This window comes from Cornus florida, unplaced genomic scaffold (genome assembly GCF_030987335.1).
Source record: "Cornus florida cultivar Cherokee Brave unplaced genomic scaffold, ASM3098733v1 CherokeeBrave_3.0.0_Hap2_Chr11, whole genome shotgun sequence".
In the NCBI taxonomy this organism is placed as follows: domain Eukaryota; kingdom Viridiplantae; phylum Streptophyta; class Magnoliopsida; order Cornales; family Cornaceae; genus Cornus; species Cornus florida.
Window position 1 is genome coordinate 13882832 of NW_026775581.1, and position 72089 is coordinate 13954920.

At 36.9% G+C, this 72089-nt stretch overlaps 1 protein-coding gene across 1 annotated transcript; it reads right to left on the reverse strand.

The window, feature by feature from the left end:
• Positions 1-9934: 9934 nt before the first annotated feature.
• On the reverse strand, positions 9935-41637 carry LOC132285622 (peroxisomal membrane protein PEX14-like). The gene is made up of 13 exons (XM_059787811.1): positions 41409-41637; positions 41230-41300; positions 33586-33830; positions 33409-33457; positions 33009-33199; positions 32617-32803; positions 32382-32471; positions 12591-12661; positions 12417-12459; positions 12261-12328; positions 11497-11541; positions 11344-11412; positions 9935-10831 (listed from the first exon to the last, which is right to left on the reverse strand). The coding sequence occupies exons 2-13, from the start codon at positions 41285-41287 to the stop codon at positions 10346-10348; spliced, it is 1602 nt and encodes a 533-aa protein (XP_059643794.1). The 5' UTR covers positions 41288-41300; positions 41409-41637; the 3' UTR covers positions 9935-10345.
• Positions 41638-72089: the final 30452 nt, after the last annotated feature.

Consider the following 72089-nt stretch of genomic DNA (forward strand, 5'->3'; position numbering starts at 1 on the left):
CATGCTTTTTTTATTTGTCATGCTGGTATCATTAGTGATGTGTAGTATGCCTTTGATTATATAATTCATATTTGATAGGTGGATTATTTGGTTGCCTTATGTGGGCTGTTTGGAATATTTGTTAGGTTTTACTTGGGTTATGTGATATGGTATTTTGAGTATGTGCTACGTGAATGTTGAGTACATACATGGGGGTACATTATGTTGCATTAAAGTTGCATACATAATATACATTTATTTTTGGGATTATGATATAGTCACTATACAGGATTATTTTATGATGAGGGACATGGTTCTATATTGGCATTTTTATATCAGTATTTCATTTATGGGTTTTATAATGGCATGGGTTCATGACTTTATTGTATGGCATGGTCAGTATATATTGGATGATGTTCATATTCATCTATTGGTGTTTCGTGCACTGATGCACGAGGTTTTATGACCTTAGTTGTCGGGATTGTGATGTGTGAGCTACGTAGTAGACTTATGTTTTTGAGGATTTAGTTGTCCATGATAAGGACCTTGATTCAATATTTTGGTTTTCCTTATGTGGTCTTGTAGTAGGTATGATTGAGGATAGTATGGTTTTAGGTGTGATTCCTTAGTGAGGGATCCTTGTCTTGTGAACCTTAATGGTTTTTTTAGAGAGGTTGGTTTTGACTTTAATGGAGATTTGTTTGACACTTATATTTTTGGGTTCATTCAATATTAGTCGCATTGATGATAGGTAGCCATTTGTGATGAGTTCCTTTTCGATTCTCTTATAGTGAGATCTTATGTAAAGGATAGATTGGAGGTGTGATACTTGATTTAGAGGCTCGTGGTATTAAGGAGACCTTATGTGTAAGGCTTTCGGTAGGATGTCCTATGGTGAGGATCATTGTGACTCGGGAGACATTAAAGTTTTGAGATTTTGTGGAGTTTGATCCATTATGGCTTATATGGCACTGACTTGTCAGGCTTTAGATTCATGATTGGGAGTTGTTTGATAGTGGCATTTTGGGGAGTCCTTGATTTGATTAAAGTGACTTGATTTAAAGGTTTTGTGATATGTGAGTTGTGGATTTTTCCCTGTATAGAGGATTGCAGACCTTAAGCGTAATGGTGCCTATGACATTGTTATCAGAGTTTTGGGATTGGCCAAGATGGTTCGGCCGGACGTCTTTGGACCATATCCCAACTCTCGCAGAATGTCGGGTTACTGCAGTACTTTTGGTAATGATTGTTTGTGATGTTGATGTCATTTGTATCGAGAGGTTTCATAGTTAAATTAGGTGGGGGTATGTTATAAGCTAGTGTTATATATTGTCAATGCTATCGTACCAAGTTATATAATGTGGATAGGTGCTAGTTACTGGCAATGCTACCTTACTGACGAGTATATGTGGGCGAGTACTAGTCACTGTCAATGCTACCATCCATTTGAGTACGCTATAGGCGGGTTCTAGTCACTAGTCATGCTACTATGTTTTCGTTAGCCAAGTGTTTTGATTCGACGAGTTGGATGTCTTGGAGTTTTCTTTTGTTGATTGACATTAGATTAGTATGTCGATCCATTTAAGGATTTGTTTAAGGATTATGGGATATAAATGTTCTCGTTTCGAGGTGGTTATTAGGGATAGTATGACTTTGATGTTCTTTTATCAGTTGTTGACATGCTTGAGTATTTGATTCATATCGGTGAGTCTTTTGTAGTCACTTTGGTGAGGTGATTGGTTTGGGGTTGTTTCGAGCTGACACTATGTGGCACACGCTTTCTTGTCTTTTCAGGATGTGGTATTGGGATGGATGATTACGTTTGTTTCTTCTCTTTCGTGTGACATCACGATTTGAGGTGTCATCTTTTGAGGCATGATGATGTGTCCTAGGGATGATAACTCGTGTCTATGTTTTAGTTTAGTTTTCCTTGGGGATGTACCCTGATTTCGGGGATGATATCCTTTTAAGGTGGGTAGGTTGTGAGGACCTATCCCTTTTTCATTTTTCGGTATTTTCTTTTTCCGTTTATTTTTCAGGATCGGGTTTAGTCAAACCGGATCGAGTCAAGTGTTCGGGAATAGTTCCCGACACTTCTTTTATTTCATACTTATATGTTTGACTCTCGTGTCAAATTGGATCTATATTATACTTTTTTATACTTTGTCTTTTGGTGCTTGGAGGTATTTGTACAATTTCATTTGGTCGCCATTCCCATTTTTGGGGGTCTTTGTGCGAATATCTTTTGGAGATATTTTCATTGAGGGGTTTTAGTGCGATTATCTTTTGGAGATATTTTTTTTTTAGGATATTTTCCATTAGGGACTTTTGTGCAATTAGTGGAAGTTAGGGCAATGTGTCTTATTTTGGTTAGGATGCTTGCACGGGACTCTTTTTAGTCTTTCTTTGAGTCACGGACTCTTAGAAATACTCTTCGGACCTTTTCCTATGTTTTAGGGTTCTTGACCCAGGAAGTCGCCGTGTGGGTCCAGGATGGATTTTGGGGTACGGGATTCGTTTTGCGATGTCGTTTCTTTCGTTGTTCATTATTTTGGTTGCCAATGTTTTTACATTTACAGTTTCTAACCGTTTGAGTGCGTTTTGACAACTTTTACTTTACTGAGTCACATGAGACCCGCTCGGGCGATATTTTTGAAAAAGTATAAAAGGAGGAGGAGAGAGAGAGAAATTCTCTCCCTCTTGGCTGAATTTTTTCTTTGTTTTTAGATCTTGTTTGTCTCTCCTCCATTTGGCCTTCCATCTTTAAGATTTAGCCTTTATCGTAGGAGGCTTTTGTGATGGCCTTGGTACGGCCTTGCTTTTCATCCAATTAAATTTTCGTTTTGTCCATCTTTGAGTTTTGGAGTTAAGCTCGGGTTTAGATTTGGATGTTGCCGCAAGAGAGTTTATTGTTCTTCTCGTTGCCCCAGACATAACCCCGAAGTTACGCTGCATTCGGGACATTTCATTTTTACATTTTTGAGGTTTTCACCTCAATGTGAGGTAGGGGTGTCTTATGCTAGTAATTTACATTTTCTTTAGGTGTTATGGATGTGGAGATATGTAAAGCATGTTTAATTTTTAAGTTGATATGTAAGCCATGTTTTATTTGATATATATGTGATATATATGCAAGGTTCAAGGTGTAAAATTGTTATCAATTTGCCTTAGGCTTATATTGGGTTTTGAGAATGTTAAGCATGATAAGAAGAGGTGAAATTTAGATATTTGATTGATTTATAAATTCCTTATAATGCTTTATGTAGAAATGGTATCATAATGGATATTTATGTGCATATATGTTTATATATATTTGGAGGATTTGGTTAAATGTCTACTTGTGTAGTTTAGACATTATTGTAGCATTGTGATACTAAGGTTTATTTTTATCACGCATAGGTCATGGTGTGTGTGCCACTTTGGCTATAGGTTCATTGTGTTTATCATTGGGTTCATGAGTTATGTATGCATGGCATGCATAAGATATTTGATGGATAGATGTTATCCATAGGGTGCGGAAGGGCACTTATTTGTATTACGGGGGCAGAATGAGATTCTGGTGATTCCAGCACATTATCGTTGCAGGTGCGGGATAGGATTCAAGTGATTCCGGCATATCGTGATTGCAGGTGCGGATTGTTATCACAATGATTCCAGCACATTGTCATCATTTTTGCATCATAGCATTCACTTATGTGAGTTGTGTCAAGGAATAGTTCATGGACTCCATTGAGTTCTTCATTCGTGGAATTATGTAGACGTTGTAATCGTTATAGTTTTGTGATAGCCATTATGTGATAATGTGCCTTATGTGGTTTATGACTCGTTTGGAAGTTTACTTGTTGATTAGTATTTCTGCTACATAACTTGGCTATGTGTTTAATTTATTGATTCAAACTATTATACTATGGAAACTAGAATTAGGGTGTATGATCCCTTTTGTATTTCACGAAACTTAGGCTTTAGGTTGCATGACCTTTCAGCCTAAGGATGCCAAACATTATTGCATGTCCTTGGGGATTCCGAAGGACGTAAATTATCAGTGTAATCCACCATGTCTTATTAAGCGGTAGTGCTCAATAAGACAAACATTTTTCAGGAACAAAGTAGTTTGGGATGATTCTAGAGTTGAAGACTTAATTATGGATTTTTGATGTATAATTGCTTCTATGTATAATGTACTTCATATGTGTGGATGTAATCTCCTTTTATGCAAATTGTATCTTGGGATTCATTTGATATAATGTAGTGAGGTCAATGGCCATTTTATTTCAAAGCATAATATTAGTTCCCTAAATGTGCATTCATTTTGTCCCATCTCATTTATGCACTATTTTAACTTGGGTTAGGTTTTGGGGGTCCTAAGGACCAAAGGTGGTCAATTGTATTTTTATTTTGTTTTTGGTTGGAGGCTCAGTTATTATTCATCCGTTTTTTTTCTACATCCAAACTGACCATTCCAAGACTTTTCGGGGTCATTTGGGTGTATATGGATACTGCATATTTGAACAGGACCTTGGGAAACCTTTCCAGAAGCATATTTTCAGTTTTTGGACAGAATGTAAATCCAGCCGCAGTTACTGTTCATGCGTTGAACATATTTTTCATCCGAACTTATAATAGTCATATCTCACTTATTCCAGATCCTAATTAAGTCATTCTTGAGTCTAAATAGAAGGATTTTGAGCCATCTTTCCAATGATACCAATACCATTTTCATATTCATTTCCTACTAAGTGATATGATCCTTTTAGTTGGACAGTGTCAGGAAATCACTTGACCGAGAGGGGGTATTTTTGGGATACCATGACTAAAGAACTTAGAACCTCTTAGGATGTCATGAAATGTTTAGATGGTATTTAGTTCACCCAATTTTACTTGTTTAGCTCACCCCATTTTACCCCTAGTTCTATATTTTGTCAATTTTGATCGTAGTTTTCGCATTTGTATTCTAGGTTAGACTTGTTGGCTCCATTTGGTATTCTTTCATTGTCCTAGAGATGGTGTTGTCTCTAGTGACACTTTTGTTTTGTTTTTGCTTCTGCATTTCGGACTCGTTATCGGGTCAATGTTTTAGGTTACTCGCGAACGGTCCAATTTATGAAAATTCGAGCCGTTACAATTAGGTACAAATCTTTCAGCTCTACCAAGGTTTCTTGTCCCCATTCTAACTTCTCAATTAGTCTATCAATTTGATGCTCAGGTGACTCATAAATGACAGGATTAAAATTTCTTGGTATAGGGCAAGATGGAAGATGAGTGCTACTTGGGATAGGTTCCTTCAACTTCTGAGAATGGTGGAAAGTGCTGCCTATAGCTCCTTTCTATGAGGGCAGATGGAGTGAGATCCTCAGTGGCTTAGATGTAGGTTTGGGGAAACTGTTAGGAGGAAGGCCATCTGAAGATGGAGGAATAGGTGGTCGGTATACCAGAGTATGTAGGAACATCTTTCTTCATAGCGGGGTCTGGGGAAAGAATAGGAAAGGTGATTTCACTATATTTCTGACCAGGAACGGGGCCTATCACAAGAATATTTTTTTTATTGGGGCGATAGCTCTGAAAAGATAGATTGCCTATCTTTTCTTTCATCTCGAGGAGAAATACGATCGGGAGGCGCTAGTGAGCTGGGGAAGCTGGTGATTGAGCTATATGCGATAGAGATGGAGGAGAGAGGATCAAGATTAAGAGGTGGATAAGAATTATGAGGGAGAAATGGTAGTTTCAGGTGGTTGGGTTCCAGGAAGAAGGTGGTGGTCTCATGGTTTTTCAACTTTCACAAAACTTCAACAAATTCAAGCAATCCCTCCCTACCAACCTTCTTGATTACTAATTTCTGAAAAAAAAAAAAATAATAATAATAATAATAATGGAAAGAACCTTCTTGATTTCATTCATTGTAACACTACTTTTCCTTTTGGTCCATGATATCCTTTCTTGCTTTCGCTCTAGCTAGTCGAGGAAAAAGAAAAAAATTATGTTAATTCATGAGATTTTGGGAGCTATGTGTGGTGAAAATGAGATCAAGAAGATCAAAGGAACAGTTGTGTTAATTAAAAAAAAAAAAAAAAAAATTTAGACTTCAATGACTTTAAATAAATAAAACATGATGGGTATAGATACCGTAAGTTATAACACATAAATTAATTGTTCTATGACAAAAAGACTGTAAGTTAAAACATATATATACAGCATAAATAAATAAATAAACCATGATGTGGTATAGACTTGAATGTAACTTATCTGCACTCCTTGTGAAGGAAAAAGGTATGTATATACAGCATAAATAAATAAACCGTGATGTGGTATATACTTGAATGTAACTTATCTGCAGTCCTTGTGAAGGAAAAAGGTATGTAAGCTTTGAAATGTGATTGGGTAATTAAAGGTATTAAAAGAACATATTTATGTAAATAAATAAAATAAAAATATATTTATGAACCCTTATTATCCTTAACTATATAAAACTAACATTACAAAGTCAATTACAAATTAAATTAAGGGGAGCATCCAAATGACACAGGTGGCAAAGATTCTACCTTTTGGGAACTTTTATGAATCCAAGGAGCAATGTTGGCTCAGGCGGCCTACACAATACAAGTCAAACAAGAAGAAACAGTAACAAACTATATTATTTTAAGGCCCGTTTAGTTGGTTGGAACGAAAGAAAAAGAAATGAAATATAGTAGAGGGAAATGAAATGTTTTGTTTAGAATGAATTTTTAAAGGAAAAGAAAGGAAACAGATGAATTTGGAAGGATAAAAATCATGCATGATGTGTTGGTTTTGTTATTTTTCTAAAAATAGGAGAAAATGAAAAAAATAAAAATGAAAAAAATACTAGCACTCTTAATAAAACTTTGTTAGTATTAAATTTGTCTTGTAAAAGACAAAATTGGCACTTGGTCATAATAACTCCATCTTGAGACTCAACATCCTCGTTGGTAGCATTCTTGGTCGTGTAATTCTCAGGAACTTCTGTACACTTTATATTTCAAAGGAATTGACTATGATATCATTTCTCGAGATTCACACTCTAGGACATCACAAAAGGCCCATCTTACCCTTCATGAATAATTTGAACTTACCTTGATATCAATCCAACCAAACTTGAATTGCATTTTCAATCTCATTTATCGAAAAAGTCAAACTAGAACAACTCTTAACTTGTCCTGACTTTCGCAAAACGAAAACCAAAAAAAAAATTGGTGAACCTTGAACACGTTAAGACTTATAAACATGAGTTCATAAATTTTAAAATTTGAACTATTGATTTTTAGTCCACTTGGCCAGGTCAAACTTCGCTCGATAAATTAGCTTGATTCTTGAAACTAAGTATACAATACTTTAGGTACATGTAAGTTACACATGGTATCTTCACTTAATGCGCAGTCATAAAAATTCTCAATTTGTCTTGATACACGAGAAATGAGAATTAATACCTTCGGTGAATTTTAAAATGTTTGACTTTGTGTATTTACTTGTTGATGCAGAAATCTGTACGGTCCGGAGCCGGGAGTGTTTCCTGCAAGACAAGAGAGAAATGACAATCGGCGTGGTGCAGGCCGGATGCACTCCGACGGTCAAGTTAGTACTTGACGATTGAATATCCAATAAATGATTAAATATATGATTTATGACATACCTTTTTAGGTTGACTGATAATTTTTTTTATAAAAGTATTCACGGTAGTAGTCTTCTATTATGAAACAAATTTACTTTCCTTATCCATTACGGATTTAAAAGTCATTGGAGAGTGTAATAGTTGTTATCTCTATCTCCTTAAGTTTATCCATACCCTTTTAGTCTTCATGTAACTTAAAATTCTTATCTAATCTAATATTCTGTATACTTATCGTCGACTTAATCCTTATCGTAATCTGTAAACTTAATCCTTATTATAATTTGTAAAGCTTATCTCAATCTTATAAAATGATGCGTTAGTTAATTTAATAATTTTTTTCTATTTGCAGGTAATTAAATTATATATCCATCAGTACTAATTCAACCTTTTACACTTCTTGACTTTAAAAAAACAAAAGTATTGTGGAGTTTGTCCTTGGAACTCTCAGCTTTGGTATCATGGTGATGCAACTCTTCACTCAGTTATCGATACCTTAATGGTGTCCTGTTAAAGTGCTTCCACTGAGGACAAAATTGATTGGTACGTATTACTATGTATGGTCTGCATTCACAAAGACAATATTAAATGTTTTGATGTGTATACACGTGTGTGTGTGTGTGTGTGTGACTGTGTATTTATATATCAACCAACTAGAAAAATAGTCGGTGAAAAGCGTTGAATTTGACAAAAGCCACTTAAGATGACGCGAGACTAAGAAATAATTTCACGTTATGTGTTGTTAGGCTCCGATTTGTAGGTGGTATATATGGGCATTATTAGTGGGAATGAGACAACAAAATATAAATCTGCAAGAAAAGCATGTTGCACGAGTGCTTTAAAAAAATCGATTTTTCGATCAAACGCAATATACGAAATCTTTGATTTTTTCTATTTCTTTATTCCTGATAGGTATAGTATTTGAATCAAATGTGAATATTTTATTCTGTATGAATCACTATTTTTTATTACATTTCAAATCTTTCACAATATGTCTTAAAAAAAAATTTCAAATTAGATTTCAACTTGACGGGTTCGTGTGAACTCAGTTGTAGTAAGAGTATCTCCAATACTCTCTCAAGAAGCCTTTCAAAGTCAAAATATAACACGTGAATGGAAATAATACATTTTAATAGGTTCTCAAAAGACATCTTATATTTTGAGATTGTCAAAAGTATTATTATATATAACAGTTATAAAAAAATTTTGAGAGATTTTTTTTTTTCTCATACTGTGCCGTTTATCAAAATATAACAAGTGGATAAAAATAATATACTTTAAATAATATTTTGAATGAAATATTTTATTGAAATAAAATTACTAAAATATAATATTTTGGAGATGTGGTAACGAGACAATGCTCATGGGTAGAAAACTAAAAGCAGATTTTGAGTATGTTTGCCATTACAAAAGCAATCAACAAAACTATAGCAAGTAGACTTTTTATGCTAACACATATTGCACAAGCAAATTTTGAGTATGTTTGCCATTACAAAAGCAATCAACAAAACTATAGCAAGTAGACTTTTTATGCTAACACATATTGCACATTGATCTGTTGTCCTCAGAATTGAATGAATGTGATTCTGAGCAACCCTATGGGCCATGGTACCTTTCGAATTGAATGAGTGTCAAGAGATGTTCTGAGCCACAGGCCATGGAACGTGTTGCTACTGAAAAATCTAAACTATAATAATGCTACAATGATGCTTTTACCAATAAATGGTGTCCAACAAGGAACAAAATCCTTTATAGTTTGTTTTTCTTGATTTTGTTAATGTATTGTAATAAATAAAAAAACGCAAAAAAACATGTTTTGTAATATTTATTATCATTTAAATAGTATCAAAATATTTTCAAAATTAAAATCAAAATCCAAAGCATAAAAATGATGATTTTGTTTATTTCTACATGATAACAAAGCACTATTAAAATATAAAATATAAAATAATACTTTTAACTAACCATTCAAATTTATACTTTTTACCAAACATGTTTTCATATTTTTGCTTCAAAAAATTTTATGATAAATTTACGCTACTAAACAAGTTTCAAAATAGTGTTAAACACACTCTAAAACATAAACATTCTTTCTGCTTCAAATCAAAACAAAAGTACAAAATAATTATAATTGCCAAACCGGCCCTAAGTTAGTGGCATAACCTACAAAAAAGTTGTGAAGGTGATTCCTTGATGGAATTGGACCACTGTAGAGGATTTTGGTTCCTCCAACAAGGATCCTTTGTCAGTAATAGATTCTCTCTCCTGTTAAGAGTGTTTATGTCAATGATTGTAAGATCAGTTGGAATTCTATCATTTTCCATCTAAACTATAAGATCCCAACAAAGTGTCAAAAACAAAATAACTACTACCCAGCTTCTGCTACATAGGAATTCTCAATTTATGCATGAATCAAACTCAATACAAATCGACTGCTGAAAAGGGTAACCAAGGATAAAAATGACGAAGCATTTAACTAAATTTACAGGTTTGCTGCTTCTACACAATAGACAATAAACCACCAATCCTTGTAAGCTGAATAGCTGATATAGTGAGGATTCACATGATACTTTAACCTTAATTCTTCATGAGAACAAGTTTTAGATACAGTGTTTTGAGTTTTAGGAGAAGGTACAGCAAACGTATGGATCGAATTGATCGGTTCATGTCTATCCTACATGTTCTTTCTATATTATTTTCCACTTTGTAGGACATATATGGATACCATTGATTGAACCCACTTCTGTTCTATTCAAAAGCTTCATTTGCTACTTGTATCTCACTGGGGTTCAGCTTTGAGCTCCCACCATTTTCCTCCACTACACCTCCTGACTCGGATAACTTTGTGATCCTCTGCAACTCATCAGTTATATCAGAAGGATGAGACACTGACTGATCGTCAGCTAATTGTTCTTTCCGAAATAATGGTTTTTTCGGCTGTCGAATGGCTGCAGCTGCTTCTGGCATTGCAACAGGGGGGGGTTGGGGAGGAACCCATGAGCGCTGAACTGGTCTCTCGTTTGATGGCACACCAGAAGAACCAAACGTGGGTCCGTCTTCAGTTTCAATTTCGGTAATTCTCACATTTTTCCGTTGCCACCAAGGCATTGAACTATCTCCATTCGACTGATTGATGAACCCATTATCTTGTATCTTCATATTGGAACCATCACTACTCTCTTGAGTTTGAGGAACATAGCCTGAGCCGTTTTGCGCATGACTAACCTCCCAAGGCTACTCAAGAGGAAAGAAAAAAAAAGGTGAGACCATAATCGGCTCTATCTGATGTAAATGCATAACCATAAAAGACTACTTCTAACGCCATCTGGTCAATATCATATAGCCATTCAAATAAAATAAAGAATATTCAGATTTAAAATGGCCAGACCGTAAAATGATACCATTTATATTCTGGAAACATATTTTTGGAACTTGCATCAACTCAGTGGCACTTCCCAATCATATTAAAGAATGATACTATATGAAAATTAATAGTCACCATGACACCAAATCAGTTAATATTTCCTTAGCAATCAAATCACTAAATTTGCTTTTATGATGAGCTATCTGGTATATATTGCAGTTACTCGTCATGTCGATAGAACCTTAAAAAAAATGCATTATTGCTACATATTCAAATTCAATCTTCAAAATATCTCCCACATCCAAACAGTTTGCATTGATACATGAACTACTTGTAAAATAAATAAATAAATAAGACAAGAATAAAGTTTCTAAAAGCAAACCTTAGATCTTGGTGCCAAGCGAGGATGTGAAATTTGTTGATTGGGATTGGGCGGAAGATCATTGATATCCTGAAAAGAAAATCCAGAAGAACCGGGGGTCAGCACCGCACCAAGAAAAAAATCACACAACATCATGACCAGAGGTGGACTTACTCTGATGTTAGGAGGTCTTTCTCCTCTTTGGACCATGGCCATGATCTGCAAAATGATTCTATAAATTAAAAAGAACATTTCCTTTATGCTCCATCTCAAAATACAAGATTGTGGTTCTAAATAGAGGTCTCAGAATATTTTCACTGGATCACAACTAATAAACCAAAGGGGTTATTGTTTGTTGCAATGGTGGAGCACTCGCTTTGCGTATCTTCTGAAAAGAGAAAAAGAAAAAGTGGTGGGGACTTATTTGTTGCAGTGGTAGAAGTTCGAGCTAACATGCATGGCGACATGGTTCAAGTTTTGAGAGCAGCCACTGTGTGCAAAATAATACCAGATATTAGGCCTGTCTCCCCGTCTTTCCGTCCAACACCCCTCCTTTCACAAACCAACTAATTCAGTCCTGGCAGTTATAGAAATCTTCCTGGTGATATTCCCTTCATGTTATCAGTGACATTACCTACTCTACCCTGTAAGGCTGTAATCGCATTCACTACCTCTATAAGGAGCCAGGACTCTTACTTGGGTTTGTTTGTATTTGTTGGGGGAGAAGGTGGTGGAGTGGGGGCTTGATTAAGTCCAAAAGACAAATTAAACAATAATAAAATAGGCATTTGACTGCATTAATTCTCCAGTTTTGCATGTCTATTGCTAAGTAAGGAACATGAGAAGAGGGACACATTCATGAATAAACCAACTATTAACCTTCTAAAAAAAAATAGTGAAGAACGGATAAATCACAAGGGAAAAGGAAAGAGAAAAACCTCCATATATGATTTGGGGTGAGGTGCAGCAGAAGGTTCGACAGATGCCGACGGTGAAGAAGATTTCACTGTACAGAAAATTCCAATAATAAGACATGGATTTTTAAAGCAATAGTGAATTGATAGAGAACCAACACATAATCACTGAACAACAACCTGAGTGCAAGTCAAATTCCGCCATGCCATTCACATTTGATTGCTGGAAATATTTTTTAAACAAGTATGAAATTCAATTAAAAAACTCGACTAAACATTAGCAAATATCAACTCCAACTCATCTTTTCAGATAATGAAACACTCTCAAGTTATGCATACATATATTAAGCTCACCCTAGAACTAGTGACTGCAACTCTATGATCCTGTTCAACTTGACGGATTCTTCCAGGGGTGCTGCTTTGTCCTGAAAATGTCACAGATACAATAATTTGTCAATTATGGTTGAGACAGCTTTTTTGGAGTCTCTGAACTATTATTGAACATTGACACTCAAAACTGACACCAAGAACGAATCACCATTTCAGAATCTCAACAAGGTTCTGACAGAGACGAGCAAACATAGTTTCAAAATCACCATTAAGTTTTGTGGCTCAAAGACCTTATAGCATTATCGGTCAGTATAGGAAATAGCCATATAGATTACCCATAATGAAGGCCTCTAGACACCAAAGTGATGATCTGACACAATGTTTCTAAATTGGTCACATTAATGGCCACCAATGCAGTGTTAACATTATCAAGATGGTCGATGTATAACGGTAATCAGTAATTAAAGCTGCATTGTTTATTTATTCATTTGGATCGAAAACCAATAAACAGAAACCACCAGAACATGGTTGCAACCTCAGTTTGCTGTAATTTAATACTTTTTTTTTAATCATTTTTAGTTAATTTTATGACGCCTAAAAAGACAGGATTTGTTTTTCCAAGTCAATGCTGGTAATACCTACGGTCGGCACATGAATCCTAGTTTTCTATTCAGCTCTATCCAAGGACACAGACTCGGTCAAACCACATGTAACATAACCTTCCTTACTATCTCTACCAAAGTCAACTTTTGTCTTCCCCTTCCCCTATTATTACCCTCTATGCAGACTGTTGTATAGTATTGTATGAGTTGTCACACGTCTATAGTTAGTATTGTATGAGCTGTCACCTACCCCTCATTACCATATATAGAATTACTATGTACAGGGTTTTCTTGTTCTCCACTCACCTACTCCCGTAGCTTCTCCTATATAAACACCATTGTATTATTGTCTCAATAACATATAAGTTTTCATATATTCTCTTTCTCTCTCTCTCTCTCTTTTTCAACATGGTATCAGAGTGGAAATCGATCCCTCTTATAAAAAAAAAAATTAGTCTTATTCAAACTTCGATCTTGATTCCATCTTGGCTTTCTCCCAATCTCTTCTCGGCGATCTCTCCTCGATGATCTCAATTCTCGTCTCAGCATTCTCTCTCGGATCCCTCCTCGACTCTCTCCTCCATAATATCTCTCGAGTTCATCTCGGCTAGATCTTGGTTCTCTTATCTCGGCTCCCTCTCACTACCATATCTCATTTGTTCGACAGCTCTTGTGATAGATACTAAGGAATCCCATCTTCTTGGGTCAATCACCAGCACCAAACTGGTAAAGCGTGAGCATGCAAATCAGCCCGCCTCTACTGCTACTATCGTTACTTCAAGTAATACGTGTCTCCATGCTTCACCTTCTACACCTTGGATCATTGATTCCGAGGCATCCGATCACATGACAGGTAACCCATCTCTTCTTTCTGATATTTCTCATGTTTTCTCACCATCGGTTGTTAATATAGCAAATAGTGCCAAATCACCTGTTCATTTAATTGGTACCTTCCGCACCTCGGGTCTCACTTTTTCATCAGTTTTATATATCCCTCAATTTTCATTCAATTTATTGTCAGTTCGCAAAATCATATCAGATTTAAATTGCTCAATTACTTTTTCTCCTTCCTGTTGTGTCCTTCAGGATCTCAAGACAAAGAAGACAATTGGTGGGGTTTGAGAAGGATGGTCTTTACTACTTCCAACCAACTACTGTTCCGACAACTCTACATTCCACTTCTTCTTCAGCTTACCAGTGGCATTGCTGCCTTGGACATCCCTCTTCAAATAGTGTTCGAGCCTTGGTCCCTTCTTTAGTTGATTTTTCTAAGTTTAATTGTACTACTTGCGAACTTCGTAAACATCGTCGGGCTACTTTTAAGTCTCGTTTTGATAAAAGTTCAAAAACTTTTGAGTTAGTACATTCGGATGTTTGGGGGCCAGCTCGTACTACTGGTTTATTTGGTGCTCATTATTTTGTTTCATTTATTGATGATTATTCACGTTTAATTTGGGTTTATATTCTTAAAGATAGATCTCAATTATTCTTTGTTTTTCAATCCTTTTATGCTAAAATTCAAAATCAGTTTGATGCAAAATTACTTGTTCTTAGAACTGACAATGCCCTTGAATACAAACTTAATGTTTTTCAAAAGTTTCTTGAGTCGAGGGGCATTATCCATCAAACATCTTGTATTGATACCCCTCAACAAAATGGAGTTGCTGAATGGAAGAATGGCCCACTCCTAGCTATCGCTCATGTCTTAACAATTCAAATGCATGTTCCAAAACATTTTTGGGCAGATGCAGTTCTGGTTGCTATTTATCTTTTAAACCGCATGCCTTCTAGGGTCCTTCAAGGAAAATCACCCTTCCAAATGACAAAAATCCTTTTTCCATTCCTCCAAAGGTGTTTGGGTGTGTCTGTTTTGTAAGCCCGGGACGAGACAAACTTGATCCCCGTGCTCACAAATGTATTTTCTTAGGTTATTCTCGCACTCAAAAGGGATATAAATGTTACAGTCCAACTCTTCGTAAACATTTTGTGTGTGTAGATGTAACTTTCTTTGAGGATGTTCCTTATTATTCTCAGAAAGGCAGTCGCCTGGAGGACTCTGTTCTTTAAGAGTATATTCTTCCAACTCCAGTTTTTTATTCTGACATCCCACCAGCTCTTCGTGTCTATGCTCGTCACCAGAAAAGAGTAGTTAATCATGTTCCAACGATTGAAGTAACTTATCAAAAAAAAAAAAAATGTTCCAACGATTGAAGTAGTAAACCCAGCCTTGCCACTTCCACCAGTCGCTTCAACGCCTAGAGATTCTTCCATCTCTCCGGACTCTGATCTTTATCAACCTATTGTTGTTCGAAAAAGTAAACGGTCTTGTACCAATCACCCTATCTCTAATTTTGTATCGTATAATAAATTATCCTCCTCCTTTCAAGCTTTTTCTTTGTCATTATCCTCTAATGCTCTTCCTAAGTCCTACAGGGAGGCACTTTCTCATCCAGGGGGGAGGAAAGTTATGGAAAAAGAAATAAATGCTTTAAAATTGAATCATACTTGGGACCTTGTTCCTAAGCGTGCTGATACTGAGGTTATTGGTTGTCACTGGGTTTTTACTGTTAAACAGATGCCCGATGGTACTGTTGACCGTCTCAAAACTCGACTTGTTGCTGAAGGCTACACTCAGACTTATGGCCTTGATTATACTGAGAAGTTCTCTCCTGTGACCAAACTGAATTATGTTCATGTGATAATCTCTCTTGCAGCTAATCTAGACTGGCCACTTCATCAACTTGATGTTAAAAATGCATGGTGACCTTAATGAGACAGTCTATATGACTCAACCACCTGGGTTTGAGTATAAGGGGGAGTGTGCGTGTCATCTCAAGAAGTCTATCTATGGCCTCAAATAGTCCCCTCGTGCATGGTTTGATGAGTTCAGTAAAGTTATGGTAGCTCATGGTATAACTAGAAGCCAAGCTAACCACTCTCTTTTTTACGAAAACGAAACATGGTATTGTTATTCTTGTGGTGTATGTAGATGATATTGTTACCACCGGCAGTGACAAAGATGGGATACAAGTTCTAATCCATCACTTGAGTTCTAGCTTCCGTACTAAGGATTTGGGCAAACTTCGGTATTTTCTAGGAATTGAGGGGGCTCAGTCGAACCAAGGCATTAGTCTTTCTCAGCGGAAGTATACTCTTGATCTATTACAGGATACTGGATATCTTGGTTCGAAACCTGTAGCTAAACCCATGGAGACTAATGTATAACTTAAGGTGGATGATGGTGACCCACTCGATGATCCAGAGATGTATCGGAGACTTGTAGGTAAACTTATTTACCTCACAATCACTCGTCCACACATCTCCTATGTAGTCAGTGTTGTGAGCCAGTTCATGACCAGTCCTCGGGTAGCTCACATGGAGGCAGTTGTACACATCTTGAAGTATCTCAAGGGAGCTTCGGGACGTGGTCTGGTTTTTCGATCTTCTGGACATCTTCGGATTGAGTGAGGGACATACAGATGCAGATTGGGCCGGTACTCCTTCTGATCGACGGTCCACCACGAGTTACTACACCTTTATGGGAGGAAATCTAGTAACTTGGAGGAGTAAGAAATAGTCAATTGCGAAAAAAAAAAAAAAAAACAATCAGTCGTGGCTCGTTCCAGTGCTGAAGCAAAGTATCGTACCATGACACACACTGTGAACTTACTTGGTTGAAAACTCTTTTATAGGAACTTAGGATTTCAGTCCAGTACCCAATTCCTCTCCATTGTGACAATCAGGCAACTATTCATATTGCTAGCAATCCAGTCTTCCATGAGAGGACTAAACATATTGAAGTAAATTGCCATTCCATTCGATCTAAAGTTGACTCGAATGAGATTATTACCCTTTTTGTTCCTTTTGGTAGACAGCTGGCAGACGTCTTCACTAAGGCGCTTCCCAAGAACTCTATTGATTCCATATGTAGCAAGCTGGGAGTTATTGACATTTACTCTCCAACTTGGGGGAGGGGGGGGGGGGGGGGGGGGGGGGTGGGGGGGGTGTAGTTTTGTACAGTATTGCATGTGTATAGTTAATATTATATGAGTTGTCACCAACCCCTCATTACCATATATAGAATTACTATGTATAGGGTTTTCTTGTTCTCCACTCACCTACTCCCGTCCTATATAAACACCATTGTATTATTGTATTACTCACTCAATAACATATAAGTTTTCATATATTCTCTCTCTCTCTCTCAACACAGACTATGTCACCCTTCCTAACCAGCGCACTTCGTGTTCTTCTTTGTACATATCCAAACCATAATTGATTTTCTTAGAATCTATATCCAATTGGTGCTACTATAACCATTTTAGGAATGCAACCATTTCTAATTAATATCATTTCTTGTCTACCCGCACATCAATCACAACATTCGTATACCCTTTAATTATGTTTTATTCCTACTTACCTTAGACCCTTTAATTCTAGCGCTTCCCTTCAAATCTCCAATTTGGCACTTACTCTTTCTTTAGTTTCATCAAATAAAACAAAATTGTCAGCAAATTACATGCTCCATAGAATCTCATCCTAAATGTGTCTTGTCAGTTCATCCATAGAATCTCATTTTAGTAGTTGCTCAATTACTCTATCTCAAATTTTCATAGTAAAACTCATTAATTTAATACCACAATAATTAGTACAACTTTGTGTGTTCCCATTATTTTTTTTTTTAATATTGGTATTAAAATGCTTTGCTCCAAGCTCCATTCGTCAGGAACTCTCTTATTATTATCTTATTGAACAATTTTGTTAGACAAGGCACGCCATCATTCCTAAACACTTCCAAACCTCAATAGGGGTGCCATCTGGTGCTAAAGCCTTTCCCAATTTCTTTTTCTTTTTCTTTTTTTTTCTTTTTTTTTTTTTGATAAATAAAATGTATTAGAAAGCGTTCAAAGGGGGAACGAATCCCAAGAGAGAAACAAAGAACCAAACCAAAATAAAACCCTATGGACCCAAAAAGTCCAGAGTCTCATCTAAAGATATACAATTTCTCCCCTTCACCCAACTAAAAAGAGAACTAATAATAGAAAATTTCAGCGCCCCAATGGAGGTTTCCTCCCCATCAAAAGATCTTTTATTTCGCTATTTCCAAATGCTCCACCAAACACAAAGGGCGGGTCACCCTCCAACAGTCACAAGCATGGCCACCACCCTCTGGTCCCTCCAAACGTCAATCAACTTCCTTGAGGACCGAGGCATAACCCAATGGATGCCAAAGAGACCAAAAATAAGACTCCAGCAATCATAAGCCACTGAACAATGCAAAAGAAGGTAATCCACAGACTCTCCATCATTTTTACACATGCAACACCAATTCACTGTGATCCGTCTTCTCTTTCTCAAAGTGTCCAGAATAAGAATCTTACCCCAAGCCGCAGTCCAAACAAAAAAAGCCACCCTGAGAGGGGCCTTCGAATGCCAAACCGTTTTCCATGGAAAAATTTAACCATGAGAGCCGGCAAGACGAAGGAACAAAGAACGCACATCAAACCTCCCCTGAGGAGAAGGCATCCAAACCAAGGAATCAAACCCTCTACTGTTCAAATCATGTCTATACAAAAGATAAAACAAGCAAAGGACATCATCAAGTTCCCAATCCTACGCCAAAAACGCACATCCCACGTAAACCTTCCGCTATCAAGCCTATAACAGTCCACTACCATAGCATGTCTATCCACGGCAATCCTAAATAATCTTGGAAACAAACGAGACAACGGGCAATCACCACACCAATGATCCTCCCAGAACTGGATATCCCTACCCTCCCGAACTTTAAATCTAATATGTTTAAAAACTCGTCCCATCCCTTTCGAATAAACTTCCACACTCCCATGCCAACAGCAGATCTAACTGGCCTGGAAGACCAACCCCCTCTCTCCTCCCCAAAACTGTCGTAATGACCATCCCCCATAATCGATGTCTCTCACAACCAATTCTCCATAACCACTTCCCAAGGAGCACCCTATTAAAAGGGATCAGCCTCCTAATACTAAGATCGCCCATCTGAAGATGCCTGCAAACATGATCCCACCTGACAAGATGATACTTGAACTCCTCACCCCGACCACCCCAGAGAAAATTCCGTTGGAGATTCTAGAGTCTTTCAGCAATAGAACATAGGACCTGAAAGAGGGATAGGAAATAAGTTGGGAGACTAGACAAGGTGCTCTTCATAAGAGTGACTTTCCCACCCTTCGAGATATATTGTTTCTTCCATCCAGCTAATCTATTCTCGAACCGCTGAATCACTGAATCCCAAACATCCACCCTCCTGGCCGAAACACCCAAAGGCACCCCCAGATAAACAATCGGAAAGGAACTCGTCCCACATCCAAGAACCGCAACAAACGAAGTCACCTCCTGAACCTCCCCCACAGGGACAAGCACACTTTTACCCACATTAACTTTCAATCCTGACAATGCCTAAAAACAGACCAGCACACTCCTTAAATATCTGAGTTAGGACACGTCCCCATCACAGAAAACCAAAGTATCGTCCACAAAAAGTAAATAAGAGATATCCATCTGCTGCCCTAAATACCCTAATAAAACCCAAGTCCACTGCCCTCCTCATCTTTTTTTCTTTTTTTTTGATAAGTACAGATGTATTAAAGAGTTCAAAAGGGGAACGCATCCAAGTACAAGAAGCAAGCATGAGAAAGAAAGAAAAACAGAAGAACATAAATAAGGGGATTAAGGACCCAAGGATCCAAAGAGATCAATCATCTCATCCAATGATGAACAACTCCCCCCCCCCCCCCCCCCCCCCCCCCAGCATAAAAGACAGCTAATGATACGAAATTTTAGCATTCCCACGGGAGATTTCTCCCCCTTTAAAGATCTACTATTACATTCCTTCCAGATACACCACCAAAAGCATAGTGGTACCACCCTCCAAAAATGAATAACGTGAGGACCCATACCCCACCATCTCCATGAGACCATCAAACCTCTCGTAGACTGGGGCATGACCCACTGCACACCAAATAGACCAAAAATAGAACTCCAATAGTCGTGGACCATCTGACAATGTAAAGAAGATGATTGACCGACTCTTTCATCCCTCTTGCACATACAACACCAATTGACCGCTACCTGTCTTCTCCTTCTAAGATTGTCAAAGGTAAGAATCTTGCCCCAAACGGCAGTCCAAACAAAAAAAGCCACCTTTAAGGGAGCCTTCGACCGCCAAACCGTCTTCCAAGGAAAATCAGCCCCTAAGAAACTCGAGAGGCAACGGAAAAAAGATCGGACCTTGAATCTCCCCTTGGGAGAAGGTACCCAAATAAGGGAATTTGGGCCTCTCCCATCAATCGTTTGTCTATACAACAAGACCAAAAAGTCAGCAATGTCATCCAATTCCCAATCCTGAACAATAATGAATAGAAAGGGAGAAGGGATCCCCTTGTCTCAAACTTTGAGAGCTTCCAAAAAAGCCGGATGGGGACCCATTCACCAGTACAAAGAATCTAACAAAAGAAATATAAGCCTCGATCCACTTCCTCTATTTCTCCGCAAAACCCATCCTCCCCAGAAGATACAACAGGAAATTCCAACTAACATGATTATATGCTTTCTCAATGTCAAACGTCGATACAGATGCCATCTGGTTCTAAATCCTTCCTAATTTCATTTTTCCTAATACATTTTTAACCTAACACCCCTTAACCCTTCGAAAAAATATGTTGTCCCTAAGGTTACAAATGCTTCTAATAAGCCTAAACATCCAAGATAATTTTTTAGGGTTAATTTCACTGACACCCCCTTAGGTTTGGCCAAATATAACATTGAAATAACTCTCAAAATTACCAACAGGCCTGTGATCTAGCGGTATCAGGCCCCTACTTCCCAAAGGGAGGTCAGGGGTTCGAACCTCAGTGGAGGCATGTGTGTGCGAGTACCAACTAGGAAAAAAAAGAAATAACTTTCAAAAATTACTATCACTCATATTGCAAACTTTTGTTCTGTCTTTCACTCACACCCCAACCGTCAACTGTAGAGCTCTGACACTATGTAAAATGACTGAAATACCCTTTGACTTTGTCAAACAACTCTTTTAACCTAAAGAATTATATTAAAAGACTAAATTATCCTCAAATGCTTTGTAAATTTTCAATTATATTATATACATATATATATATACACACATATTTGAGGCAATTGAAAAAAAAAAATGCCTAATTTATCTTATATATTATTTGAAGGAACAAAATCTCGCAAAGTTAGAATGGGCAATCAGACACATGCATCATATGCATGGGAATTTCCATTTTGAAGACCATATTTTAATTAATCAAATGCCATTCTTTAATTAATTTTAATTCTGACCAACACTCAAATCGCAAATCGGACCCAACAATTGTGAACATCCAAACCCTCATCGCCTGCAGCACCACCACGGCAGCAGTAACACCATCCCCATCCCCATCCCATAACCACCACCACCACCTCACCCCACAACTGCCTGCTACTCCACCGCCGCCACCATCCCCACACACACAATCACCAACAACCACCTCGTCTCCGGTCACCTCCGACCATCTGCCGCCCTCTCGACGGCACAGGGACCGGTGGATTAGCTCCAGGCTCAATTCTGACCAGAACATCAGACGATTCCTTAGAAATCGACCAAGGAGTTGACGCAAATATACTCGTCAGAGGAGGAGGAGAATATGGAGGTGGCGCGTGAGCCAACAGCGGTGACAGACTTGAGGAATGCCTCTTTTGATTTAGGCAGGCTGGCAGCAGTGCGAAAGTCTTTGAGGCCAACGTCTTAGAAGAAGATTAGGAAACCTATGCCTAATTCAATGATCTGAACAAAAAGAGAGTGTTTTGAAATTACATAAATACCATTTTTTTTTTATGAGATGGCAAATTTTAATGGAGGTTTTTTTGTCCAAAAATTATGGGGACAACTTTATCCTCCCCATGACAAAGGGAATAAATATATTAGAATGAGAAACTAATGGGTTAATTTTGTCTTTTTATGTTTGTTAATATTTTGGATTAAAACGAATTTAAACAATGAGGGTAAAATTGTCTTTTTACACGTTTTTAACGGTGTTAGTGACGGAAAAGTAAAATTGGACCTAAGTGACAGTAATTTTCGAAAGTTGTTTCAATGTGGTATTTGGCCAAACCTGAGAGGGTGTCAGTGAAATTAACCCTAATTTTTATTCAATAACTTCTCAAAGTAAATTCTCCATCTTTCTTTAATTTCATCATCTTTTACTTAAACCCTTAAATCTTCACTCAACGCATTTAACGTGGCTAGTTTTCCTTGTCCTTAGTCTAGCAAGTTTATATAAATTTTTCACTCTTTATCTGTTCACTATTTTCAACAAAGATAAGAAGTAAAACTGAGCAATCATAAATAAATCAAGACATTGTTGAGTATTCATTGATGAATGATGATGCAAACCACCAAGGATCTATCCAAGTTGCATTTCCTCACCTTTCAAAGGGTTCAATAGGGTCCTAGTGGGTGCATAAATTATTTGTCATGAAAAAAAGTAGTCTACAATTGATGATGCAAATAAAATTGACTCCTTGGAGACTACAAAATCATTTCTTCTAAGGCCCGCGTCATAATTGAGGGAGATGCAACAATTATTACAGAAGCTCCATTGAATCATCCCACTATGAGCACATCTATGAAAGTCTTTCTCTAGCGATTGTAGTCGAGTTTAAGTGGTCATTCAGGTCTGTAATGAAGAGGTACCTAATTTAGCAAAATGAAGGGCCATAGGACCCCAAATATTTTGAAGGCATTTTATTACCCCTTGGGTGTCGTCTGATTTGTGATGTATAATTCAAAAGGTATATTTAGACTTGAATGTAATTGTTATTTTGATCTCTAGAAGTGTACATAAAAATAGAAATCAAGTCTCCAAGTCCTTGAATAGGAGAATGGGATTATAAAAGGATAGGAGAATGTGAAGAGGTATTAACGTGTTTCAAAACACCTGCCAAATTCACATGCAGCAACCGATATGGAACATTGAGAGACGATACAACTGTGAATCGCACTGAATCCATAATTGTGATGGAGTATAACAATACTATTACATAATGGGGTGATGTAATGTTATCAACTAATTGTCAAAACTATGCTAACAAATTATGTGTTAATATAACATGTTATCCATAATATGGGTGATATTATTATTGCTAGATGGTGACCTATTGATGTAGGACGGTTAGGGATGCTCTGATACCAAAATTGATACAGGCGGAGAGGAGGAGAAGAAAGCAGGGAAGAAGATGGGAGAGAAATGCTGTAATCAACTCAATTCAATAATCATCAAAAGCTATCTGTTAACCAAGTATTGACCGAAGAAGTGGGGGTGAATTGGGTCTATGGCAAACTACAACTACTTTTTGGATTTATTATTTTGTGCTAACGGAAGGCAAAAAATGCAATAAAGTATAGTAATAAAGCACAAATCACAAGGAGTCAAGGATAGAAAAAATCGAACTCAGAGTCGTAACGCGGTTCAGCTCTCCCAGCTACGCCTCAAGATACCTTCTTAAGGATTCTCAAATCCACTAAGACTCTTCATGCGGGTAAAGAGTAAACCGTTTACAAACAAGCTTCTTGCGGGTGAAAAGCCAACCTTTACAACCTTTCCCAAGCTCCCTTATAAAGTGCAATCCCTTGCCTTAGACTTTACAAGAGTCCACCAACCCTCTTTCAATCTCAATAAATTATCTGAATGTTGTGTACAACAATAACTCTCTAGAAAGATAGATTGCACAATTGTAAGCTCACAATCCTAGAGTTAATCAAGTACGTACTCTCACCCATTGTCCGCACCAAGGCTCAAACCCCTCCCCTCCCCTCCTCTTTGAGGATAGGGGGATTATACCACTGGGCTAATGGCCCATTGGTAGCTCACAATCCTAGAGTTTTTTTTTTTTTTGCAAAGTCTCACAATCCTAGAGTTAAGAATGAATAAATATATATATATTGTTTTGGTAAGTAAAGATTGTATAAAGACTATATTCAAGTTTGAAGCTCAAATATAGGTCAAATGTGTATGGATATGATCATTAGTGATCATACATGTTCATACAAATGGTGAATTTATAGTTCCACTCAAAAACATAGTTGTTAAACTATATTTTTGGAAGCATATAATGCACGAGTGGACAGTTGAACTAAACTTTATACTTTAAAATCAACTGACTTGGCTAGGCAGTCGACTGATGTATATAAAGTAGTCGACTGAATCATTTGTCCAGAAAGGGCCTTAAACAAGTTCAGTCAACTAAATTTAAGAACTCAATCTGCCGACTTCTTTTAAGTCACTTTTGGTCTAACATACTGGAATGTATGAGTAACTGGTTTTACAGGAGTAGTCAACTGAGATCATTGAATCATAAATTATGAAGACACTGGACAAAGGTAGTCGACTGTCACAAGGAGGGTAGTCAATTGATTGTATCTAGAATGTATAAAAATCATTTAAGCACAGAGTAGACGATTGAACTAGAAACCAAACTTGCTCATTTCGTGAAAAATTAGACTTTTCAAATTTATAATGAGTCAAAGTCATTCTTAATAGAAACTAGGACCTTATTGTTAGACGATTAGTTTTATATTTGAGGGCAATCTTGTCCTTTCCCTCAGTTTATTACTTTAGGTTATTTTATATTCCTATATATTGTATTACTTCGTATCATCTAATAACAGTAACTACAGATTTCTTCTCTTCTCTTCTCTTTACTGTTTGCACAAATTTAACATGGTATCATAGCAGTATTCCATCAAATAGAAAATCGCATCAAGCTTCATTACAGCAATCACATCAAGTCTTACAACATAGCATCGATTTTGTGTTTCTTTTGGCACCTTCTATCACAGCAATTACGAACCCTAGTTCCACTGTCTCTCGCAATCTCTCAGAATCGCAACAACTACCACAAATTGACGATCTTGGACTTGCAATTTCTCTCCCTTCACTACTTGGATATCTTCTCTTCTAGTTTGCATCGCACACAATCAGCATCTCTGTTCGCAATTCTAACAGACCACAGCATTTTTTTTTTCTGTTCGCATCCTCTCTCTTTGCAGTACCGTTTGCATTGCAGCATTATCGCAACCCATCACAACTTTTATTGCAGCAGCATCTCGCAATCGCAGGAACTCGCAAACCCTAATCGCAGGAACTCAAAAACCCTAATCTGCAATTGAACCTTTTGAATAGTTCACTGTTCTTTCGTAATAGCAGCAACTTGTTTGCATTGTATAACAACCCAGAGCTTTCTATTTGGTTCAAATCGTATCTCTCAAGTCATTATCATTGCAATCCTAATATTGCAACAAATTGCATAGGAACAGCAATTGAAATCCTAATTGCAGACTATCACAGCTTTGATCGCAGCAAAGAAACTCAATTTTGATTTCGGCTTTGTTAATCCGTTTGTCACATAACAATCATCAGATTACATCAGCACTGTTCGCAGGATCTGTTTTCAGTCATCGTAATAGCAGCAAGTCAAGAATCTCTGTCCTTCACTTATTGTATCTCAGGGTCACGATTAATTTTGTTTTGTTCAACTCTGGTTTGCAAGTGCATTGCACCATCTTCCGGTGCATCGCTTTGGGACTGTGTTCGACTGTTGTTCACTTCAATTTGATGGTCTGTCACAATTCTTTTGGTTGGTTGAATAATTTCTTTTTTAAGATGACCAATGGCAAAAATATGTGGGGTACAATTTATGGACAGTAGCACCAGCATAACAATCTATACACTACGAAAGTTACACAATTTGGGAATGAATCATTTTCGTCAGCTCCCGCATCGTCTTTAATGGGAGACCATTTGCAGAAGCCTTTTCCCTTGCATCCGCCAAATGCTCCTTCATTATTTTCCTCAGTAGGTTTGTCTTCTTCAGCTTTCTCAGGTATATCTCGGACCACTTGGGTTTTCGACTCAGGTGCTACGCACCATATGACCAGTGATAGTTCATTATTCACATTTTTTTTCCCTCCTCCATCACATATATCGGTTTCAGCTGCTAATGGCACATTAATGCCATTGGCTGGTATGGGCACAATTGCCTCTCCAAATTTGTCTCTTCCTGATGTTTATTGCATTCCTCAACTTACTTTGAATTTAATTTCTGTTAGTCAATTGTTTGATTCTGGATATTCTGTACTTTTCTCTTCAAGCGGTTTTGTTGTACAGGATCTTCATTCCAAGAAGCTAATTGGGACAGATCGTAGAGAGGGAGGATTGTATGTTTTAGAGAAGCTCCATGTTCCAGCTATACCTATAGCTGCTTCTTCTGTTGATTTGTCTTCTTTTCGTTTGAGTCCACAGTCATCAAATTTTTATTTATGGCATTCTCGTCTTGGACATGTTTCTAGTTATCGCTTAAAATATTTAATTTCTACTGGTGTTTTGGGTAATTTACATAGTCATGATATCTCTGACTGCAGTGATTGCAAACTTGCAAAATTTTCAGCCTTACCCTTTAATAAGAGTACTACTATTTCAATGGCACCTTTCGATTTATTTCATTCTGATGTGTGGGGACCTGCTCCTATTTCTCCTAAAGGTCGGTCCAGATATTATGTTTCTTTTATTGATGATTGTAGTCGATATTGCTGGGTTTATTTAATGAAGCGTCGTTTTGAATTCTTTTCCATCTTTAGTGCTTTTCGTGCTATGATCCGCACTCAATATTCCTCTGTTATCAAAAGTTTTAGATGTGATTTAGGTGGAAAGTATGGTTATAGTCCCTTCCTTGACCTATTGCAATCTGATGGCACAATTTTGCAATCCGCTTGCGTTGAAACTCCTTAGCAGAATGGTGTTGCTGAACGAAAGCATCGGCACATCATGGAGACTGCTCGTTCTCTTTTGTTATCTGCTACTATTCCTAGTAGTTTTGGGGGGGAAGCTGTTCTCATTGCCGTCCATATAATAAATAGAATACCATATGTTGTTACCTTGGGTATCTCTCCTTTTGAACGATTGTGTGGTGGGCCTCCAGATTACTAAGTTTTCTGCACGTTCTGCAATGTGTGTTTCTTAGCTATGGTGAGGGTCAAAAGGGGTATCGATGTTATGATCCCGTTGCACAGAAATTGTATGTGTCTCATCATGTAGTGTTTCTTGAGCACATTCCTTTCTTCTCCATTCCTGCTAGTTATAGCACTTTGAGTAAGTCTGATCTTCTTCACATTGATCCCTTTTCTGAAGACAATTCCAGTATTATTCCAGATGTTCGATCTTCCTCTGTCCCTACATCCGATCCTGTTGTCCCTCCTATTATTCACACTTACCATCGTAGGAATACAACTTTTTCTTCTGCAGGTACAATTCCACCTCTCGGCGGACTCTCCATTGGATTCTGAAAATGTGGATCCTGCACCTCCTCGCTATCCTCAATGAGTTTGTAAGTTACCTGATCGTTTTGGCTTCTCTAATTCTTGTTATTCTACTAATTTTTGTTATTTTTTAGCATCTATTCATTCGCTTTCTGAACCTAACTCCTATAAGGAGGCTGTTCTTGATTCTCATTGGCAACAGGCTATGGATGAAGAGCTCTTTGCTTTGCATAAGACTGGCATATGGGATTTGGTACCCTTACCCCCTAATCCACGTGCGGTTGGTTGTCAATGGGTTTATAAAATTAAGACCAAGTCTGATGGTTCCATCGATCGGTATAAGCTCGTTTGTAAGTGTCCTGATCGTTTTGGCTTCTCTAATTCTTGTTATTCTACTAATTTTTGTTATTTTTTAGCATCTATTCATTCGCTTTCTGAACCTAACTCCTATAAGGAGGCTGTTCTTGATTCTCATTGGCAACAGGCTATGGATGAAGAGCTCTTTGCTTTGCATAAGACTGGCATATGGGATTTGGTACCCTTACCCCCTAATACACGTGCGGTTGGTTGTCAATGGGTTTATAAAATTAAGACCAAGTCTGATGGTTCCATCGATCGGTATAAGCTCGTTTGGTTGCAAGGGGATTCACACAGGAGTATGGTATTGATTATGAGGAGACTTTTGCACCTATTGCTAAAATGACAATTGTTCGTGCTTTAATTGCTGTCGCAACAGTTTGTCAGTGGGACCTTTCACAAATGGATGTGAAATGCATTCTTAAAAGGAGATTTGGCAAAGGAAGTTTATATGGTTCCTCCTCCTGGTCTTTCACATAATCCTGGAGAGGTGCAAACTCAAGAAGGCTTTGTATAGTCTCAAGCAAGCTCCTAGAGCTTGGTTTGAGAAGTTTCTACAGTGATACGTGGCTTTGGTTTTTATCCTGGTGATCATGATTCAGCTCTCTTTCTTCATTCTACTTCTGCTGGTCGCATTATTCTCCTTTTCTATGTTGATGACATGATTCTGACCGGTGATGACAAAGCTGGCATTGCTCTTTTGAAGTTGCAGTTGCAACAACAGTTTGAGATGAAGGATCTTGGTCCCCGTTGCTATTTTCTTGGCATTGAAGTAGCCTTTTCTCCCAAGGGCTATCTTCTTTCTCAGTCTAAGTATGCAGCAGAAGTTATACACAAGGCTCGTCTCACAGATTCTCGGACAGTTGACACTCCCCTAGAGCTTAACGTTCGCTATAATTCTACTGACGATTTTCCTTTAGCAAATCCCACTTTATATCATGCTATAGTTGGTAGTTTAGTGTATCTCACTGCTACTCGACCTGATCTTACCTATGCAGTTCACATTGTCAGTCAGTTTGTATCCTCTCCTACTACTATGCATTGGGCTAGAGTTCTTCGTATCTTGTGTTATCTTCGTGGTACTTTAAACCAGAGTTAGTTGTTTTCTTCTACATCACCTTTGGAGCTTCGAGCTTTTTCTGATGCTGTTGGGCTGGGGATCCAACAGACCGTAAGGCTACCACTGGTTTGTGTGTGTTATCTAGGTGATTCTCTCGTTTCTTGGAAAAGCAAGAAACAAACAGTTGTTGATCGCTCTTCTACTGTAGCTGAATATCATGCCATGGCTGCTACTACAGCCGAGGTAGTTTGGTTGCGACGGTTACTTGCTGGTATGGGTGTTTCCTTGCCAGCTTCAACGCCTATGTATTGTGATAACAAGAGTGCCATTCAGATTGCACACAATTCTGTTTTTCATGAGCGTACGAAGCACATCGAGATTGATTGCCATTTCACTCACCATCATCTTCAGCTTGGCACTATTTCTCTCCCCTTTGTTTCTTCTACAATGCAGTTGGCTGACTTCTTCAATTCTTCTTACTGTCACATCGTAGGTTTTTTTTTTTTTTTTTTTGGGGGGGGGGGGGGGGGGTTAGAGGAATAGTTTTATATTTGAGGGCAATCTTGTCCTTTCCCTCAGTTTATTAGTTTAGGTTACTTTATATTCTTATATATTGTATTCCTTTGTATCATCGAATAACAGTAACTACAGATTTATTCTCTTCTCTTTACTGTTTGCACAAATCTAACAATTATAATATGGTTCAATTAAGATTAAGGCCTATAGCAAAGTGTCTAGGGACCATTTATAATTATGTGGATGAAGTGCATTTTGTCCTAGAGTCTAAGTCTAAAGATTGGACTTTAAAACAAGTTATTCAAACATAACTATACATGAAAAACTAGCTCTCAGAAAGACTATCCTACCCATAATCTTGATCTTTGACTTCAATGTCTTTTGAGCTTCATTATCCATCTTCAAGACTTGGATCCTTCTAGATTTTGCCATTGTTCCATTATGTACTTGAGTTTAAGTAAATGTCCTGATAAACACATACTCAAGTAGACAATTAGTATAACACACTTTAAATAGTTTGTTTTCATCAGAATTGCCCATATACCCTTTCAATAGTTTGTTATCATCAGGTAATTACACGCTTGGGTTGAAACCTTAGGGTCAACACTATCCAACTCAATGTATCAAGCCTTATATATAGGCACTAAAATAAAATCCTAATCTAACTACTACTACCAAATAAAGCCCTAAAATTATAAAATACAAAAATAACTCTAAATTTAAATATACTAAAATTAAATTAAATATTTAATCATATCTTATCTAGGCATGAGTATGAAATGTGTCCAATATTTTTGGTAGGACATTTAGTTACAAAAGTTCAATTATATATATTATTGCTTCAAAACGAGTGAAATATCTAGGTTGAATATATGTTACATAAAGACATTACTCTAGAAAAATAAATTTCAAATATTAAATAATACGAACATTTAGCAATATTCATATGCCTTGTTTGTTATTTGGCGCGTCCGACACTCAAATAGACACCCGCACCTAACACATGTACCCCAGTCCATGAATATACATTGTGACTAATTAAAACTTTCTAAATTTTGTTCTTGAGAGAAGAACTTTAGAAAAATAAAGGGGCTTGTAAAAGAAATATCCACAATTATACATAAACAGAAAAGGAAGAAGAGAAAATAATTGGTTTAGATATGATATGATATAGTCCAACTACATTCACAGGCTTTAAGCTAAAATTGGTGGAAAAAGTAGAAAACACCACTTGATTTTCATCAGAGTACTTAGCGAAGTCCACAATTTTGCACAGAGAAATCAAGTAATCATTGGCATTGTTGTCAATGTTTCTGATCAATTAAAATACTTGTTGCTTTGAGATTAGAGGAGGAAGTATTTTGGAGGAGAGAGGAGTGGTCAGATTTCAGCGGGCGGAGGTGGACGGAGTGGTAAAACCAAGCAGAAGAGGGTGAGGTTGGGGACAAAGATGGTAATGTGGTGCATGGTGGCAGGACAGGTGTTGTGGCCAGAGACGAGCCAAGTCTGGATGATGGACTGGTCGTAGGCGACACTGGTGCAAAAGTTAAGCGGCAATTTCATCACGTCCATCGAGATCGGGCACCTGAAGAAGCTCAGCAGTCATGAACAGCTAGTTTATAAGGCAAACCAAATGATGAAGTTTTTGTTTGTCCCTTTTCGTCATTCGAGTTCCACTTCTTTTTTTTTTATTTCATTCATATAACATAAGGACATTTGACTCAATTTACTCCTCTGTTAATGGCAGGCTACTAACAACCCCTCATTTACACTCTTTTCTTACAATGGGGGTGCTGTTCAAACTTCCAGGGGCGAGGGAGTGAGGTAGAGATTATCCTTGAATCATAACTGCTGAAAATGTGTTCTGTCTTCAGGAGTAATTTTTAATAACATGAATTGCATGCATTTAGATATATACTAAATAAATTCTAGAAGATGTAGCTTCTTTTCTGTCAATATCCAAATCACCCAACAACAGTAAAAGTGTGAAACAAGAAGATTGAGGTGATTGCTTGAAACATCTAGATGCATCATGTCTGATAAAGCCTAGATCCCAAAAGCCAGCATTAGAAATGGTCAAGGAGCACCTAGGTGGGATTTGGAAGCAATGTCCTTCAGTAGATGAAATTCACATTTTCGCTTAGCGCTCAAAATTGTTTATTTCATGGTCAAGCCACGAAACTCTGTATATCACCGAAAAGGACTTCTTAATGGAATAATTGTATTCTTTAGCCACATGAAGTAAATTATGGTACATTTATATGTGCGGCCCAAATTGCAAATCCGTTCTTTGGCAATGAAAAAGAGAAATATGTAAGATCATTGGCTGCCTCAGTGTTGATCATGCTGGTAAATTTGTAGCATGCAGGTCAACTAATGAGTACATGCATGCTCCAGCAACAGCAGATAAGCAGCAGTCACATGCTCCTTTTCACTAATAAGTACATGCTGCCTCTTCTAACACAAACCACAACCTACCCCACCTCACTCTCCAAAGAAAAAAGAGAAACAAAAAAGGGAAATGCCATTTATTTCTATGTAAATCTTATAGTCAGTGAGAGGAGGTATAGTAGAAAAAGAAAGGTCCTTAAGCGCTATGAACAAAGCATTTGAGAATTTTCAATTACTTACACGGGTTAAGGAAAATTACACTAGTACTTGTGTGCACTCAGAGTTCAAGTGTTCTTTGAGGTGAGAGTTTTGTGTGGTGTGTGCGCACAAGCGGTGCATAAACAGGTAGGAGAAGAACAAATGACATTGCTCTAAACAGATATCTGCAAGATATGCCCTTAACATACAGATTTTATGATATTAAGTAGTCCAGAGAAAGATAACAGTTTCAGTTTTGAACACTTGGCAGATGACAACAATAAAAAAAAACCGTCTTTCAGATAGAACATATAACAAGAAAATTTCTTCAGTACCTTCCAACTTCTGTAATGTATTACTCATTGACTTAATTTCCAGTACTTGCATATCTAGCCGATTCATGAGTTCCTCAAAGTATCTCTTTTCTGTCAAGAGAAAATAAAAGTCATCAATCATGTAGATGTAAGTTAAAAGAATTCAAAACAAAATATTAAAGGTTAAACATAAAAGGTTGAAGTATTATGATGGAATCCTAATGACAAAATAGGCTATAGCCCCACCAAAACCCACCCTCAGTTTTTGAAGTTAACATTTCCTGGCTTGCTCGTGCCACATCAGCTGCTGCGGCTGCAGCAGCTTTTGCAGCAGCAGCTGTTTCTTCTGCCAAAGTTGGTGTTGAGTTGGTTTTCTTCACAAGATCCTCTTCTTCCAATACAATTTTACGGATCCAAGACTTCAACCTAGGAACAATAGCATTCTGCCAAAAAGGATATGTCATATTATGATTGCACCTAAAATATTATATTATCTGATAAAAGGAATATGGACCCAGCTGCCCGTAGGCAAGAAATGTAAAGACGCAACACAATACCAACAACGGAAAAAGATATTGTAGGTTAGGCATTGGTAAATCTAAATAACAATATTAAGATGGCATAATAATAAGAAGTTTCTGTTTATACCTTAAAAAGAATGGCGGTTCCGGCTCCTGAAACAGCCAGTAATCCTATAGCAAGAAAAGCATGGGACCAGTGGAATCGAGACTGCGTCAAGGTCCCCACATTTGAAATTACACCAGCAGGAGTGGCTGCAGCAGGCTGCAAAGTTTTTGTAGCTTGTGGTTGTGTATTTGAAGATGACCTCAGTTGCCCATCTGTTATCAGTATAATAAAACAAATAGGAAATGTTAGTGACCAATTACTCTAAAACCACAAACTGTTAAAGCTCAATGAAATTCATTTATTAATTTAAATAGCACATCATTAATGTGATTCTGCGAGGAACATTCGAATTGGGTCAAAACTAAAAGCTTTTGAATCATTCATAGAAACAGAAAAAACCCATTGACACAATATAGACTACCTTGATTTGTTCCATCTGGCTGCACACTTGAAACAGTAGGGTGTGGATCCTGTAACTTACACGAAATGTCAGCAAAACACATTTACACTCACACAAGGATATACTGAGCGCTTCAGAAGATATTCCATGATATGGTGCATTCAGAAAAGTAAAAATCAAAAAGAATAACATGATTACAGGGACACGACGAAAAGCTTCATCAATCTCCTCCTTTGTGAGGCCCTTCCTTTCAAGAAAAGATCGTCTATACATGACTGGTGATCCCCTTACTTTTGGGTGTGAAAGGAACTTTACAGCATTTTGCACTTGTTCCTCTCGCATCGGTTCTGAGTTCACAAACACTGAAGTTGTAGAGTTCTCTTTTATAGCCTCTGCCTTGGCATCATCCTGACCCTCTATTATCGGTTGACCAACCTCCGAAGCTATAGGTAGTTAACAAAGTTAGAGATGAAATAATAACACTAAATCAATATATGAAAGGCAAAGCCTAGAAACATATATGCAATGCATAACAGTACAAAACTTAAGAGCTTGAAATGGAGCTGATCCAATCCAATCCAAAGTCCATTTAAACGGGTTTGATTTTAATTCTGAATCCAAATTCAGAGGCGGGTCGGAAATGGATCTTTGTTGAACAAAGATTCGAGTCGGATATGAACATGAGTAATCTTCAATAGATCGGATTTTGCCCGAGATCCAACCCTGATCATGTATATTTTACTATATTTGAATCTTGCTTAAATTATATGAGCTGAAATCCAGTCCATAGGATCTGATTCAGATCCTAAACTAAAAGTGGATCTTGACATTAAAATATGGATCTGCATCTGGATTTACATGAATCCACTTCATTTCAAGCCCTAAGAAGACTACGTTGCACAAAACACAATCATGAGATGGCATGCAGTACACCCCTAATACTCATGGTGGTTCATACACTGAGAGTTTGTTTAATGGCGAAGGGAAGCACTGGAGTGCTTGGGACTCTGTAAAATGTGTTAAGAAAGAAAACTAGTTCTCTGAAATGGTAAAAGAGATTTTCACTCAATAAATGAAGGGCCAATAGTCACTAAAATGATTTATAATCTATGTTGTCAACCATCTTAACATTTCATGTCTGAATCTAAGCAGCATCATATCATAATACTAGTTTTTTTTTTTGATAAATAAGCAATTCATTAAAAAAGCATTCAAAAGGGGAATGTGTCCCTAACAAAACCACAAAAACCTGGGTATCGTAAGGCCCTAGGGAAGCCAAAAACTCAACACTCTCCTCAGCAGAAGAGCAAAGTCTACCCAAACCCCAAAGAAAAAGAGAGCTAATAATAGAAGATTTCAGAACACTGATGAAAGATTCCTCTCCTTCAAAGGATCTTCTATTCTGCTCCCTCCACAAACACCACCAAAGACACAGAGGTGCCATCCTCTAGAACCCTCGAGCCTGTGCTCCCACCCAACCCCCTCTCCAGGTGTCCATCAGGCCTCTCGTAGATCTAGGCATGACCCAACAAACTCCAAATAAACCTAGCAAAAGTTTCCAACAATCAACCGCCACTGGACAATGCAACAGAAGATGATCAACCGACTCACCGTTGCACTTACACATGCAACACCAATTCACCATGATAAGCTTTCTCCTTCTCAAATTATCCAATGTCAAAATGTTACCCCACACAACCGTCCAAGCAAAAGGCCACTATCAATGACGCCTTAGTTCGCCACACTGCCTTCCAAGGGAATACCACCCCATCCGAGTCCACAAGGCATCTGAAAAAAGATCTCACACTAAACATTCCCCTAGCAGAAGAAATCCAAACAAGAGAATCCCTACCTCCTCCCCGGATCACCTGGCTATACAACAACTCTAAAAAACAAAACACATCATCTATCTCCCAATCCTGAAAAAATCACTGAAAAAGCACAACATCCCAAACCGGTCTCCCACTATCAAGGCGATAGTAGTCAGCCACCAAGGCATGCCTATCCACCGCAATCCTAAACAATCTAGGGAAGAAACATGTAAAGTGCGGTCTCTCACACCACACATCCTGCCAAAACCGAATCTCCCTACCATCATGAACTCTGAACCTGATATGCTTAGAAAACTCATGCCATCCCTTTCAAATGTCTTTCCAAACACCGATACCTCCAGGTAAAGACACCACAGCCAAACCCCCACCCCTTCTCTCCTCCCCAAAGCGACACAATATCACCCTCCTCCACAAACTATCATGCCCAATACCAAACCTCCACAACCACTTACCTAACAAAGCCCTGTTAAAAGGCAACAATCGCCTAATCCCGATACCTCCAAACTTAACAGGCTTACACACCTGCTCCCAACGAACCAGATTATACTTAAACTCATCCCCCAAACCTACCCATAAGAAGTTCCTCTGAAGTCTTTCAATACAAGCAACAACCTAGGACGGAATCTGGAAAAGGGATATAATATGTGGGATGCTCGACAAAGTGCTTTTCAACAAGGTAACCCTCCCCCCTTTTGATAAATATTGTTTCTTCCACCCCGCAAGCCTCCTCTCCATCCTCTCCACCACCGAATCCCAAGCATCTACAATCCTCGAAGAAACCCCCAGAGGCAAACCCAGGTAAGAGATCGGAAAAAAACTAACTCCACAACCAAGAACATAAGCTAATTCCTCAATCTTCGGAACCTCACCCACTGGAATCAAAGTGCTCTTCCCCACATTCACTTTCAAACCCGAGACTGACTGAAAACAAATCAACACTGACCTCAAATATCTCATCTAAGACACCTTAGCCTCGCAAAAAACAAGAGTATCATCTGCAAACAACAAGTGAGAAATCTCCAACTGATGCATAACATCCCTTCCCACCCTAAAACCCCTGATGAAACCCACCTCCACAGCCCTCCCCATCAATTTACTAAGCCGTTCCATAACAATGATGAAAAGACGTGAGGATAATGAATCTCCTGACGCAAACCTCGCGAACTACCGAAGAAACCAGTCGCGACCCTATTCACCAACACCGAGAATCTAGCTGAAGAAATGCAGAACTCAATCAAATTCCTCCATTTCTCCCCAAAACCCATCCTTGCCATCAAGTATAGCAAAAAACTCCAACTAACATGATCATAAGCTTTCTCCACATCCAACTTACACAAGACCCCTGGAACCCACTCCTCTCAATCTATCATCCACACACTCCCTAGCAATAAGGACAGGATCCAAAATCTGACACCCCCCTATGAAAGCATTTTGAGATTCCGAAATAACCTCATCTAAAACCACCCTCAACCTCAAAGAAAGAACTTTGGCTATTAGTTTATAAATGCATCCCAACAAACTAATAGGTCTAAAGTCCTTCACATCTACAGGTCCGCCCTTCTTCGGAATGAAAGCTACAAATAATGCATTCAAGACTTCTCAAATCTCCCCTGAGTATGAAAAGCATGAAAGGTTCCTATCACCTCGCCCCTGACCATGTCCCAACTCTCCAAACTAAACCTCATAGTGAAACCATCCGGACCCGGAGCTTTAACCCCATTACAATTTCTCAACGCCTTCAGCACTTCCTCCTCAGAAAACGGAATCTCCAAACCCTCCCTGTTCGCCTCAAAAATCCTATCAAAATTAAGTCCATCCAGCCAGGGTCTCACAGACACAAGCTCCGTATATAACCCCTGATAGAATAGGGCAATCCCCCTGCAAACATCGTCCTCCCTACTCAAAACCACCCTATCCACAGTAAGCCTCCATATGTGACTGCCCCTCATATGATCATTAGCCAACCTATGGAAAAACTTAGTGTTCCCGTCCCCCTCCTTAAGTCATAATGCTCTGGATTTTTGTCTCCACGAAATCTCCTCTGACACAGCAATCTCAGCAATCTCACCCTAGCACGCCGCTCTCCTACTTCTCTGCTCATCGTCAATGCCACCCATGCCTTCCCGGCGATCAATCTCTGCAATCTCCGCCAAAGCCCTACTCTTCCTCCACTCGAGATTCCCGAATACCTCCTTATTCCACCTTTTTATCTCCTTCTTCAGCACCCCAAGCTTTCTAGCAAGAATAAAGTTCGGATTCCCAAACACCATATTACCTTCCCACCAAGACCTCACACACCCTTGGAAATCATCCGCCCTAAGCCACATATTTTCGAAACGGAAAAGAGTGCTTCTAGACCTTAACCCTCCACAATCCAACACCAAAGGAATATGATCCGATGTCGGTCTAGCCAAGGCTGCCTGAGTTGCATCCGGAAACTTCTCCTCCCAATCTCTTAAAATAAGAAATCTATCCAGGCGTAAAAGGGTAGGGGACTCTCTACCATTAACCCATGTGAAAGAAGCACCCTCCAAAGGCAAATCATGAAGATGCTAGCCATCATCGAATTCTGAAAACTGTACCATAGCCTGAATCCATCTTCCTCCTGTCGATCTCTCCAAAGGGGATCTAACCACATTAAAATCACCCCCCACAAACCATAGAAGACTCCACTGAGCCTTAACAAATCCCAACTCCTCCCCGAGAAAATGCCTCTCCCCATCATCCACTGGACCATACACACTCGAGAACATCCAATGAAACCCATCCTCTTCAATAGTAAAACTGTAATAGATGGAGAATCTCCCTCGCCACACACCTACTTTTGACGCCTATCTCTTATCCCACATCACCAAAATACCCCTAGATGTCCCAACAACATCCAACGCCTCCCATTCAATAAACCTCCCACCCCACAAACTCCTAACCACCCTATCTAAAATAGACGCCATCTTCGTCTCCTGTAAGCATACCACATAAACACCCCATTTCCTCACTGCCAATCTGACCACCTTTCTTTTGTCCGAATCATTAAGCCCTCGGACATTCCACAAAATTATGCAACACTTCATTAAAAACCAGTAAATGACACCTCCCCTCTCCCTCTCTCTCTTCCCCTCTCACTGCTCTCCCTCCCCGTCCCATTCTTCCCCTCATAATTAATATCATAAATTAGGCCTCGAATCTCCCTTCCCCCTCTCCACGGGGATAACCGCTTCTTCTTTCTACCAGTTCTGTTCACACTCCCAACATCCTCCCCATTCTTTCCCTCCACAATTGAATGCATCACCAAACGAGCCTGCTCCTCATCTAGCTAAAAAGATAGTCCCAAAATACTGCTCACATTATCAATGTTATCCTTCACCCACTCCACCCCTCTGTCTTCACAACCTACTGCAGAGAACTCCCTCCCCTCGTCCGGCAGTAACACACATAACGGTTGCATCTCCAAACAGGTAGAATCCTCCCATGGAACCATCTCCATAGCATTCCTATCATTACCCCCTCCTCCCAATCTGTCACCACCGTCATCAGTCGAAGCCTCAAATCCATTGAAAGCCAAAGGTGAGCCAAAATCCCCTTCAGAGTCATCCCCTACTGTTTCTGAGCCAAAATCCAGCAAACGGTTCAATCCCTTCAACCCTTTATACATTCTCAATTCCTTCACCAATACTGACGCAACCTCCTGACTTAACTGAAATTTTGAGTCACGTCCCACACACACCGTAACTCCATCCAGACCTACCGGTGCTGCCATCACTGATACATTCTCCCTTAACAACTTGGAAGAAGAGCTCAACAGAATATCCAGTGTATGATTCCTCACCTGTCCCACCTCATCCTTTATCTCTGCATCCAGCCCCATCCCCTCCAAATCCACTTCTACCAGAGGCGACAACACCTCATTTCTCTCCAACTGTCGGTCAACCTCCATCCCCATTTCCCTCCTCAACACCCCACAAGGAGTAGAAGAAGAAGAAGAATGAGCAGACAGAAAGCTCCGAGAGTTAGGGAAAAGAAACATACTAGGTTGGTTTTCCTTTGGGCAAACCCATTTCTGTTTCTCCTTTCGTAACCAACGTTTCCCATCTCTAACTATGGGATCACCATCCTCAAAGAAGTTAATGGCAGAGACCGATTGTCCAAAGCCATCTCTGCACACAGCAACTCCCATAGCGAAACCTTGTCCCCTTGCGACTGATACAAGAACTGGCTCTAACCCAATTCTCTTTCTCCAATCGCATCCAATGTCTATTAACATTACCGAGATCCGCTGCAGAATTCCCCACCTGGGCTTGGCCCAACCCATTCACTCTGGATCTTCTCTCCTCTTCCTTCGAGCCCAAATCCAAGACTCTAATGGACAGGCTCTTATTAGAGCCCAATATACAGCCCTATCTCTCTTCTGCTGGACCAAGTTATTAGGCCCATACCCATCATTGGACTTGTGCTTTTGAACATAAGGACCAGCTGACCTATTTCGCGGCCCATTAAACGGCCCCGTCCCCCTGCCAAGCCCATTCCAACACCTTATCCGTAATCTTCGAAACCCTATCCCCTACACGTGCACGCCTCCAATCCACCCCTTCCCCACTCGCCTTCCACGCGTACATATCACTTAGTCCCTAACCTGGCTGCCATCCATCTTTCTCCGATCTACCCAAGCTTGTCGAACAGACTGAACCAGCATCGGATATGCGAGACACACGTCCATTCTTCTCAAAATTCAGAGATGCTATAGGTTTCGCCACCACAGAAGGAGCAATCTCCTCCGTCACTGAGATCTTAAAAGCCCAATCTCTGTCTTCAACAATCACGAACTCCGGAATGACCCCACCATCGTCCACCGTGATGACTATCCTTTCTGTCTCACTCTTAGAGACGTCGACCTCCCCAAACCCACCTTATTTCTATGCAATATTTACTCTGAAACATACAAAGGGAACTAAAACTTACCAGAAGTATCACATGAAAGTAAGGGCAAGCAAATATCATTTAAGCAGTAACAGGAGACCATTCAATCAGGTAGTGCTTAAATTTGTTACAGGGTTAAAATAATAGCTAATCAAATTGCCAGGCAGTCTCCCACACTATGCCAGAGTAGTTCAACTAAAAAGTTCCCTCATACTTTTTTTTCCTAGTTTGTACTCACACACACCCCCTCCAAGGAATTGTTTGCACCTAGCGGGAATCATTCCAGACCTTACCACAAAGAGAGAGAAATAAAAAGAAAAAGAAAAAAACTAAAAGCTTCTCTCAGAAGGGTGAGCTGCGAGTAGATCTAAAAAATTCTTTTCCTTTTGGCCGAATGATTTGAAATATCATCTGGAGAAGAACTATATCAGTTGATTGACTTTGGCAGTTAGTCACCAATTCTCAATCAACTGGTTGATAAAATTAGTTTCAAAAATAAATAGATCAGCTCCAAAAAGTTTTACTAATATTTAATATATCTGCATGTAAGGGCATTTATGTTCTAATCAAGAGACGTAAAACTACCTAACACACTGTTCCTATATTTTATGAACAAAAAAAAAAATGTTAGATCTTGGTGAAAGCACAATAGAAAAATGAGGGGATTTTATGAAAAGTTGTGGATTTTCAACAACACCAAGCCGCAAACAACATCAAAGGAAATATGCCCATATGGTGAAATTATCAGCGTAAAAGAGTAAAGTAGTAGACTAGTTTGTACAGATTATAATGCTCAAAATGAACTCAACAAAGCAAAATGCTTCGTTTCATTGCTGAGAGATGCAAGGATAAAATTTTGTTCATTATTTGCATCCTGATAAATCAAATATTCCACTCAGCTAATCCACATAAACTGTTTGGCCCACCTGATTCCGGGTTTTTCTTTATTTTCCTGGAAACAAACTTTGTGCTTTTCTAATTTGCATATCTTTCTCAGAAACCAAAACGATTGTATTGAATCGAAGTTCAAGTAAATCAGATGTGACACGAAAAGTTAAATTGGAACACTTGACAGCAGAACAAAAGAAAAAATCACCTGGGTTTTGGGATTCTTGGTACGTTGGATTCGGAGGAGCCGCGGACTGAGTCGCCATAGTCACTTTCTGACTGATTTCCCAAAAACAAAAACACAGAAAATGAGAGAAAATGAAAGGAAAACAAGTTTTCGAAGTTGACACAGAAACTGAATAAATGGCAACAATTCTTATTGCTTACGGAAGATGATTATGCTAGAGAGATTGGGATTGTGATCAAAGGCCAAAAAAAAAAGAAGGGCTCCGTCAGAGGTGGTTTTCGCTGATCCCGAAGCGAAGCAGTGGCGGTAGGGTTGTGTTTGGCGTTTGGGTAGTGAGAAACACCAAAACCGGTGCGGAAAATATTGAGCTCAATGGTAATTCCGCTCTTTCTGCCTACGGTCTATCCATGTTGCTGGAACAGCAAATTTTTTTTTTTTTTTGTTTTTTTCCCCTTAAATCAACAACAATTTTTTTTTTTTTTTTTTTTTTCAATAGCATTTCATTTTCTACTGAACAATGTGCGTATTTGGTTTCCTTAACATGATAGATTAATAACAAGTATCATAGTTACTATTAGATTCTATATTATTACTATTTAAATATTATGTAAAAATAGAATATATATATATATAATTATTATTATAAAACAATAATTTATATATATAATTTCTTATAAAATATAGTTATATATAATAAAATAAAATTATATAAAAATAAAAGAACCTCATAATAAGTCGAGGCTAGAATTTGATTCTATATCCTTAAAACATATTTGCTTCGCTATAGTGCTAACGGACTTAGTGACGTCTATCTCCCTGAATAAAACAATTTTTCTTCCTTCGGTAGTAGCACTGTAAACCAAAGAAATGGGCAAACCGGCTCGATATATCACTCACTTTCTGAAGTAAATTCGGGCTCACACACTAAGCTCTATGTATGCAACTATGTTTGAAGAGAGGAGGAAGAGGAAAATTCAGAAGAAGGGAAGTATTCTAAATTTTGGTGTGTTTTGCAAATGATCCCAATGGGAGTTTCTATAGGAAGCAAGGTGCCTTTTCGGGTGGGTGCAACCATGGGTTATGATGGTTCATTCAAAATAGAACCAGGTGCAACCCTTTGGAAAAAATTGAAAAATTATTTTAATTCAAATTCAAATACCAGCACTGGTTCGGACCAGTCACACCCATTGAAACCCATCTGAATAAGCCCAGCTAAAAATTAAATTAAGTTCAACACAGGCTCAATTCCATTTAATAAAAAATTAACTGGACTTTATAATCAAGCCCAAGCCTAGATCAAGTCGGGCACTCGCGTGTGTGGTAAATGGTTTGGACCTAAACTTGCTTAGGTCCTCCCCCTCTTAAAAACTTGGGTGTCCATGGGCCCAAACCCAAATCCTAAACTTAGCTTATTTAAATTTCAATTGGTTTCATCATTTTTTTCATGTGGGACAAGCACTTCCCACATTTTGCATACCCATTTAGGTTTATCAAATACCTTACTTTGGAGCTAATTTCTTATTCACCAAGAAACGGATTTAAGAAAGTAAATATACCATATTCATCTCCTTAAGGAGAGGAACGTGTTCATCTATAGATCCGCAAAAAAATCTTAGTGGAACCTACTCCAAATTTCATCCAAAGTTTCTATTTTGTATGCCCCGTTTCCAACAATCCCCCACATTAATTAAAATTAGCGTCTATTGCAAATGGTCAAAATGTAGACACTAGAGAGAGTACTATTAGAAAGTTACCGCATCAGGATAGGTAGCTTTTGGCCTTGATCCTTCCCTAGTGTATTACTATCGGATTTACTGGCTAACCAATGAACACAATGTCTTGAACTGCTTAGCCTTTGATGTAAACCAAGACAATAGCAAACACACAATTCCTTCCCGCACAAAGTCGGTTCTCATGGTTGTGTTCATATAACTCTGAACAACTCCTGCTATTTCATGAGTACTCTAGAAAACTTAGCCTTCGAAATTCTCATAGAAGCGGCCCCACTTCACACTCATATAGTTGACCTCTTATTAAGAGTATACTACCATACCCCACTTGAATTTTCAAGATATAAATCATTAAAAGTATAGCTTATCTTAATCCTCGCTGTAGGTGGCACTGTCTCATCATAGAAGTGGGTAGAAGATTAAATCTTCTCACTACTTCTAGTGAGCCATTCAGAATTTATGTTGTCCCTTTGAACCTAGTTCTTGGGATCTCCACTCAATTAGGTTGGGTTTCCATTAAGATGACTCGTTAGCTTTTAACTTTAATCACATTCCCCTCGATGAACTATACACTTACTCTCTTGTCAAATCTTTTGTAAACGGATTCGTTAAATTATCTTTAGACCTGATATAATCTATTGAGATTATCCCACTTAAGAGCAATTGTCTAACAGTATTATGCCTTCGAGATATATGTCAAGACTTACCGTTATACATATTACTTTGTGCCCTTCCAATTGTTGATTGACTATCACAATGTATACATATAGTATGCACATGTTTAGGCCAATTTGGAATATCAGCCACTCAATTTCTTCTCCAATTTTATCCAAAGCAATAAATTCAAATTCCATAGTGGATCTGGTAATGTAAGTTTATTTTAAAGATTTCCAAGATATGATGATAAGCGCTGAAAAGTGCGCATTTAAACCCCTTAAGCTTCAGTATTTTAGGACCTTATTCCATCTTATTATACCATTATAGTCTAATTTCATGTTATGTCCCTTTTCAGGCACTTATCCCTAAAATAAATCAATTTAACTGAATTAGAGCTTAAAAGAAGCATTCTTAAGCTTAGTGGAAGAAATGAGCAAAATGGAAGCAAAGTGGTGCTTCCTTCGATCGATTGAACCAATCCTCGATCGATCACACAGTGATTGTTCCAACCATGCCATGAAGGATTGAGCTTTTTGTCCTTATCCTTAGGAAATTTCCCTTTTCGATCGATCCAACATTCCTTCGATCGATCGAACATTTTTGATCTTATCCTCACCTACCACTTTTGTCTTTTTCCCAAAATATCCCGAAAATATCTCAGTTTTGTCATTATTCATAAAGGCACCACCATAGTTTGATCGATCGAAGCACTATAATGATCGATCGAACTTCCTCCAGTGCGTGAAAAACAGAGTTCCAGCCAATTAGAAGGCGTGCTCATGGTGCAATCATTTAGAGGCCCTAGTGCACGAGTTCTAACCATGGGGTGTGACATTTGAGCTACCTATATAAGGATTTTGGCTATTTGGAAACCATATACAATCAATAGGGAACCATATACAATAGGGAGGTTTGGAGTAGTCTAAAGGGAGAGAGAGAGATACACACCATTTGGGGAGAGCTCTTCCACTCATCTAGGGTTTCCATCAAAGAGAAGAAGATCATTTCTACCATAGAGATAGCCCTTGAGGGTTGGATGATAACATTAATGAGTGGCTAAACCATTCTCTTGGAGTTCAAGCTCCGGTTCCTACAATGATCCTTTGTGATCATTACAATTTCCATGAATACCATGCACCAACTTGTATCGTGCTTCCTAACTTTGGGGCTGATCAATATGAAATTAAGCCCGAGACTATTCATATGTGTCCACTTTTCTACGGCTTAAACGATGAGGAACCATATAAACATTTTGATGAGTTTTTTGAGATATGCTCCACCGTGAAATACATGAATACCCCAGAGGAAATCCTTAGGTTACTCATTTTCCCCTTTACTCCTAAAAACAAGGCAAAACATTGGTTCAACAACTTGAGGGCGAATCAATAACTTCTTGGATACAAATGCAAAATGAATTTTTTTAAAAAATTTACCCTGTAAGTTTGACCAATTTAATGCGAACTGTCATTAGAGAATTTTCTCATGGGGAAGGAGAACTTTTGCATGAGGCTTGGGAAAGATTGAATAACTTGTTAAGGAAATGTTCCCATCATGGCATTCCAAAATAGCAAGTAGTTCAATACTTCTATGAAAGCCTATCCACTACTCATAAGGACATAGTTGATACATCATGTGGAGGCTCATATTTTGGAAAGCATGAAGAAGATGTTTGGCACCTTTTTGAAAAAATGAGTGAAAATTCATTGCATAAATTTCACACTTCTCGGTCGAGTCATGATTCTAATAAAAAGAAAATTTTGAAAGTGTGTCAAATAGGAAGTCCAATGGAGATTGTGGCCAAGGTTAAAACTCTTTCTCAAAGACTTGATCAATTTTTACTAAGTCAAAAACTGGCTATCAAATCATCTCATTTTCATCATTCCTACCATTCTTGTGAGCCTTGCATGATATGTTCTAATGTCTTATATTCTACTTCCAATTGTCCTCATGGACATATGTTTAATGAACACTTTGAATAAGTAAATGTTACATTTGCTCACCCTTATTTAAATGTTTATATCCCAATGTGGAATGAAAATCCAAATCCTTTTCAAGCTAAAAATCTTCAAAATCGATATGTTTCTCCTCATAAAAGAAATGAAGGTTCTCAAGGATTTGTTTCATCTTTTTATCATCATCAAAGAATGAATCACTATTCTCATCCTCAAGTGTATGATTCTCAAATTTGCTCTCACCATCCACATACACTTTCTAGTAATTCCATATTTGAGGATAAGGTTTTGGTGGCTCTGGGTAGTTTGGAAATGAATGCTAAATTGTTACATTCTCATTCTTAATCGATATCAAAGCTTGAATCCCAAATCGGGATGATAGCTAATGCATTGAATGCGAAAAAAATTGGTAAACTACCAAGCCAACCCGAAAAGAATCCAAAGGCCCAATACCTTGTGGAGGCAAACCCTACATCGGGGTGTCCTCCACAAGAGCAAGTGCAAGCCATTACCACTTTAAGAAGTGGTAAGCAAATTGACAATAAGATTGAAAAACCAAGTGAAGATAGTGAACCGGTGCAACCCAAGGTTAGTACCCGTCCCGTTTCCAATCTTATTCCTACTTCCTTGGATGAAAGTGCTCTCACTAAGAATTCTCAATCTTCATCGTCATCTCCTCAAATTGAAAAACCTTATAAGCCAAAAGCTCCATTTCCATATGCGTTAAGAAAGACTTTGTCTTTTGGGAGGCAAGAAGGAAAAATCCATGACATGATGGAAGTGTTTAAACAAGTTAACATAAATTTTCCTCTCTTTGATGTAATTAGACATATTCCGCCTTATGTAAAACTTTTAAAAGATCTTTACACACAAAAGAGAAATAACAAGGGACAAAGCCCTAAAAAAGTGTTCCTTACGGAGCAAATGAGTTCCATCATTCAGCATAACATTCCACCTAAGTTCAAAGATCCCGGTGCTCTAACCATTTCATGTGTGATTGAAAACCATGAGGTTCGTAAAGCTCTTCTTGACTTAGGAGCGAGTGTTAATTTGATTCCCTACTCCATGTATGTCTAACTAGGATTGAATGATTTGAAGCCAATCTCGGTGGTGCTTCAATTAGCGGATAGATTCATCAAAACACCTAGGGGCATGGTTGAGGACATACTCATTAAGGTTGATAAGTTCTATTTCCCGGTTGATTTTATGGTTCTTGATACCGAACCGGTTGCTAATCCTACCAACCACATCCCAATCATCTTAGGAAGGTCATTTCTTGCCACCGCAAATGCTACCATTAATTGTAGATCTGGGGTTATAGACCTTTCTTTTGGTAATGTGATAGTTAAGCTTAATGTTTTCAATGCAAGTCGATATCCTATAGATGAAGACGAGTGTTGTCTCATAGATGTCTTGAATGAGGTTGTTGAGGAGTCCATTCCTTCCATAATTATAAAAAAAGTCATCTAAGGACAATCTTTCATCTCTTCGTTCCGAGGATCCTCTTGCATCTTGTCTCCTTGAAATGTATGGGAATTGTGGTTGACAATGAGAGATCGATGAGTGAGGTAAGCGATTTAATGGAATTCGTTGCAAGCTTGGATTTTTCAACTTGGAAAGCTCCAAAATAACCTCTTCCTCCACTTTCTAGCACTCCACCGGTTCCATCTTTGATCTCCCCACCCACTCTTGAGCTTAAAACTCTTCCTTCCAATCTTAAATATGCCTTCTTAGGCTTGAAAGAGACTCTTCCGGTCATCATTTCTTCAAGTCTTGAAAAAGACCAAGAAAATGGTCTCTTAAATGTGCTTAAGGAAAATAAGGAAGCTATTGGATGAAGTGTGGCCGATCTTAAGGGAGTTGACCTTTCTATTTGCATGCATCGTATTCTTATGGAAAATGATGAAAAACCTTTTAGGGATGCCCAAAGGAGATTGAACCCAAACATGAAAGAAGTGGTTAAAAAAGAAGTTGTCAAGCTTCTAGATGCAAGTATCATTTATCCAATCTCTGATAGCAAATGGGTGAGTCCAACTCAAGTAATTCCCAAGAAATTGGGAATTGCAGTAGTTGAAAATTCAAAAGGTGAGACAATTTCTAAGCGTACCGCCAATTCATGGCGTGTATGCATTGATTACAGAAAGTTAAATGCCGCCATTAGAAAATATCACTTTCCTTTGCCATTTATTGATCAAATTCTAGAGAGATTGGCCGGGTAACAATATTATTGCTTCCTTGATGGCTATTTGGGTTACAATCAAGTGGCCCTTGACCCTTTGGACCAAAAGAAAACCATATTTACTTAGTCCTTTTGGCACATTTTCTTATAGACGAATGCCATTTGGTTTGTGCAATGCTCCTGCCACATTCCAAAGGTGTATGATGTCAATTTTCTCGGACATGGTGGAAGAGTATCTAGAGATTTTTATGGATGATTTTTCGGTCTTTGGGTCTTCATTTGATGCATGCCTTAAAAATCTATCTCTAGTGCTTAAAAATGTCGTGAAACAAACCTCGTTCTTAGTTGGGAAAAGAGCCATTTCATGATTCAAGAAGGTATTGTTCTAGGTCATGTCATCTTAAAAAGGGGAATATAAGTTGATAAAGCGAAAGTTGAGCTCATTTCTAAATTGCCTCCACTTTTTATGGTGAGAGAAGTTCGCTCCTTTCTAAGTCATGCCGGCTTCTATCGCCGTTTCATCAAAGACTTTAGCAAAATTGCTAGACCTTTGTGCAATCTTCTTGCCAAGGAGACTCCATTCATCTTTGATCAAGCATACTTTGATGCTTTCCATACACTTCATGGTTTATTGTCATTTGCTCCTATTATACAACTTTCCAATTGGTCATTACCGTTTGAAATCATGTGTGATGCTTCTGATTATGCCATGGGAGCAGTTTTGGGACAACGGATAGGAAAACTTCCATGCGCCATATACTATGCAAACGAGACTTTCTCGGGATCTTAATTGAATTTTTCCACTACCAAGAAAGAATTACTTGTCGTACTGTATGCTCTTGATAAATTTCGGTCCTCTCTTAAGGTCAAAAGTCATTGTCTATTCTGATTATGCTGCTTTGAGGCATCTTTTGACCAAGAAAGAAATGAAACCTCGTTTGATAAGATGGATTTTACTTCTTCAAGAATTTGATTTTGAGATCAAAGAGAAGAAAGGCACCGAAAATTTGGTTGCCGATCATCTTTCGAGGTTAATGGCAGAATCTTCCCCAAGTCCACCAATTCGTGATTTATTTCCCGATGAACAACTCTTCCAAATTTCTAATGGCCAAATGCCTTGGTTTGCCGACATTGTGAACTTTCTTGCAATTAGCAAACTTCCAACTAACAAGTCAAAGCAAGCAAAGAAACCTTTCTTTACTAACATCCGAAATTACTATTGGGAAGATCCTGTTTTGTTTCGATATTTTCCGGATCAAATAGTGAGAAGATGCATTCCGGAGAGTGAAATTCCAAGTGTCCTTGTGTTTTGTCATACCCTTGCATGTGGTGGGCATTTTAGTGCAAAGAAGGCTGCCTTAAAGGTTCTTTAAAGTGGGCTGTTTTGGCCCACTATCCATAGAGATGCCTATAATTTTTGCAAGGAGTGCGAGAGATGTCAAAAGATGGGGTCAGTGTCAAGAAGAGACATGATGCCCTTGACAAATATTCTTGTCGTTGAGATCTTTGATATTTGGGGCATTGATTTCATGGGTCCTTTTCCTATGTCTTATAGATTTCAATACATTTTACTTGCCGTGACTATGTTTCTAAGTGGGTGAAGGCTAATGCTACCAAAACGAATGACCACTCCGTGGTTGTTCAATTCATTAAATCCAACATTTTCACCCTCTTTAGTATACTAAGAGCCATGATTAGTGATGGAGGAAAGCATTTTTGCAATCAATTATTGAAACAATTATTTCTAAAGTACTCCATTACTCATAAAGTCGCCACCCCTTACCATCCTCAAACAAGTGGGCAAGTAGAAGTCTCAAACCGGGAGATTAAACATATTCTTAGAAAACGGTCAACACAACCCAGAAAGATTTTTCACGCAAATTGAATGATGCTTTGTGGGCTTACCAAATGGCATATAAGACTCCCATTGGCATATCTCTTTAAAGATTTGTATATGAAAAGCCTTGCCATCGTCCTGTTGAGTTAGAGCACAAAGCTATGTGGGCAGTTAAAAAGCTCAATCTTGACCTTGACAAAGCCAGAGAGAATCGGTTACTTCAATTAAATGAGTTGGAAGAGTTGAGACACAATGTTTATGATAATGCCAAACTCTACAAAGAAAGAACTAAAACTTTTCATGACAAATACATTGTGAAGAAATCTTTTGAACCCCGTCAAAAAGCATGACTTTTCAACTCTAGATTAAAACTCTTTCTTGAAAAGTTACGAACCAAATGAGAAGGCCTATATGAGATCATTTCTGTTGCGCCTTATGGGGTGGTTGAAATATAAAGCTTAAAAGATGGAACTACATTCAAAGTGAATGGACAAAGGTTGAAGCCCTACATTGAGGGGCAAGTTTTTTAAAGACATATGGAAGCCGCCTTTTTGGTGGATCCTATCTATGAAGAGGTATAATGCATTCATCATTATCAAGGGATGTTCAATTGGTTTCTTCTTGAGTATCATTCATTCTTTTGTTTTCATCATCATAAACTTGCTTGGATTAGTTTTGCAATAGGAAATGTAAGGGTTTTTGTTTGTTCAATTGATTGAACATCATCTCTACATACTCCCATCTCTCAGTCCCATCGTGCGAAAATTCCCTGTATATTTTATCTCTCTGGTATCGTGCGAACTTTCTCTCTGATCGATCCAAGTTTCCTCGATCCATCCAGTTTCCTCTTCGATCGATCTCTGTTCTATACTTAGAAAATTTTTGGATATCTGAAAATTCCATCTCTTTGCTATCGTTTGAAGCTGTCTGCAGACTTTCAAGTCTTGGATTGATTGAAGTTTGATCGATCATTCTTCGATCGATCAGAGTTGTTTTTAAATATATATATATATATATACTCACCATTATGCCCTTATATGTAGTCATGCTACTTTCATATTTTCTATTGGGCTTGATCTCATATCTCTCTTTCATATTGTACTATATTGTCTTAGAATGCTTGATTTGAGTATCTTTATCCCATTTGATATTTGATGTAAGTTTGCCAGTGTGGTTGTTCAAGTAGGTTGTTGATTCCAAGTTTGGGGGTGTACTATTTCCCAATGGATCATTGCCGAGCTTCATCTCTCTACCACCACGGCATATTCTTTCCATCTTTTTCATTGTTCTCATTGCACATTGAGGACAATGTGCGGTTTAGGTTTGGGGATAAGGTGACTTTGTTACATTCTACTTAAGTTTGAAACTTAATTGTATGATTGAGATTTGAGATTGATGTTAGCTATGATTTTGATCTTTTGAGGACCATTATACTTAAAATTTAAAAATTGCTTGACTTGAGAGTCAAATACTCCTTGTATCCCTTGTGGATGCCATTTAGGAGTAAATTTTTCGAAAGATTGATATCATGCTTGCATTTGTGGTCTACATCATCTTGATTTTGTGATTGTTTTGAGATTCACTCTAGGATTCTACACTAGCATTGGAGCACACTAACATTCATTTGTGGGGTACATGCTTTGTTGATTATTGATTTGGTTATATCCCAATTGAGCTAGTAGTGCATTGAAAGCTTTCATTCTTGATAAAGGTAGATAACAAACCATTTTTACTAAGTAGCCGGGATTCTAGCCTCATCAAGCACTGAATTTCTCGCGCCGAAAAATGGAGGGCCCAAACTTTAGGTTAATAATTGAATGCTATAAAAAAAAAAATTAAGTTGCAAAAAGCAAATAAAAAAGTGAGGACTTCTCCTAAAGGGTGAGAAGTGAGAAATGATTAGATGGAGGTTGTTTTGATTTGTAGCCTAGTTGATTTGAGCTTATAAGTCCTTAGGGGTGTTTAAACACCTAATGCCCTAAAGCCGTCCGGTTTGTGAGTCATTGACCTAACACTCGACTTTATGGATCGCTAGAAAGCTTAATAGATCAACACATTACACTATGCTTCCATCTTTGATCCTTAGGATTAAAAAAAAAAAAATAAGTGAAAATAATAAGCGCACCTAGATCAATAAAGTATTAGTAAAAGGTCCACTCTTTATCTTGATGATCAGTACTAGATTTGTGTGCTAGTTTGAAGGTAAGGATGTGATTATTTCTTTAGTTGGCTTAGATAGCAACATATTTGATACTAGTTCACTTAAAAAGAATTATAGAGTTGTTTTGATTTGCATGATCAATGTCTTGGTGTGTGGAGGACCATACTTGCTTACATGTTATTGAGATTTTGGGAGATTGCTTGGAAATAGTTGAAAAATTGCATACTTGAGGTAGTTTTCTCCTAATACTTGTTTGAAATATTGGTGCCTCTTTAGTGAAGATGAGCTTAATGTTTGTGGGTATCATTTCTGGACCCTCACGAGACTTCACTCGTCCACTAGGGGTAATCTAGGGGTTTAGAAGGCTTGTTGCATATGCTAAATGCAATCATGTTCCTTACGAAAGTGGCATTATCCATTTATTGCTTTCTAGTTCATAGTTGTTTAGTTGTTCATTTCTTTCTTTTCCTTGTAGTTCATTGTTAGGGATTAGCAATATTTAAGTTTGAGAGTGTGATAAGCGCTAAAAAGTGCGCATTTAAACCCCTTAAGCTTGAGTATTCTAGGACCTTATTTTATCTTATTATACCATTTTAGTCTAATTTCATGTTATATCCTTTTAAGGCACTTATCCCTAAAATAAGTCAATTTAGCTGAATTAGAGCTTAAAAGAAACAATCTCAAGCTTAGTGGAAGAAAGAAGCAAAGTGGAATCAAAGTGGTGAAAAGAAGCATCCTTCGATCGATCGAACCAATCCCTGATCGATCACACAGTGATCGTTCCAACCATGGCATGATGGATCAAGCCTTTTGTCCTTCTCCTCAGTAAATTTCCCTTTTCAATCGATTCAACATTCTTTCAATCGATCGAACATTTTTGATCTTATCATCACCTATTACTTTTGTGTTTTTTCCAAAATATTTTAAAAATATCTCAGTTTTGTCATTATTCATAAAGGCGCCGCCATAATTTGATCAATCGAAGCACCATTGTGATCGATCGAACTTCCTCCAGTGCATGAAAAACAGAGTTCCAGCCAATTAAAACGTGTGTTCGTGGTGCAATCATTTAGAGGCCCTAGTGCATGAGTTCTGACCATGGGGTGTGACATTTGAGCTACCTATATAAGGATTTTGGCTATTTGGAAACCATATACAATCAATAGGGAACCATATATAATAGGGAGGTTTAGAGAAGTCTAGAGGGAGAAAGAGAGAGATACACACCATTTGGGGAGAGCTCTTCCACTCATCTAGGGTTTCCATCAAGGAGAAGAAGATCATTTCTACCATGGAGATAGCCCTTGAGGGTTGGATGACAATATCAATAAGTAGCTAAACCATTGTCTTGGGGCTAGAGATAGCCCTAAGCATGCCTCCTAGACTTTGATGCTTTGTAATTAAAGGAGATTTATGTTGTAATGTTTGTCTTGATATCTTTTATATATATCTTGTTTTTACAATGATTTGTGTAGTTTAATATTTCCAATTGATCATTTAATTATACCCATATGTATATGTATGCTAGAATGAATGTTCATGTGTTGATTTCTAGATTTTGTGATATTGATACATGTCTATATGTGTTGATACTATGAATCTAGTGATGGTTAAGGCATGGTGCTTAAATAGATTACTCTTGTGGTTTATTGGATGATTCATACTTATTTCTTGATGGATTGTGCCACCTCCTTAGTTTACTTAGTTTAATTTTCATGTCACTAGCTTAGATGCAGTGTAATTACTTTACTTTCTTAGATAGATAGACAATCCATGCTTATTGTTTGATGTTGCATGCCTATGAATGCGAGTAGTATATTTCTCTAATTTGATGATGTGCCTTAATTATGGACTTAAAGGAAGGAATAATGGTTTAATTTGATATGTTATACTATTCATTAGTTTGGTTAGACAATGTATACTTACTTGGCCATTCATACTAGACAATTCAATTAATGGCATACACTTTTGTTGCAACATATAATCCCCCTAATCCATCAAACATTGAATGTCTAAGAAGGTGATGCTTAGTGGTGAACTCTAAGTCCCAAGACCTCTCTCCTATATATTTTCCCTAATTTCTTAATTGTTATTCACTTGCATTATTTTAATTACATCTTAGTTTAATTAACCAATCAAACCACTTTTTAATCAGTCGACTTACTAATCCAACATTGATTTCCAAGCTTAAATACACTCCAATTTCCCTTGGGACAATCCCTACTCACCCTAGCTATATTAATAGTTAGTGTGATAGTGGCATTATCTAAATTTAAAACTTGGCCACACTACACACTTTTTGTGCTTTGGTTCATGACAAACCATATGACACCTCCTCCAATAGTAAAGACATAGCCACTTGTGGATTTAGAATCCTTTGTATCTAATATCCAATTAGCATCATTGTATCCTTCAAGTACTGCTGGATATCTTGAATAATGCAATTTATGACTTATGGTATATCTTAAATGCCTTAGAACCCTGTTTATTGCAGTCCAATGGTTCTTTCCTGGATTACTTGTATATCTATTCAATTTATTAACTGAGTATGCTATGTCTGGTCATGTGCAATTCATCACATACATTAAGTTTCCTATAATGAGAGAATACTCAAGTTGTGATATGCTAGGACTAGTAGTATTTTTCGATAAATGAAGATTTACATCAACAGAAGTCTTTACAAGAATACTATTTTCTTTATTAAAATTTTCAGCATTTTCTCAATGTAGTGAGATTGAGATAATACTAGATCACCTGTTATTCTAGAAATCTTGATTCCTAGTATGACATCAGTTATGCCTAAATCTTTCATATCGAAATTTTTTGTCAACATCTTTTTAGTAGTTTTAATTATAACATAATTACTACCCATTATTAGCATATCATCTACATATAGGTACACAATGACATATCCATTTTGTGTGTTTTTCATATAAACATATTTATCACACTAATTAATTTTAAAACCATTTGACAACATCACTTTGTCAAATTTTTCATGCCATTGTTTAGGTGCTTGTTTTAATCAATATAATAATTTTACAAACTTGCACACCTTTTTTTCTTTTCCTGGAACTATAAAACCTTCAGGTTGTTTTTATATAAATTTCCTTCTCTAATTCATCATTCAAGAATGTAGTCTTAACATCAATTTGATGTATATCTAAATTTTGCAACGCTGCAATAGCAAATAACAAAATGAATGTTATTTTTGTTACTAGTGAATATGTATCAAAATAATCTATGCCTTCTTTTTGCCTGTATCCCTTAACAGCAAGCCTGACTTTATATTTATCGATTGAACCATCAAATTTCATCTTCCTCTTGAAAATCCACTTATACCCTAAAGGTTTAGTAGGAGGAAGATCCACCAGCTCCTAAGTATGATTTTGCATGATGGATTCAATTTAACTATTAATGGCTTCTTTCTATAAAAGAGCTTCAGGAGAAGACATAGCTTTCTTATAACTTTGTGGCTCATTCTCCAATATATATGTTAGAAAATCAGGACTAAATAACTTAGACGTTCTAACACTTTTACTACGTCTAAATTCATCCTTATTTTCATCATCTATAGATTCTTGGTCTATATTCTGTTGTATATTGCTATTAACAATATCATAATTTCTTTTAAAAGGATTTTTATCTTATATATTTTTACAAGGAAATATATCTTAATAGTATTGACATGGATGTCAGGAATGTCTAATTTATGTAGAAGGAAACGATATGCACTACTATTATGTGCATAGCCTATGAAAATACCATCAAAGGTTTTTGGTCCTATCTTAACTATTTTAGGAGTAGGAAGCACAACCTTAGCTAGACACCCCCATACTTTTAAGAATTTATAGGAAGGTTTTTGACCTTTCTATAATTCATAAGGTGTCACATTTGTTTTCTTTTAAGGTATTTTATTGAGGACGTAATTTGTAGAAAGCAAATCTTCCCCCCCATAAATTCTGGGTTAAACCAGAACTTATCAACATAGCATTCATCATTTCTTTTAAGGTATGGTTTTTACGTTCAACAACACTGTTCTGTTGAGGTGAATAAGGAGCAGTAGTTTGGTGAATAATACCATATTCTGAACAAATGTCAGCGAATAGTGATTCATATTCACTACTTCTATCACTTCTTAATACCTTTATCTTTTTACTAAGTTGATTCTCAACCGCATTCTTGTAATGTTTGAACCTTTGCATTAGGTCCACAAGACAAATATATATCCATATCATCGAGGCTTTTGGATTCCTGAAATCTTTGCAACGAATTATAAACATATTTAGTGGCTCCAGAATCTATCCATCTAGAATTAATAAATACAACCACATAACATGGCTCAATGATGAATATACATTTTCCTATGCCACGTCGTTGCTTAGACAGTTCATCCTTGAGTATCTTAGTTAGCCACAAAAGAAACAGTTTCATTCGCTCTCAACACACATTGCCTTATTCCCTAACCTTTTGGATCCCCATGTTTTGTGCTAGCCTAGTCTTATTGTTATCCTTTTCATTCCCTTGCCCTTCCACTTGGACCCACAAGAAGATGGCATAGACTGGGTTAGCTTGATAGGAACAACCCGTACTTTTGATTATCCCTTCATATGTTATCATCTCTATAAGAATATCAGTGAGTGTGAAGTCAAACTGGTTCCTTATATAATTCATTCTAAAAGAGTCAAATGAGTCTGGTAACAAGGCAATAATCATGTCAACTTGAAGTTTATCGCCCAAGTTAGTCTCATTCACCTCCAGTTAAGTTTAAAGAATAAACCATCGTTTTCAAAATACGATCTTTTACTGAAGTTCCTTAGGCTATTTTGATAATATTCAAGTCTGACATAGTACTTAGGTATACGCTCTATCTAATCTCACCAAAACATCTCATTGAGATTTAATATGATGCTTAAAGAAAATAGAATAATACAAATGTCAGCTTTGAAGCGTATTCCAGATAAAGTCTAGAAAGTTGCACTGAGTCATATCATTTGCCTTATTTTACTTATTAAAAACATTAATGTCCTCTTGGATATCTTAAAGTAAAAGTGGATTAGGTATAGGAGTAGTAAATACATTTTGTACCCTTACGTTATGAGTAAAATATCTAAGTTCTCTTTTCCAGTCAGTATAAATGAGGTCCAGTTACATTGAATATGTATGTAAGCAGATTAAATGGATTAGACATAACTAATCTGAATATAAATGCATTCATACAATAAGTAAGGTGAATTATTAATACTATCATACATATTTAAAATTAAAATAGGTTTCTCAACCACATAGTATAATGAATTTCAATAGAATAAGAGTTTATTATAACTATTGTTGAACAAATTCATTATCACTATTGGTGAAAAATTCAGTTTAATTAGTGTGGGTCCTTCAACTTCGTAGCATAATAAATCACACAATCAATACGTTAATAATTTATCTTAATGGAGGAGTTCATTATTACTATTGTTAAGCTTTATTTGTTATTAGGCGAACACTTCTATTAAAATAATATGTGGGTCCTTTAACCACTGCGTATGAAAAATCGGACAACTAATACGCCAATAACTTATTCGGTTGGTGAAGTTCATTATTGTTATTGACGGGCAAATCCCATCATTTCCATATCTATTTCAACAATGCCTTGTCTATATATAAAATGATTTCCGATTTCGTTTAGCCTTTCTAAAATCACCTATTATAGACCACTCCGTATGGGAGCTAACACTATTAATTTTAGATTAAGTGTATAACATTATTAATGCTCCAACGAAAAATAAAATATTAAATATATTGCCATTATAAGCTTAGACTCTTTAAATCATACACTGAGCCTTATTTTTAAAGATCTAATTACAATGAACATTTAATAATTTTATTTTCATGAGAGGACCATTCTTGTAATCTCAGACTCTTTAAATCATGCGTGGAGCCTGACGAGCGCTGAATATTGCATATTCGAGCCCCTAAATATACGTATGTTAAGACCTAAAGTGATACTTCTACCCATTGTTAGACTAATTTATGTGTGTTTCGTGTTTTTAGGTACTTTCCCAAAGAAATGGTTAAAACTAGGCTTTTATGATGAAAAGAATGATAAACAAGTTTATCGAGTCATTGCCGGTCATTCAAAGCAAGCTGAGAGTCAAAATGATGAATTTTGGGGAGTTTCAAGTTCAGAAGCTCGAGCCTCAGTGTAATACCCCTAATTTTAAAAGGATAGTCTCGATATTTATTTAATTATTTTATTTGCATTTTTTTTAATTTAATTGATTAATTGATTATTTGTTTATGTGTTTAATTTAATTAAGTGTTTAAATGTAATTTTGTGGGCTTATTTGAGTGATTTGGATTAAAATGATTTAACTGCATTATTTGTTATCTGATGATGTGTATTATGTGTAATTAATTATTAGATTTAAATTAATTCAATTATTTTGTTTTATTTTTTATTTTCAAGGATGGACTTGGATAATAGTAATGGATCACTCAATAGGTTACATGAACTACTGGGATAGGAGTTAAATGGGTACTAATATTACCCATGAATTGTTATACATATATATATGGGCATATATGCATATATATAGCTGTATATTTATTATTTGTTAAAAGTAGTTAATATTATTTTAACTATAGTTGGAATTATATGTAAGTGTGTATGTTTGTGTCTCTGTGTGTGTGTATATATATATATATATATATATATATATATATATATATATATATATTTATTTATTTATTTATTTTATTTTATTTTTCTTTTCCTTCTCCTTAGGTAATTAGAATTAGGTTAAACTATAATAGCCTATATATACGTGTGTATAGTCTGCCAAGGATTTAGAACCCTATTCACATAACAGTGGAGGTAGAAAAATACAGAGAGTTTTAGAGAGAAACTCAGAGAGGGAGAATTAAGGTTTTGGCCAAGAATAAGGGCTGAACCAAGGATGAGTTATTGAAGCTTACTCGTGGGTTGAACCAGGAGTAATAGAGAGTTTTGACGGTAGGCCAAGAATCGCCGAAAAACCTAGGAAGAAGACGGTTAAAGGTTTCAATTCGAAACCTTAGAGGCAAGTTCTTCTCCTACCCTCTCCCTTAAATTCGTGTCTTATGCATGCCTAGGTTAATTCCAGGATTAATTAGAAACTAAATTGACTATATATGCATGCTTGAATTGAATTAAAACTGATTTTTATAGTTAATGGGTGTTCTTGATTAAATCTTGAATTTCTTGCTTATAAACTTGTTTTGATTCATGTATGAGATACATATGATCTTTATTAAATTATTTGGGTCAGTCTAGGATTTAGTTCAGACCCTTAGGGGCTATAATGAAGGCGAATGGAATGCCTAACAGTCACCGGAGATGGAGAAGACGGAGCAGAACAGGGAGAGAGTTGGCTCCCTCTTAAAAGGAGGCGGTTCCCTTAGAAGGGAGCTAGCTCTATGGTTGCTAAGGGAGGCGGCACCCTTAGGAGGGAGTCAGCTCCATGCATGTGGGAGGCAGCTCCTTCTATGTGGGAGGCGGCTCCCTCTTTGAGGGAAGCGGCTCCCTTGCTGCTAGTTGGAATTTTGACGAATTTTGGGTTGTCTTGGTATTCTAAAGTTCTGGGGTTAATTTGGATATTCATAGGACTTTCTAAATGATTAATATTGACATGGTGATGTCCCATAATGTATAATGAACACTAGTATGCTAAGAACTTAAACAATATGAAATTTTAAAATAAATTTACACGTTGTTGTTGGATATAGATAATTTAAATTGCTTATTTTTGTTCTAACAATTCTATGTATGATTATATAATTTTAATCATGTATCAGCGGTATAATATGATCATTTATTTACAGATTTTTATTATGCTTATTCTGGATTAATTGATATTTTATTTTATTTATATCATCAATTATTGACATGTATGTTTGTGATGCACCAGTATGGGATGGTGGCATCTTAGGGACGGATTAACTAATAAAAGTTAAGTTCTACTTACTTGGTTATATAAGGGAATGGATTAACCATAGAGTTAATGTAATACCCCTAATTTTTAAAGGATAGTCCTGGTGTTTATTTATTTGTTTAATTGCATTTTATTTTATTTAATTGATTATTTGCTTAATTGCATTTTATTTTATTTTATTGATTATTTGTTTGCTGGAATGTTTAAGTAATTGTGATTTTATTTAATTGTTATTTTAATTGGTTTTGGTTTTGTTTGAATTGATTAATTGAGGATTTTCAATTTTTTTTTTTTTGTTTTTTGTTAATGGGTTGTTTTAAATTGACTTATTTAATTTATTTAACTTAATTGGTTTAATTTAAATGTTTAATTTTTCATGGTGTAATTATTTTTTTATTTAAATTTAGGGTTTTAGGATTTATCGTTGGCCGACTTATAGTCAGAGTTGGAATAGGGTTTGGTAAATTGAAGCCTATATATACATGTACATACTGGGGTTTAGGGTTTTAGAAAACATAAAGCTACGCCTGTATCACCAAGGGCTGCTAAGAAACAGAGCATGAACTTGGGGAATTGGCAGAACAGTTCAAGGAAGACTACAGAAACTGGGAATTTAGAACTTCAAGTCTGAAACTCAAAGGCAAGTTCTTATCTTCCTCCTTCCCTTGGCTCGTTTTTTGTGCACTTAGATTATCTCTAGGGATGAACTAATTAATAATTGAAACTTACGTGTTTATTATATGCTTTGTTGATGATCTGGTTGCTTGGAAATCAAATATGTTTACAGGTTGTGCATGTTTGTTTCAGTTTTATTCAGTAAAGCATGTTAAACTCTGTTGTAGTTTTAATTATCATACTTGTTTTTATCTTCTGTAAACGGATCATGGAGATGTTATTGGGATGATATAAGACTCCTAGGTGCAGGGGTGAAGAGAAACAGATGGGTTGGATCATAACTGATATTGCAAATTGTTTACAGTGTTGCTCTTCAAGCATGCTAGTTCAATGGTTTAGTTTAAACTCTGTAACTGTTTCCAATATTGTAAACAAATCTTGAAGATGTTTCTAGGCTTAATTAAGGCTTCTTAATTTGTTCTAAAAACCCATAGAGTGATAGGAGTAACCCAGTGACGAAGCAGGGAAGCTGAAACGAAGAACAGACGGACAGTAGGCTCTCAAAGAGGAGAGAGCCGGCTCCACAATGGAAGGAGCCGGCTCCCCCATCTAAAAGAGCCGGCTCTATGATGTTTAGAGCCGGCTCCAAGAAGCATGGAACCGGCTCCATGCTCTAAAAAGAGCCTGCTCCAAAGTTTTAGAGCAAGCTCTTCCATTTTGATGCGTACAGGGTCGTTTTTGGAATACTGTTTGGATTATGGGGGTTTTAACTTGTTCTGAATTGAGTTGAGAGTATACTGGATTACTTAATTCAAGTGGTAAGTGTTAATTAAGCTTCTGTTTAGATGGTTTATGTCACCATGTTAAAGGATACAACAGTGGGAAGCATAAAATTGTGCATACTGTTTATATGTTATATGTTGTAAAGAATCCAATTGCTTAGCTTAACTTTAGGCAACATAATGGAGTATAATAAGATTTTAATTCTTATTTTGATTGCATGATAGATCATTTTATGTTTAAACTCAAACTATGCATGCACTGGAGGTGAATTGTTAGAATGTTAAATTCTTAATTGCAATTACATGGATTAATACTGTATTTTAATTGCTAGATTGTAATCTTCTTTCTGCAATTATTTAGATATTAGTTTTGGTTTATAAATTGCTACATTGTTATATATGTGTTGTAATTTACATGGATATGGAGGATTGTATGTACCGGTATGGGACGGTGACATACTAGGGACGGTTTAGCTCAAAATGCATAAACCTAACCTAATGGATTAATGGAATGGATTGAAAGATATCGAATCCTAATTGTGACTAAGTCAGATCAGCTGTAACCAAGTTGGATGACTTCCTGGATTAACGGATGGTAGTTAAGTCATATCAACTGAACAAGTCGAGTGACTAACTAGTTGATTTATTGTATGTCAATTTAATAAATAGTTGAATTACATACCCTGGATTTGGACGGACTTTATATATATGTTTATAGTACCACGAGTTGAGCTTGAGTCTCAGACTCGTTGGTTAGGGTGCGTATATGCAGTGGATGCGTAGCTGGTTATAATAGGTTGAGGTGTACCCTGTTAGGTCTAGGTATTCATGCCTACCTTTGGGTGCGTATTCGTATGTTGCCTTCTATTCAGGTTGAGACCCCTATTATAGACTAGTGAATGTCCCTTACTGTGGATCTATTTATACGTATGGACTAGATAGATATTGTGAGGTGTCTACGGTGTATCTGCGTATCGGGTCACTGTATGGATTACAGTTAGATTAGAACTTGCTCGTGGGTCTGACCCACTCCTTCATTATTCTTTTTAGGTACAGGACGGTTCCAGCCTTAGAGCTTGATCGTGCTTGTCGAGGACAGTCTCACCTTTATCTGATTACGTAGGACTTCTCTCGATGTTTCTAGCATTATCTATTTTCAGTTTTCAGTTTCAGTTGAACTTTTGGTTAGGGGTCCATCAGTGGATTCCCAAGTTGTAACCTTAAAGTTTTGGAGGATTGGAGTTTCAATTTTCTGTTACACATAGAGGGTTTTATTATAATTAAATGTTCTTTTAGTTTTATTTCCATCTTTATTATTTCATTTTGTCATCTGTGTTCGTTTTAAAATACTTTGATTGTTTGATATTCCCTCGGGTTTGGGCCTGGGCCTGATCAACCCGTGTCTCGGATCCGAGGGGTATCACAGTTAAGTCCTCTTTATTTATGCCAGGCTACTGTATCAAATGGATGACATTTTTATCTTATGTTTATACGGACTTTATATATATGATTATGGTGCCATGATATGAGCTTAAGTCTCAGAATCATGGTTAGGGTGCGTATATCGCCAGGGATGTGTAGCTAGATATAATGTAGTTGTGTACCCTGGTAGGTCTAAGTACTCATGTCCACTATATGTGCGTTTTTGCATGTTACTTACTATTCAGGTTGAGATAACCCTATAGTCTAATGAGATTCCTTTAGTGTGTACATATATTTATACGGACTATATAGTTATTGTTGAGTTGACTAGGATGTATAAGTGTATCGGATCTCCGCTTGGATTATAATAGAGTAGAACTTGTTTGTGGGCCTGACCCACTTTTATTTTTCAGGTGTTCGTCAGGTCAAGGGATGGAGTCTATTCGTGCTGAGCAGAGATAGTCATTCATTCTTTCGTCTCTACGTAGGATTCTTCCTCATGTTTTAGTTATTGAATTTATTTCATTTCAGTTATTTCAGTTTGGATATTATTAGGGGTCCAATGGATGGATTCCCGAGTTGTAATGATATCAGATGGTTTTGGATTATTTTATTAGTTTTTATATTTGGAGGGTTATTTAGATATTAGTTGAGGATTTATCATTTAGTTTCTTTCAGCTTAATTATTATTTATTATTTATTTCTTTTGTACTTAATACTTGTTTATATACTTAATTATTTGGTATCCCTCGGATCTGTACTCGGACTTGATCACTCGTAGCTCTAGAATCGAGGGGTATCACAATCAGTTATATGGTTGGAACACAACAGATAAAAACAAGAATTCCACCAAGGCAAGAAAGCTCGAGCCCTAATCCTCAGAGCTTGAGCCCAACCATAGGGTGCTCAAGCCTTTGCCTAAAAGCTCGAGCACATGATGCATCAGAATGTGAAAAATTGATCCAAGCTCCTAGGACCTCGTGCCAAGCCTCAAGGATCGAGTACTAATACCTAGAGCTTGAGCCCACACCCCCAGAGCTCGAGCCCAACCCCTAGGGATCGAGCACCATCAATAAAAAGACATTTCGGACAAATTTTGCTCCCAGAGCTTAAGCCCAAGCTTTAAAACTCGAGCCCAACTCAAAAAGTTCGAGCACAACCACTCCGAGCTCGAGCATTGCTGAAAACTCTGGACCTGCTTCAGTATTTTGGGCATAACTATTGACTCAAAACTCCAAATTGAGCAAACTTAGTGGCTCTGGAAAAAAAAGACTCGAAGCCCGATGTTTTTTTTCTCTAATAGCCATTTCGAGTTTCGTGCTCTAAATTTGTCAAAATTGCATTACAACGTCAGAATAAGTTGTTGATAGCTTAAGGTCGAGCCTTGACTCTGGAGCTCGAGCTCTGATGTCCTGAAGGTTAAAAATACATGCATAAATTATATATTTTGACTCCTCTCTATTTCCTTATGGGCCCAATTGTTACTAAAAGCTGTAAAACCAATCCAAAGGGGATTAGGACTTGTTCTCCACTATAAAAGAAGAGGAGAAGATACATTAAGGGATCCATTGAAAGATCCATCAATCTCTATCTCACGGCGGCTTTTAGGGTTTTGAAGAAGAACATCCAAAAGTAGTTTTGGCGATCTATGGCGATGAAGATCACAACAACACAGATGAAATCTTGCGTCGTCGTGAGTAGCTAATTCCTCTCTTAGGGTATTGATATGGCCCGAATTTGAATATTATGGTTTGATTGTTCTATACTTTGGGAATTTAATATATTATGTATTTTGATTGCATGATTATGGGCAATTGACTTAATTCAATTGGATTTTAATTATTAAATAGTTTTTGAATGATTAATACCTTATCTTAGATTTAATTGTTCTTAAATTATATGCAACCCATTCTTATTGGACGATATCTGGCGGAGCCCTATCGGACATAAGAATGGAGATCATGCAATGGTGTTCAAACGTTTTTCATGAATAAATGTTTTCATAGTCTATGCCTAGGGAAGACGAGTTATACTGTAAAATTTGTTAGAAGTAGGTAGGTAGATAATTCGTTTCAACCAAAGATAGGTTATAGTTAATTAAAATTCATGGAACATCTTTCTTTAAATCTGAATTAAACGAATGTTATTGAGTTTAATTCCATATGATACATAATTATTGAAATCCCAAGGTTGAATAGTTAACCATAGTATGAGGTTCGTGGTGAAGTCAATCCCTAAGTATTTCTTCTCTTGATCTTAATCATTTTATTCCGTTTATTTCTTTTATGTTATTGAATTGCATCACAACACAACAAATAAATCCTCTTTCTAAATTAAAATAGTATTAATTGAAGATTTGATAAACCACCATAGTCTTTGAGGTTCGACACCCTCAACATAGCCCTATCCTACAATGATTCGTTCTATTACGAGTGGTATTTTATTATTAATAAATAAACTATTCACATCAATTTTTGGCGCCATTGTCGGGGACTGTATCACGGATTTGTTAAGTTCGAGATTAATTCTAGTTTAATTTATAGTTTTAGGACTTTCTAATATCTCACCTTATTTCTTTTTCTTTTCAAGCACATGAATCTAGCAGCGAGGACGAAGACGCCTAAGGAATAGAAGCTTCGGTTTTAGGACCTTTTGCGAGTTTTTGTTGTTTTTCTTCACTTGAAAATTTTCTTTTTTGTTACTAATTGTTACCATTGAACTTAGCTTAAATTGTTAGGAGAATTCTCTAAATCAGACATGGCTAATAATGGTGATAATACAAATAGGGCACATGTGCCACAAACACCTATTCCTCCACCACAACCACAATTAAGGGATCACTTCATTCCCACCTCATATACATCCCCTTGTTCCTTTCAATTTCCACAATCTGATGCAACCCACTTTGAGATTAAGCCAGCTATGATCCAAATGCTCCCAACTTTCCATGGGTTTGCTACTGAAGATCCCTATAAGCACATAGATAAATTTCTAGAGTTGTGTTCAACTACCAAGTTGTCCACTCTCTCTGATGATGCTTTTAGGATGAGACTCTTCCAATTTTCTCTCAAGGACAAAGCTAGAACTTGGTTGCTCTCCCTACCTCATAATTCCATAAGCACATGGGATAAGTTGCAACAAGAGTTCTTGAAAAAATACTACACTGTGGATAAAACCACACAAATGAGAAGAGAGATCATGGTGTTCTCCCAAATCCCGGGTGAACAACTTCATGATACTTGGGAGAGATACAATAATCTTCTGACAAAGTGTCCATACCATGATATTGCTAAATGACATTTGGTGCAAATCTTCTATGATGGATTACATGATCCACATAGGAACATGGTAGATACTTATCGTAATGATGGTTTCCTGCATAAGTAGGGCTGCAAATGAACTGAGCCAAGCAGAGCTTGGGTCTGCTCGGGCTCGGTTCGTGACGAGCTCAGAAAATTAAGCTCGGGCTCGTTAAATTTTTTTTTAAAAAAAATTTACTTCTCAAAATTAAATAGTATTCCACCCAAAAAAAAAAAAATCTGAAAGGTAAACACTACCTGTTTGAAGTAAGAACAATTGAGAAAGTGTGAAGTTACATTACTTAAAAAAAAAAAAAAAAAAACTTGCAAAACTTGTAATAATAGAAGTTTAGAATTAAAAGTTTAGGGAGGGCCAAACCTAGTTTTATTAAAAGTAATATTCAAATTCAACAAACTGATATTTGTTAAAAGTATGAACAAAATCAAGTGATAACTGTAAGCAACTCTTCTTTTGCGAGGCCTACAATCACATAAACCAAATCAATAAATTGGGTGGAGGTGATTATCTCAAGTAATTTATAGCATCAAAGGGCCCCAATGAACAATTTAAGTTTTTAAGAAAGTAAATCTAACCTACAAGAAGCTTTTCATATATACTCAAATTTTATATATGGATGTGTATGAGTGCAAGAATGATAAATCAAAGGGTCCTATTGATAAAACCATCAAACCCTCAAAATTAAATCACTTGAAAACAGAAAGTGACCAACAACATGAAACATATTCCAAGGGTCTTCAACATCAAGCCTTCGTCATGAACATGAAAAGGGGATGTTCAATTATAAAATCTGTAGTCATGTATATAGATATATGCATCTATAATCGATTGTATATAGTACCTCAAGCGATAAAGACAGATAGAAATGGAAAGAGAGAACGAGACGAGCAATGAATCTTCATACCAGCAAACGGAGAGGACGGACGATGACAGAGAACGGTGAGGACAGATGACGGCGAGGACAGCAGACAGCAAGGCTAAACGACGGCGAAGGACGGTGAGGACAGGATAGACAACTGACGGCGGAAGTGCTTTTGGAAATGAAAGAGAGAATGACGATTCAGTGTGTTTGGAAATGAGGCGCTTGGACCATATTTTTGTATTTATACCCAGGGTTTAGGTTTAATATGTAAACTAAATTATTTCTTAAAGAAATTTAATAATTAATAGCTTATTTAATAATTAGTAGTTGTTCTTTGAATGTAAATTTTTTAATTCACATTTGAATATTTATAACATAATATAGATAAATATTTGAATTTAAAGATAACAAAATATCTATCTAAGTTGTGCTCAATTCTGATTTTCATTCATACTTAAATTAACGAGTCTTTGAAAATCATAGAGTCAATTCTGAGTTCCATTCATACTTAATTCACATTTGAATTTTTTGTAACATAATATAGACAAATATTTGAATTTAAAGATTACAAATTATCTATTTAAGTTGTGCTCAATTCTGATTTCTATTCATACTTAAATCGAATAGTCTTTGAAGATCATAGAGTCAATTCTGATTTCCATTCATACTTAATTCACATTTGAATATTTTATAACATAATATAGATAAATATTTGAATTTAAAGATTACAAAATATCTATCTAAGTAGACTAAGTTGTGCTCAATTCTGGCTTCCATTCATACTTAAATCGACAAGTCTTTGAAGATCATAGAGTCAATTCTGATTTTCATTCATACTTAATTCACATTTGAATATTTTATAACATAATATAGATAAATATTTGAATTTAAAGATTATAAAACGTCTATCTAAGTTGTGCTCAATTTTGATTTCCATTCATACTTAAATCGATGAGTCATTGAAGATCATAGAGTCAATTCTAATTCCCATTCATACTTAATAAAAACAAAATTATGGTGTTTAGCTCTAGATCAACATGATGATGACTCTCCAATATTATTTTATTTGATATTATTCTTATGCTGTTTAGCTTTTGATATGTAAATTATTAATTTAAAATAATTATCATTTCTACCGATAATGATTAAAAAAATTATAGTATAGTTATTGATTATGTTAAAATTGTCTTTGATAATCTATTTAGTACATGTATATTAGTATATATTAATCAATGTTATACTTTGAAGACACAAAGTGGATTAGTGGTAGCCTGGCAGGAGTGTTAGGAGTTTTATTCTTTCATATTATATTATATATATATATATATATATATATGTGTGTGTGTGTGTATATGTATATACATATACACACACACACATATATAGGCTAGTGAACAAGGCTCGGGCTCGGCTCGCTATGTATATATATATACATATATATATATATACATATGTGTATATGTGTACACATATATGTATATATATATGTATACATATATGTGTACATGTACACATATGTACACATATGTGTACATACATGTGTACATGTATGTACACACATATACGTGTGTACACACGTGTGTACACACATATACGTGTGTACACACGTACGTGTGTACACACGTATACGTGTGTACACACTTACGTGTGTATACACACGTATACACACATATACGTGTGTACACACGTATACGTGTGTACACACGTATATGTGTGTACACACGTACGTGTGTACACACATATATGTGTGTACATACATGTACACATGTATGTACATGTATGTGGATGTGTACACATGTGTGTACACATGTGTACTATGTGTGTACATGTATGTACATGTATGTGGATGTGTACTATGTGTGTACTATGTGTGTACATGTATGTACATGTATGTGGATGTGTACTATGTGTGTACATGTATGTACATGTATGTACATGTATGTACATGTATGTACACATGTGTACACATCCACATACATGTACACACATAATACACACATGTGTACACATCCACATACATGTACACACATAATACACACATGTGTACACATCCACATACATGTACATACATGTACACACATATGTGTACATACATGTACACACATATGTACACATATGTGTATGTGTACATGTATGTGTACACACATGTGTGTACACACACATGTGTACACACATGTGTGTACATGTGTGTGTACACATATGTGTATGTGTACATGTATGTGTACACACATGTGTGTACACACATGTGTGTACATGTGTGTGTACACATATGTGTATGTATGTGTACATATGTGTGTACACATATGTGTACACACACATGTATACATATGTGTGTACATATGTGTGTACACACATGTACACATATATGTATACATGTGTGTATATGTGTACACAGATATGTATATATGTGTATATATATGTACACATATACACATATATAGGCTCGCGAATAGGGGCTCAGCAAGGCTAGTGAACAAGGCTCGGGCTCGGCTCGCTATGTATATATATATATATATATATATACACACATATATATATAGACACATATATATATCTATGTGTATATATATATATTATATATATATACACATAGATATATATATGTGTCTATATATATATGTGTGTATATATGACATATATATATCTATGTGTATGTATGTGTGTGTATATATGACATATATATATCTATGTGTGTGTATATATATGTATAGATACACACACATAGATATATATATGTCATAAATACACACACATATATAGACACATAGATATATATATGTGTAGACACATAGATATATATATGTGTCTGTATATATATATATGTATATATATGTATATATACATAGCGAGCCGAGCCCGAGCCTTGTTCACTAGCCTTGCTGAGCCCCTATTCACGAGCCTATATATGTGTATATGTGTACATATATACACACACACACACACATATATATATATACATAGCGAGCCGAGCCCGAGCCTTGTTCACTAGCCTTACTGAGCCCCTATTCATGAGCCTATATGAGTCGAGTCCAACGTTGTTCGGGCTCGGCTCATTTACTAAACGAGCCTGAAAATTGGGCTCGGGCCCAGCTCATTTACTAGCAAGCCGAGCCCGAGCCGAGCCTAGAGCAAGCCGAGCCCGAGTTATTCATGAATAGCTCGGTTTATTTGTATCTCTATGCATAAGAGCCCAGATAACGCTTGGGAATTGTTTGAGGCCCTAAGTGAAAATTCTATTTAACATGCTTCTTCCTCTCGATCTACGTCTATTCCTGGTATCCACAAGGTTGAAAATCTTTATGAAGTAGAAAAATTTAGAGAGGTTGCCACTCAAATGGAAATGTTGAATTGAAAGTTTGACTAAGTATTGTCAGCTGTCAGTGCTCTTAGTTCATCTAAGCATTCTTCTTTGCCAAAGGAGGTGTGTTCTGTCTGTGCTAGTCCATCCCATTATATTAACAGTTGTCTTCTCATAGGTCAATCTTTTGAAAATCCACAAGCACAAACCAATGCTACATTCTCCAGTTCGGGTTGCAGTCCAAATTCCAATGCATATAATGTTGGCTGGAGAGATCTTCCAATATATCATGGCAGAATTAAAGCCAAGGCAATACTGTTCCCAAATTTCAAGGACAGTACCATAATTCATCTAATCTTCTGCAAAATAACTCTTTCAATCAATCTTCCATCTACTGTCCTCCTCAATTTAGAAACCAATCTAATCCAAATCCTCCTCTTCCTAAGTACTCATCTGCATTTGAAGAGAAGGTTTTGGTTGTAATTAATGACTTTAATTCCACCACTCAATTGGTACATTCCCATTCCCAATCTATAGCCAAGGTAGAGACTCAAGTTGGGCAAATAGTTAAAGTGTTGACTCAAAAGAGGAAGGAAAACTGCCTAGTCAACCAATTGCAAATACAGTCAGGCAAACTTACATGATTGATAAGACTACTCCTTCAAGTTCTTGTCATGAGCAAGTTAATGCCATCATTACTTTGAGGAGTGGAAAGATCATTGATAATCAAGTTGAGGAAAAAGAGGTAAAAAAAAAGAAGCACAGGATTCCTATCAATCCCATTCTTCCAACTCCACATCTCACAGATGTTCCCTCACATCCTACTCCATCATGCTCTAAAGGAGTTGAAGGTGAAGTCATTTCTTCATCTACTCCCAATCTTGAGACAACTTATGAGCCAAGAATGCCTTTTCCTAAACGTCTTAAGGGACCCTCTTACTTTGGTAAGCAAGGAGAGAAAATCTAAGACATGGTTGATATCTTTAAACAGGTAAAAGTTAATATTCCTCTCCTAGAAGCTATCAATCAAATCCTCGCCTATGCTAAATTTCTGAAAGACTTGTGCACTCAAAAGAGAAAATCAAAAAGCCAAGTCTTTAAGAAAATCTATCTCATTGAGCAAGTCAGTGCAATCATTCAGCACAACACTTCTTCTAAATTCAAAGATCCTGGTGCTCCTACCATTTCGTGCATCATTAAAACTAATGTGATAGATCAAGCACTTCTTGATCTTAGAGCAAGTGTTAATCTTCGTCCTTACTTGGTGTATGAGCAATTAGGCTTGGGAGAGCTTAAACCCACGTCAATGGTGTTGTAACTTGCTGATCGATCTATGAAGCAACCACGTGGGATCGTTGAAGATGTTCTCATTAAAGTGGATAAGTTTTATTTTCCGGTTGACTTTCTTGTCCTGGATAAAGCCTGTCTACGATTCTAATAGATATATTCCTGTGATCCTTGGTCGTCCATTTTTAGCTATAGCAAATGCCAACATTAATTGTAGGACTAGGGCTATGGATATTTCTTTTGTGAATATAAAGCTCAAATTAAACATCTTCAATGCCACTCCATATTCCTCAGAGAAAGATGAGTGCTTCTTTATTGATGTCATGGATGAGGATTTAGTCACCATCTTTCCAACAAAAGATCATTCTTCTTTGATTTCGAGTCCTCCTTGTCTTTCTTGTGAATCCTCTAACAAACTTGAGCCTAAGCCACCACCGGATAAGCTTGAGTATTCTTTCTTGGGTTTGGATGGAACCTCACTGGTTCCTCTTGTTTTGAATTTCATAATCACCCATAGGACTGGTATTGGGATGAGGGAGGTAGTTGAGCTGTTGGATACAGGCTACTGAGTGGCCTAACATCGAGCTATCGATGTTAAACTTAGCATGCTGTCGAGCTATCGACGTTAAACTTAGTACTTGTAGGTTTGTACTTTAGTTTGATTTCATTTATTTACTTTTTCTTTTTTCTTCAGTTTATTGTGTTTTCTAGGTTTTTAGTTTATTTGTGTATTTTTCTTTTATTTTTAGGTTAGGTTAGTTAAATTAAAAAAAAAAAAGAAGGAGGTTTTACTTGTGCATGTTATTGATATATCTGTTTT

What these genes read in the sequence shown, in the direction of transcription:
- LOC132285622 (XM_059787811.1), bottom strand. Translation starts at nt 41,287, where the DNA reads ATGGCGACTCAGTCCGCGGCTCCTCCGAATCCAACGTACCAAGAATCC. An exon ending in CCAAGAATCCCAAAACCCAG is followed by an intron (nt 33,831 to 41,229) that starts GTGATTTTTTCT and finishes AACTACCTATAG; the next exon opens with CTTCGGAGGTTGGTCAACCG. An exon ending in AAAGACCTCCTAACATCAGA is followed by an intron (nt 11,413 to 11,496) that starts GTAAGTCCACCT and finishes TTTTCTTTTCAG; the next exon opens with GATATCAATGATCTTCCGCC.